The 71,789-nt window shown below is 40.3% G+C and overlaps 4 protein-coding genes across 5 annotated transcripts in view; 1 reads left to right on the forward strand and 3 right to left on the reverse strand.

Annotated features, from left to right (window-relative positions):
• Window positions 1-3,077: 3,077 nt before the first annotated feature.
• On the reverse strand, window positions 3,078-14,844 carry marchf4b (membrane associated ring-CH-type finger 4b). The gene is made up of 5 exons (XM_068703409.1): window positions 14,571-14,844; window positions 13,526-14,219; window positions 7,644-7,799; window positions 6,710-6,902; window positions 3,078-5,119 (listed from the first exon to the last, which is right to left on the reverse strand). The coding sequence occupies exons 2-5, from the start codon at window positions 13,949-13,951 to the stop codon at window positions 4,698-4,700; spliced, it is 1,197 nt and encodes a 398-aa protein (XP_068559510.1). The 5' UTR covers window positions 13,952-14,219; window positions 14,571-14,844; the 3' UTR covers window positions 3,078-4,697.
• A 12-nt stretch (window positions 14,845-14,856) lies between these two features.
• Window positions 14,857-25,107, forward strand: smarcal1 (SWI/SNF related, matrix associated, actin dependent regulator of chromatin, subfamily a-like 1). Its single transcript, XM_068703397.1, has 17 exons — window positions 14,857-16,502; window positions 16,596-16,947; window positions 17,644-17,694; window positions 17,810-18,070; window positions 18,173-18,223; window positions 18,327-18,510; window positions 18,763-18,913; window positions 20,109-20,270; window positions 20,404-20,469; window positions 21,145-21,285; window positions 22,136-22,354; window positions 22,909-22,979; window positions 23,207-23,309; window positions 23,513-23,695; window positions 24,245-24,345; window positions 24,539-24,635; window positions 24,779-25,107. Exons 1-17 carry the CDS (start codon window positions 16,143-16,145, stop codon window positions 24,884-24,886), a joined length of 2,661 nt encoding a protein of 886 aa, XP_068559498.1. The 5' UTR covers window positions 14,857-16,142; the 3' UTR covers window positions 24,887-25,107.
• Window positions 25,108-25,369: 262 nt separating this feature from the next.
• Window positions 25,370-34,520, reverse strand: nme9 (NME/NM23 family member 9). Of its 2 annotated transcripts, none has more exons than XM_068734876.1 (17): window positions 34,416-34,520; window positions 34,249-34,306; window positions 33,523-33,626; window positions 33,289-33,360; window positions 32,651-32,767; window positions 32,139-32,223; window positions 31,901-31,983; window positions 31,707-31,799; window positions 30,980-31,134; window positions 30,459-30,655; window positions 29,851-29,995; window positions 29,664-29,771; window positions 28,861-29,012; window positions 28,612-28,756; window positions 27,239-27,495; window positions 26,973-27,056; window positions 25,370-25,924 (listed from the first exon to the last, which is right to left on the reverse strand). In XM_068734876.1, the coding sequence occupies exons 1-17, from the start codon at window positions 34,446-34,448 to the stop codon at window positions 25,854-25,856; spliced, it is 1,959 nt and encodes a 652-aa protein (XP_068590977.1). In that variant the 5' UTR covers window positions 34,449-34,520; the 3' UTR covers window positions 25,370-25,853. The 2 variants fall into 2 exon arrangements, with proteins under 2 accessions (XP_068590977.1, XP_068590983.1); XM_068734882.1 differs by having other exon boundaries at window positions 25,848-25,924; window positions 26,962-27,056.
• A 35,308-nt stretch (window positions 34,521-69,828) lies between these two features.
• The window catches only part of zgc:162707 (UPF0524 protein C3orf70 homolog B), a 13,063-nt gene continuing 11,102 nt past the window's right edge, over window positions 69,829-71,789 (reverse strand). Inside the window, exon 2 of the mRNA XM_068703423.1 lies at window positions 69,829-71,789. This exon is cut by the window's right edge and continues 565 nt beyond it. Coding sequence (XP_068559524.1) covers window positions 71,657-71,789 — 133 coding nt within the window. The 3' untranslated portion in view covers window positions 69,829-71,656.

The raw sequence follows: 71,789 nt of genomic DNA on the forward strand, positions 1-71,789 counted from the left end.
CTCATCAGTGGCTCAGCTAGAGAAATGCAGTGGTGCTGTTATTGACCTGCTCACAGAGGGCTGCTGCTGTTTATGGAGAACCAAAGTGTGTGTGTCTCTGTGTGTGTGTGTGTGTGTGTGTGTGTGTGTGTGTGTGTGTGTGTGTGTGTGTGTAGAGTGGGGGTGCATCTGAAGAGATGCTGAGGTAGCAAGTGAGCGATTAAGAGAGATGCAGGCAATCTGAGCTGCTTTCTCCCGGGTAACACTCTTTTTAATGCCTGCTGCATCCAGATTAACATTTACAGGTAGAGCAGCTTTGCACCATGAGGAGCAGGAATAAAAAACAATGAGTATAATGACCTCCTCAAACCAGAGCACTCAAATATCTTATACATTAATAAAGCAATGATGACTTTATTTAACAAATAAAGGCCATTGTCTTTTTGGCAGAACATATTCAAATTGTTAGTCATGAAACCCATAACTGTGGTGCTTCACCCTTTTTAGGGATAAGAATCCATTTTTTGTATCCCTGAAAAAGTCTGATATGTTGTATTTTTATAATGTATAAGACTCTCCATAATCAAACCACAATGTTCGTGCACGTGAGCATGCCCCACTGGTTAGCTAAGGGCAGCTGCTCCGCATTGCGCTCAAACAGCAGTTCCAGCTGATCCCGACCGACAGCGTCGTTGCGGCAGTGCCACCCTCCATATCCCCCTCAGGTAAACCCTGTTAGGTTTGTCAGTGCTGCGTCATTGTTTTTCACTGTTAACGCTGTTAGCACTGTTATCTGCAAACTGCCGGCTCAGCTGTTGTCATGTTGAGAGTCATTGAGAGGGAATTCATTTCTGATTTTTTTATTTCTGAATTTCTCTTGGGGTATTCAAGGAGGACGTTCTTGAGTAAATTTACTTTGTTACTTTCCACCACTAGTGATGCTTAAACTGTATAGTATCATGGTTTCACACAGACAAGCAAAACCTATTACAGTGAGCGTATGGTCTCTACTGTTTGCAGAGACGTGCCACTTGTCACGTAAAATCACTCTTGGCAAGACAATACATTTTTACTTGTAGTTTGAATTGTATGATTGCAACTGTACATCAAAGTATGTAGCAATGTTAAAAGAGCATACTAAGAGTTTTCTTGGTCCAGACCTGTAAATCACTGTCCACTCCACAAATTTTGCCACTTAAGTGTAAATATAAAGCTGGTTCAAAGTAGCCAGAGGGAGCAGTTCACCAATGGGCCACCAGGGGGAGAACACAAGCTACAAAAGCATGTTACTGAGAATCATTTCTATTTCTGATCTTACAGATTTTTTTTTTGACAAGTGAAATATAGAATGTTTTTCATCTTTTCAATTGGTTCCCCGCTCGTAAAAGTCGATTCCTACTAAATGATTATTTATTTAGCGATGGCTTGTGGTTAGTCTTGTCATCTCACGCCATAAAGGTTGTGGGTGGGAATCTCCTCTGTAGACTTCCTGTTTGGAGTTTCTTCCTGTGTGCGTGCAGGTTTCCTCCCAGTCTAAAAACATGCAGATGCATTGAACTAGAGCCTCTAAATTGCCTAGATTTGTTTTTCTGTGACAATTAAGAGATTCTGCCTCAGGCATAGCCCCTGGCTCTGAACAGGTATAAGTCTGTATAGAAAAAGGATGGATTCAAAAGATGAAGAATCTGACCATAAGTGTTAAGGCTGCCTCTCTTGCAATTTCTCCCAGCATTATCACTGATCCTAGCCTCTTTATAACAACTGTCATTTCATCTCACCTCAACAAAAATGAGCACATTTTCATTTTCAAAGGTAAGAGAAGTAGCAGAGAGTGAATGCGGTGTGTTCTGCCTGTCTGATTCCGCTTGAATAACACATTAGCTGTATGCAATTTACCCACTTTCAATGGTTCAGTATTGTATATAGTCTGCAAAAATCATTTTTGGGTCAATTTTCTGAAGATGAAAGCAATGCTTATACAATGGTTATGGTTTTATTACACTGTACAGGAGAAAGACAATCCGTCTGAAGTCACTGCTTTGTATTAATTTCAGATGCTCAGGCTCTGCAAAGGGCCTCAATTATTTGCCTCAGCAGAGATGTTAAAAGCTTTCACATTTGATAGAAAATCTAATTGATGAGTTTCATGAATTATTTTTTCTCATGTTTGCCTCAAGTTAAAATTTACATAAATTTACAACAGTAGTTCTGCTTTGCCTTACATTTTGTCTCATTTTATATTCAAATATTATTTATAATCAGAGAATAGTATTGAGATTATCCACTGATTAAATTAAACCTGAGAACTATGAATGGAAATGGAAAGCACACTTTGAATTGTTTGGTAAATTGTTTTAAAAAGATGGCCTTAAAAACAGAGAAAGAGTTTCAAGTGTGTCTTCATACTTCCTGCTCCAACATGAATTTGTATGTTATTTCCAAAGCATGCAATTGATATGATCTCATTATGTGCAACTGAGCACAGTTAAATATTAAAACTGCTGGAGACGTACAACGTATTAATCCTGACAGAAATAATTAATTCCTGTGCATTTGGTTGTTTTTGTGAGTTTTATCAAAGCTACGTGTGTGTGCGCGTATGAGTTCAAAGAGACAAGGTGTGAAGAGAACTGAGGCAAGCAGAATCATGATGAACTCTCTGCAACCTCCCAGCTCTTTGCAAGCTGGATCTATACAGCAGCTCCCACCCATTGATATCAGCACTTCATGGCTTAAATAATTCAGCAGAAAATCATGGTGCTATACCTGACTCTCTGCAGATACTGTACTCCTGGTATTTGATTATGATGAGGAACAGCAGCTGCAAAAAAACAACACATCCACCAGGTAACATGGAGATTAATTAGGAGGAACACTAAAGGCTAAACAGAAAGCAGGTACAGGTAGTGCGTTTCATGATTACGCATTGCTTCTCTTCCATAAAGTTTACAGTTTTATATTGATAAGACAAGGTTACAGTGTACTGCTGCTTTGCATAGAAACTTACAGAAATAGAAATCAATTACTAATTATCATTAATGACATTAATCTCCTCAATCATATCAGATATAATTTTTAAGCTAATGATTTGTTTTAATGTAACGCATGTTGGAAAAAAGCATCTGAGGCAGAGCTCCTGAAAAATGTTTCACATTATGATCAGCGTTGGGCTTTTTGCTTGTAATGGATGTTATAAGCATCAAGATGTTTTTTTTAGGAGACTGCATCCGAATGAGAGACTGTAGAGTAATGAACAGTGTCTTCCCTGCACAGCGTCACACTGTCAGTCTGTTGAAGTTGTGGAGAAAAAATGGGTAACATCAATAAGTCCGCCCCATTATGAGCATGTTTTTAACAGTGTTTTTTCCCTCCTACAACATGCTTTATAGATCTAGTCTCCCCTGGGATTAAACTGATTTTTCATGAACATGAAACAAGAGCTGTGGTGAAATATCAAAGAGCATATCTGAATCTGAGAGACAAGAGATGAGCTTTGTGAGCCAAATGTGAACATGAATATGGGTCTAATGGACTGCAAATGACACCACTGCTTTAGAGCAGAAACGTGTCTTCATGCGTGCAGATACTGGCAGAAGCAGTTAAGCAAACTAGCTGATGATCTGTCCTTAGTGTCCTTTAACCCCATTGTTGTATGGATGGATGTGCCCTCTTTGAGAAAAGAGGGCACAAAACTGTGTTCCAAAAAGAACAAATGCATTCTCAGAACTCAACAAAATCACATAATGATGTCGGGAAAGAAAATGATGGAACAAAATAATTGCTCATCGAAGACAAAGTACAAAACAGTGCATCAAACAGGCATTGATTTAGGAAGGTAAAAATCGAATAAAAGGTTTGTGAGTTAGTTTAGGCTGCCCGCACTGCTCCATATCTTGAGTTTAGTTGTTGTGACCTTTTCCCCCAGCTTACATACAGCAACTGCAATTCCTATCTCTGCTTATATTTTTCACATATATTTTATTACATAATGAGGTGGTCAACCTGGACCCTGGAACACAATGTATGCAATGCATCTGGATAATAAAGAAAAGCTGCAGTACATCAATTTAACATGCAGAGATACATTATTTGTTTTATAATATTCTCATGAACTACTGCACTTATTAAATAAGGAAAATGCTGATTGTATCCCATAATTGTCACTGATTATCATTGCGTTGGTGCAAAAGGTTTGAAGGTTTTCTATTGTAAAAATACTTTTAGAGGAAGTTCTTTCTACCTTTTTTTGACCATTGCTTCGTAAAACAGACAGATCAAAAAGAAATGGCGATGAGAATCTAAGCTCAAAAGTCGTCTTATGAAGGATTTAGAGTTTTCAACCTAGCATTCATTAATCAAACAGAGCTGGCCGAAGTGTCACCTGAGATGCGGTTGAAAGCGCTAAATCAATAGCAAGGGGACCTTTGAGCTTAGATTTTCTTCACCTTGTATTTTTTGCAAAGATGCATTGAACATCTATGAACATTTTAACAAATATTCTTTACCCCAAATATAAACAAATAATACATTTCCAACCAATTGTGCAAATCAAACAACTTTGACTTTTATTCAATGCATGTAAGGACATCAGAGATGCATTTTGAAATGAACAAGAACATGGTATTAATCCAGTGCAGTTGAGACAAGACTTTTTTTGAACTGTCAGCTGGTTCATAAATTGTTCACCTCCATGTGAGATAAGGCCTCAAACTGACTCCTCAGACTGTAGTGACTCTCATGACCAGCTCTCGTGTGCTATTGCTGGGTTGGCTGCGGACCTCTGGCTGCCTGAGGTGGCTGAGGAGGTGGAGGATGTTGTAGGGACAGTGTTGGTCTGGCACTGTGTTGCCGCTGTTGGGGTCCACATGTGTTCCCAGTCCTCCTGCAGCCGTCACCACGGTTGTAGAGGTGGAGCCATCGGCTGTCGAGGCCACCACCATCAGTGAGGAGGTGGAGGTGGACACTCCTACCCCAGTCTGATAACCTGGACTGCGCTGTGACAGTGTCCTGTCCACAGTGCCGTTCTTCAGGTCATCATTGTCCATAGACTTACTATAGTTCAGGACCTTCCACTGCTGGTTCACGGCCTGCCAGCGGTGGAATATACGAAATACAGATGGTCCCTCGTGGACAATTAGTGCTGTGGAGATCAGAGCATCAATTAGACAATGTCACTGCCTGGCAGCAGTCTCAATGACTCCACAAAGTGAAATATATCTCTGCAGTGGTAGATTCACTGTGTTAAAATATTAGCTGAGGGAATAGCAGAACAAAACAACTTATATTTAAAGTACTGCATCATAACCTGAGATATGATCTTCATTTCCTAGAAAAATTGTAGACATGGCACAACTTACGACACAGCAATCCTCACCACTTCTGGATTTAGGTTAGCAAAAATGATGCATCTGCTCTCTGGGGTTGTTCGATAAAATCTTATCACAGTTTAAAATTGCTTATTGATTTATGTTCATTGAACTCAGTATCTGGAAAATTGAAATCCACGTGCAACAAGAGCTGCTTGGACTCCAACATTTTACGGCTTTTTTTCAATTTGAAAGTAATATAGAGGGAAACACTGTACGAATGGGATGTTTTGCCTACTTAAGCTGAGCTGATTACCTTCTGTACAGTCATCGCCACTTCAGCTAGTATACAGAACTGTATCACCACATACAGCTAACAGATTTGAGTTTTTAAGGTCTATTATTACAGTTATGGTAGAACTTTGTCCTCTGATATAAGAAGCTACATACCGCTCTGTGCTGTAGCAGTCTGCTAAAAATGGACACTTTAATAATTCCCAACCTTTTCTATATTTACAGAATTTATTGATAAAATCCTGTCTGCTCTTCAGCTCTGTTTCTCTCCCACTCCAACTTGGTGGATAAGTGAAAGTCAGGTCTTTGTGTCTGCCTGGTGACAAGTTAATCTCTTTAAAGTGCAGAGATAATGACTCCACAGTCAATCCTCGCCACCATACCGGAGACAATCAATCTCCTCTTCCTCTTATCCTGCTGTCTACTGCAGTGGCAGTAAAGAGTTTTCTTTAGACGCAGAGTAGGGCGTTTCATTCCATGGCCATAGCAGGAAAAACAATCAAGAGGAAGACAGCAGGCTTAAAGCGGGTGCTACAAACTTCAATCTGGACACCCACACAAATCCAGAAGATGGTTAAAAATGCGTTGATGCACCTTTTTTCTGTTGCGTTATCTCAGTGCACGATGGTCATCAGAGTAAATTATAGAGTGAAACACATTTCAATATATGCCATAAAAATCACTGCAGTTGCTGAATGCTGAATGTTAAAAAGTTGAATTTATGTTTAATTAATTAAATAAGTTTTGACTGAGCATTTCATCACATTTAATATAGTAACTGTACTGAATAGTATACATATTAATAAAAGTGGCAAATAATCATGTGTGTAATTCAAATATAAGCCAGTGAACCATGACAAGACTCATAAATTGATATGAAGTAGTATGTGGTATAGATTGATTATCGATAATGTAAAACGTTCCAGCCACAGCCGGCGGGAGTAATGAGTGACTCTACTGAAAACCTTTGACATTATGTTTGCTTTGCCTGTTGAATGCATAATGTACCACACTGAACACATTAAATATCATTCTCTGTCTTAAAATGCACAAATCAATTCCAAGAGGAATTATGAGGTTTAAAATTGTACTAAACAAGTAATAAACTAATGTGACATCTAGCACCTCACCGATGCAGACGATATCCATGAAGCCATACATGCCGTAGCAGATCTGGAATAGCAGATCTTGTCGCTGCCAGCGGGCTGACGGGCTGAAAGACGACCACACCAGCCAGGAGATACTGGCCATCAGGAACAGGGAGCCCAAGATGGCTGCTGCTATTTGCACTTTCTCTATCACTGTCAAGGAGATGGCCTGCCACTGCAGGAAGACACAGACCAGTACATTTCTCTTTTAACTTTACTGAGTACTTGGAAAACACTAGGGACAAAAACAGGAACAAATCCATTGAGAGTAAGTGACAACAAGAGAAAGACACAATCAATGGGCACAATCACTGATTAAAAAGCATTAATTAAAAGATTCACACTTCAAGTTCAGGTACATATGTGTATGCAACATATGAATTATTCATATCTGTCAATTTGTTTAGCACTTCTATATATGTCCACTCACAGAAGTCCCTATCATACCACCAAAGTCTAAAACTGAGAGACTGCTCCTGCTATATTTCTGACTTTGAGATCAGAGGGAAAGCAAACCTTGTTTAATTCAAAAACGTTCCTTTTTAGTTGAATTCCTCGGTTTATGATCACAGCGTTACTAGAGCTTCAGTCAAGACAGTGTAATTCCTGAGAATGGTGCTTTGTCCCAAATAAATGTTGATGTGAAAACCAAAAATGCATCCAAATGAGTCCCAGCGGAGAAGGGTCTGGGGCTATCTACCCCGATGCTCATAAACCCCAAGTGTCATGGTAAAACAGACATTTTGGAACTCAGCATTTTGAGCTTTTCATTGGACTGTTAACTTGCCAGGACCTCCTATTTTCAAGAACCTGCAATTTGTCAATATTTTCATGCACAGTGATAAAACCTTGACTTCGGATTCAGCTCTTTTCTCTTTAAATGTCTCCAGTGCTGCCCTTTACACCTACAGCTCACCTGAAGTGGGTTCTTGGTGCTGATGGCAATGACCTGATATTTGTAGTAGCAGAGCTCACAGGCCCAGGATCCTCTCTCGCTGATCCATTTGATGAGGCAGGGGTGGTGGGTGCAGCGTACTGACCCACTGCACCGACATGGGCTCAGGAGCTCCCCCTATGGGAGAGAGCTAATCAATACCAGCAACCCAGGACCTGAGTTTTTCATAATTCAGCTTGTTTAAATGCATGCATCTATATTCAATATTTATACTTTCAGTGGATATTTTATTCAGGCAATCGGTGTTGCTGATGTTGAAACATGAACCTTGCTACCTGTGCAGCACTGTGATGTAAATGAAAAAAAGTACTGCTCTCATATAGGCACATAGAAGGCAATGAATTGCGACAGACTACAACAAGAACATTGGTAACCTTTTCGCTTCATAATATTGGACTCAACACTAACAGGATTCAGGAGAAATATCTCCCAAAAACAATCATTGTCCACCTAATAATCCCTTGTTTTCTCACCGTATTTACTTCGCGCAGATAACCTTTTAATATGCAGTATACTGCAGGTTAAACTACATAAATATATATTTTTTGCAGTTCTTTGTGCTGGCTTATTGATTTTCTGAGAGCGTTGCATGCACAGTCAGGCAAGCATGCACACACACACACACACACACACACACACACACACACACACACACACACACACACACACACACACACACACTCAGAGTACACAGCACTGTGCAGTCACATTGTAGCAGAACACCAGTTCAGGTGTGAAATGAAAGCTTTGCCTTACACTGAGTTGACAGGCAAAATGCTTGACTACTAGTACGGTTGAAAAGTGGAGGATTAGTCACAGAAGCTTTTATGAAAGAGCAAACCCCAACAAAGCTATAAAAATAGTGCCATAAACATATACTGTTACTGCACCTCTTAAATTGAATGTGGCTGTCACATATACATGAATATTCTTTTGTAGTTTTAAATAGTAATTTGTAAATAGTGAAGGTGAAAACACTTCATTTTCACCTTCACTATTCCTTCCTCCACTTTCTGCTCTCAGTTCCTTCTCTGCCTGCCCATGATCTTTCTTAAAGAAGAAAATGTAAAAGCTTGAGTCTGGCTGTCTTTCAATCTAGTATTTATGAGTATGTTTTATGGATGTATTGTAAAAGATATGGTGACTTGTCATACTGGTCATCTTGAAATGAGTCAGTCAGGATGTTGGTATAATTGAGGGCATTTCAAGTTCCTTGGTTCAGTCTGGTGATGGGTACATATGACTGATTTCACTGAAAGGCAGATTAACTATACGCTTATATAGTGTGGTTGAACTCTAGGCTGCAGCAGCTTAGATCTTAAAGAGATTGTTTGAGTAGCTGAAAGAAAACCAGACCTTCACTTCAGCACCTCAGAAGCTGGAGTAGAGATCTGTTTTTAAGAAGCATTTGATCAGAGCTATATCATCAATTTACTCCTGAAGAGGTGCTCAGGCTTGACAACTCCAAACCCATCAGCTAAAGTGATAATATGAACTTTACTAAATTTGGTATCATAAGGTTTTCACTTAACAGCAATATGTGCTCAGCCGAACCAGATATTATTTTTAAGCCGTATCCAGCCTGAGGATGTGAGATTTATAATCTCTCACCCTGGGCCCCAAGCTCATTAAAATATATTACTAGTCTTGTCATATTGGATAGAGATAACCCAAAAGATATAGGCTGGCCACCCTTTTCAGGTCCTGACCTATAAAGTACTTTGGATCCACTAAATTCTAAACAGGACTTTCTTGTATAGATGTGTTAATCTTAATGGGACTGAACAAAAAGCCTGTAGTGAATGAAAAAATAAATTAGCCAACCACCTCTGCTGCAAGAAAGCTCTCCACCTCTCTACGCCGCGGCATTCAATTCCTAAGCCACAGTATTGTTAATTCGATATTAGAAATCCCCAGTCCCTGTCTACCATCAATATGGCATGGAGATGGGGGGAAGAAATGCAAAACACTGTGAGTTTCTAAATTATTTCTCCAAGGCATTATTGTGCTGACATCTCTGACAGACGGAGCAGCACCCTGGTCGAGGAGAAGGGAGGGAAAATCAGGGAGTTCGAGGAGAAAAGGCCCATCTACAGATGGCCAGGGTGGGAGTGTATTGGCAGGAGCACTAGAACACTTCTGCCGTGTCCAGTGGGACTCAGACCGCTCACTGTGACTGGCCTGATTGCAGCCAAGAGCTGAAACCTAAATCACTCCGGTACAACTGAGGCTGGAGAGAGAGCAAGAGAGACTGATAACAAACGTGGCATTACAGCCCACACGTACAGAAAGTGATAACTAAATGTCCTTTTGTTGATCAAACAGCAATGGTCATTAAAAAAAAATCACAATAGAACAATGTATCAAAAACATGATTGGTCTGATTGTTTTGGCCGTGTTATTGCATTTCTCTCTGCCGCATGATCCTAAAAACACCTCAGTGCACCTAATTTTCTCATAAAAAAATTGGACCCACTCCCAATGTATATAAGGACATGAAACTACATTTCAGACGGCTATTCACCGTTCTTTAGCGTCTGGAAACAATGCAAGTGAACTCTATTAACTCTACAGAGGGTGAAAGGAAATTGTGGTATAATAAACTAGCTTCCAGTGGCATTCAGTCCACAAGCATGGATTTTAATATACCTACAATACTGCAGTCATTTGAAAAACTGCTTAATATGCACATTTTAACCACATTCAACAAGTTAGAGGGAAAATAATTACTGAAAAATGAAATGTCATAATTATACATAATTTCACATTTATGCATATTTACCTGTTATGACTCATAAAACAAATGATGGGGGACGTTCCACTCATTGATTATTTTACAGCTAATGGCCCGTTAAAAGTAATTGAATAAAAGAACAACCATGATTTATAATTAAAGTTCATGAATTCACAGCTCCTGTCTATAGAATAGACTTCAGCAAGGATAAACTATGTTGTGCTGCGTGCTTGTGTAACTTGTTAATAACCCATTGCCAACAAATGGAAGAGGACATTTCCTTTGTTCATATGATGAAGTACAGAGGCGTAATGCCTCTGCACTGTGGGGCCATATAGAAAAAATGATGCTAACTTGACCCCTCAAGGTTTCTTATTGTGTCTCAGACAAGCACACTGTGCAAGTGCATTATCTGTGGTATGATTTAGGAGGGAAAGACAACATTCTTTCTAAGCAGCAGGGGCTTGCATATTCTCAACATGCAGCTCAAGTAAGGACAGTAGAAGCATTGGCCCCAAAGGGCACGTCAATGTAATAGTGCATGACAATTCAGGAATAAAGTATTCCCCACACACTGATATATTTCATTACTTTCCTTTGTAAATTACTTTTGAAATATTCTTTTTATAAGTTTGTGCATTACATGACTACCTGAACTATGGTACTATGATCTGAAGATATAGCAGAGAAATTGCTTATTATTTGAGGGACAAGATCAACTCTGAAAGCACAGGCTTGAATAAAACAAGCGCTCTATGAAGGCAAGCCGGTGCCCCGTACAAAACTTGTCGCTGACCTTTAGCTAAATAGCTTTAATAGATTGAAATATGTCTCCGGTTAGCTGAAATAATACATGAAGAACCTAGGGGATTGAGGTAAAAGATGCATGAGTGAGTGACATTGGCTCCGCTGTTCATTACATTGTGTGCGTCTGTGAATGTAATTTAACTCTATCAGAAGCAGTCTGGCTTAAATGATCTCTGAAAAAGTTACTGGTCTCTGTAGTCATTCCTCCACCATGAACATATCGCTTCATTGTACGACTCTATTGTAGGTGATGGGGGACAAAATCCACAGTGTATTTTCGGTGCTATCAAGGGGATATTGTCCAAAGCTGAAGTCTTTTAGTATTAAATTCTCAATTTGTGTTTCCTTGTTCCTCGTTTCCTTGTTGAATTATTGGGAAATAGTAGTACATACCAATACCTTTCAATGGTCATGCCAGTATTGTGTTATGTATTGTATTAAGGAAGATTTAGAAAGAAACATTTCCTCTCTTAAAAACAGAAGGACTTTGGTTGTGAATCACAAAAGGCAACTCAAAGAAAATGGCACCAAAAACACCGACAGAAATTCGATTACACAGACTTATTACATCATTTGATGTCATATTAAATCAGTGTACAATCATTTTTCAATGGTTGCCTCTGTCAGACACTCAAGGCCCTTTTCCAGTGCGATGCTTGAGGAAAGCAATGTCTCTTGCTCCCTTCTTTAGTCTGTCTTGAGTACCTCAGCCTTGGGGATGGAAATGTTTTTGAGGTGGATTGTCAGATCAGATACTGGCTGCCTCTGTCTATGTGACACACCGGAGGCTAAGGGAGAACAGTGGATAACTAATGTGTCCACTGCCTGTATCACACAGTGGCACACAGACAGTCAACCTATCTCTCTTTTCAAATGGAGAGTCGTGCTTTTTGTACCCATTTACACCTCAGCAGATCCATACCTGGACTTCACCCAAACCAACAGTGGAGATGACAAGAGAGGGAAGGCCGGTGATAGATAAGAACTTGCATAATGAAAAGATGGCATGAAATCAAGTGCTATTGACTAGCTGCAATGTTTCAAGGAAGCATCGATGAGATGAGTTGGAGGAGGCCATGGAACACTGCAAATTACAAAAGCGGTACTTTGTATGCACTGCAGAGTGTGCTGACTATCTGGAGTTTTTGAAAAAAAGAATTACAAGGATGAGGCCTTGTCTTCCAATCTCACAAGTAGACCCCATGTCAGTAATAATTACTAAGTCTGTGCTCAGGGGTGGAATGATGCACAGAACTGCTGTTGGAGTAATTAGTTGATGAAACATTGAGAGTTGCTATAGACCATACACAGTGCAATGGCCATGAAATGATATAAACCTGATGCTTGGGTAAAGGAAAAGCAACCATGAGCACAGACTGCCGGATAATAAGTTATGTTCTACACCTCAGTTATCATGCTTTACACTTTTTACTCCCGACCTCCATTACCAATTGGTGAGGTGTGACATATTCGTCAATGTGGTCTCAAAGACTCTGCCAAACACTGTAACAAATGTGTCAGCCAATTGCTAAGTGCATGCTTCTCTGATATCATTTAATAATATTTATTGTGGCACACCTTAGCCATCTTCTTTCAGATTTTTCCTCTCCTGATTGATGTAGTGTGACATTATCATCAATATGGCCCCAAAGATGGAGGCACGCAGTGTGAAGGCTCATCCCTTCTGTTCGGTGCCCATTCTTCTTTTTTTTTTTCTTTTTTTTTTTGCTGTTTCCAGGTGGTGCGTGTGAGTAGCAGAGTGAGAGGTATTATTCGATTTTTTCATGCATGTAATGCTTCGATATGAATTCACAGTGTTTGGCTGTAATGAGTTGGTACTGATTCTCTGTGTATTCTCCACATTTGTCAACCATGGGGCCAAGGTCTTTCATTATCCTCCCACTGCTTTAGCTGCCTTTTCAAGCCACGCAAAAAAAGGACAAGTGCAGGATGCAGTGGAATGCCAGCTCAGAGGGCTCTCGGCTGTGTGGATGCCCTAGTAAGACACAGGGAGTGGGTTTTCTCACTTTGAAAAAAAAGTTTGACCAGTGCATCCTCATGAAGAGGCTCTGCCAGGAAGAGATTTTTGGATTTAAATGGTAAACATTCCCATCACCTGGTCTGATCTATACTTGTTGGAGAGCGAGTTGAGAGATTCCAATTCAAACAAAACAAAACATCAACAGATTTCATTCAGATTTCAGACAGAAGTTGTATATAAAATCCTTTCATGGATCAGATCATTACATAAATATCTTATTTTAACCATTGAACATTTATGGGGAAAAATGCTTTGACTTACGTATTCCGGTCCCTGGAAGCAGATCCTGCACAAGGGAGTCCTGAAGCCGCTTTCCGTGTAGCTGGTGAGGGAGAATCTCTCCTCCAGTTTGCCCTTTGAGCAGTCGTCGGAGGAGCTGCTGCAGCCGCGCAGGGCCGCCGATAGCTCTGCAGCGTCAACCCAGCACGGTCGCTCTCCAGCCGATGTCCCGGTGGCCCCTGCTGCAGGTGGGGCAATCCGGTCCCCTGCGTGCTGATGGCTCCGCGTCAACGTGTTGTTGTTGTCGGGGACGGCGACGCCTGTTTCATGGCTTTCCGTACCTTGGACGCTCATGGGGGTCAGCGGAGGCAGCGGTGTCGGCGGTGTCGGTGCCCCGAGAAGGAGCACCCTCAGGTCACCGAGCAGGACGCAACAGCGGCTCTTCAGCATGCCCTGGCTGTGCAGCATCAGGCTGTATCCGGCCACAAACTCACAGCACCATGCGAAGGTGCTGGAAGACAACACGTCTTCATATGTCGTGAAATGGACAGTGGGGATGCGATTTCCAGTGTTTGTTGGGGTTTTAATCAGGTTTTTTAGTTTTCTATTTTGATATTCGTATATTCTAATTGAAAGTCTTTTATTGTCTTGCTACAAGAATGTAAAGCCAAAAGGCAAATAAATCCCATCGATGCAAACAAGTGTCTGAAGCCATTAAGTTCAATAAATGAAACCGCTAAAAACAAAAAAGAGGAAAGCCACATGTTAGATTGGAATAAGCATTCAAGTAATAAAGCTATGGCCACTCAGTTAATTGTCTGTCTGCTCTGTACAACATAAACTATCTAGACAGGCTTCTCCCTCCAGATTCACGAGTACACAAAGCAAGAATCAAATCTGCCTTTAGTACAAAGGACTGATACAGACTAACAAAATGTCAGCGCTCATTCTTTACAATTTAAATAGGCTTTTACAACAACATCGAAAGATTTTTAAATCATCAGAGCTCAGATTACTGTCGATGTCTTGGGTTTTCAAAGCAAATCAAGTCAATCGATGGCGTGCCATGAAGCAAAATCGGTCTTACCTGGCGAGCTACCCCGATTGCTATATACGACTCACAGTTTGAGGATTTTTTTTTTCATAAATCTCCTGCCAGACTGCAGGTCGCTGACAAGTCTGCGTGAATCTTACATCCCAAATTACCGAATCTCCATGTCCGAGGAACAAGCCGATGGGTTGAAATCCCTCCGTTAAAATCCAACACGATTGTCGGACTGTCCTGCTCCGGGTGAAAGCATCCGTAGCCCCGGATTCTCCTGTGATCATTGGCTGCTGAACTGGTGCTGCAGATTCCTGGGACAGCTCCCAGACGCCACACGTCACAACCGCACAGTGATGCAAGCAGCCAACTCACACAACTGAGACAAATGCACAGGGAAATGGTTAATTAAGCCAAGACATCCATCATTATGGAAGGAGATAGCTAAAGGTAAGAAAGGTGCTTTTTTTTTTTTTTTTTTAGTTCAAAGAAGGTGATAATGATACCCTTTCATCATGCAAACAGAGCAGAAAAATAAGTTGGACCCAAATTATTCATAAACAATTAAATTATCAGGCAACACATGGCAACACAAATTATTCATAGCAGCTGCGCGGCTACATGTGTCATTTTGCTCAACACAAATATCAACAAGGTTGAAAATAGGCTTAAACATAAAAGATAATAAAATTAAAATAAAACACATATCTAAAGGGGGAATTGACAAATTGCAGGCTAGACTCAAATTAAACAAAAAAGCACTTAATTCACCATTTTCATCAATATAAAAAAGATAATGAAACCAAATTGCACGATCAAAGTGAAACAATTAAACTCTTAAAGTAAAAGTAGATACATTTTACATGGATATTATCATAATTTACTTGACAGTACAAGTGCTATAGCCTATCATTATATCATCTAAAATCCTTGTTATTAATACATTAACATAAAAGCAGGGCTTCACTGTTGTTGCTGGTTAAAGTACAGCTAATTTCGACGACTTTATATATTGTTTAGTAAAATCTATCATATGTAAAATGATTAACATTTTAAAGGCTAACACGACAAAATATAATTTCAATTTATGAAATACTTTTATTGTGACAGCTGTGTTTTTGCCATCTTTCTACATCACCAAGCAACCGCCATCTCCACGTGCCTGCTTGTTTTTCTACGTCACTTCCTGCGCGGCAGATACTTAACCAGCTAGCAAACGTTCAACTCATGTTAGCTTAAGATGTTTCGCCCTGCTTCGTTCGTTTAATCTTTGCAACGTTTTGCCGTCTTTTGATCCCCCTATTGGCCATCTGCTCTCGCACAAATTAATGCTCACGTATGTTTTAAAAATGCTGTGGATATTATTGTGACGTTACTTATGTTGCTAAGTGTTACTGTCAACGCCGCCGCCCACGCTAGCAACGTTAGCTTAAACTTTTAGCAAGGGAGGCTTCCGTAGAAGTTTGCGAACTTTTAAAATAACGGTCATAATTGTACTGATGGTCGCTTGCTTATAGGTAACTAACGTTAGATAGTTCATAGTGTGACTGATACTCCTCTGAATGTGTGATTGCCTCAAGTAGTGAGTTAGCATTAGTTTCAGCAAAGTTGATCATCATGTCAAATCAGCTGACTGCAGAGCAGCAACGAAAGATCGAGGAAAACAGGCGGAGGGCTTTAGAGAGAAGAGCTCAAAGACTTGGACACACCGTCAGCAGCAGTACAAACACGTCAGTGGGCTTCATCAGTACTTCGGTGCAGGTACAGCCCTCTAAACAGAGCGGTGCCTCGAGTCATGCTACCCTGGCTCATAACAAACACCCAGAAACACCCAGCTCAGCTTCTGCACCAGAACGGTTTGTTCCACCCTTCAAAAAAGACTCGACGAGCTTCAATAACTATAATCAGGGCCAAAAGCATCAGCAGCTATCCAGCACTAGCAACCAAAGCAATCTGAGTACTGCTTCTAAAAGACAGGTGAGATTTGTGTTGTGATAATCAATCATTTATTGTTTTGAGGAAAAATAACTTGCAGTAATTCCCAAGTCCTTGTGCTGCCTTTCCTTGTAGATACAAGTCATTGAGCCACTTCCTCAGGCAAGAAGTCAACATGTGAGCAGTCCTGTTTTGTCTATTGGAGGAAGCTCTGGTGCGAAGCCAGCTCATCCCAAACCTAACGTCACCTCCAATAGCTCTGGTGGTGCAGTTGGTTCATTCTACAAGCAACCTAGTAAACCTGCCCAAAGTTCTGTGGCACAGCTTCCCTCCAGTTCGTCAACTTTGAATGCCGTACCCGCTAAAAAGCCTGCCATCTCTGTAAGGGGAAAATGTGTCCCTCACACAGAGGGCCGCTTCAGAGTAGAAGTGGGCTACCACGCAGGGTTGATTGCTGTTTTCAAATCCATCCCCTCTAAGAACTATGGTAAGTATCTGCCTAGTGCAACTATGCTGTTTTGCAGACCCACACCCTTCCTCATGCGGGGAAAAGACGGCCACAAATACATTTTGTGCCAGTGGAAAACAACATCATCAATAAACCATTAGCCCGTTCAGTGTCGGTACACTTTTAGAAGTAGTATAGAAATGTAAAGATACTTGCCTACATTCAGAACAATATTCAAGACAGACAGGACAAAAACTGTCAACATTCATTTTCTCGAGCTGATTGGGTTTCGTCACGTATATGCCTCATACCAAAGTACACAAACCTTCAATAGACAATGTAGTTTATGCACCATCATGCGGCAATTAGCTCTGTGTATCAAACCTCCATTGTTTTTTGAGTACTGACTTATTGTATTGCCTTCCGTAGCAGCAGGTATGGCAATTTTCAAATAATACCAATAGTGCCTGATTGCGTCTTTGCCCATAATAAGGACAACCTGCAATGACTGATGATGGCAAAGTGCCATCATCTGGCCAAACCTTCAGAGCTCTTCCCTGTAGAAGAAGCCAGATACACACACCTTTCATCCTAACCAGTATCAATTAAAAAAAAATAGGAATACCAAATTCCAAGCTGTAGTGATTATGTACCATATATCTGGTTATGTACAGTATGTTCATCTCAATGTCTGCACTGCCTTTTAGAATAATGAAGTATTCTCTTCTGCTTTAGACCCTGCCACAAAGATGTGGAACTTCAGTCTGGAGGATTATCAACAGCTAAGTATGAACATCGGGGAAATATAATTTTTTGCTGAAGTAACCTAGATTAAAGGCATGACAGAGTATTGGTCTTCTTTGGGCTGCGGCATCTCCTCTATCTTGACCCTGTGTTGCAGTGAAGGAAGCGGCTGCTATGGCCTCCGTGTCTCTGAGGACTCTGGAGGGAATGGAAGCCGTGGATGTTGCAGAAGCCACCAGCCGAGCTCGCGACGGTGCGGCACTCGGCGCGCTGCTGAAGCTTTGTAACGGCTGGCAGAAACCAGGAGCCATTCTGCAGGGCCAGTGCGTCATGGTGTCTCCGACAAAGTTTGAGGTTGACATCGGTTACAATGTCGAAGTCATCGCGGCATTCAAACAGATGCCAACAAAGAACTACGGTAACAGTGAAATTATGCAATCTTTTATCATGTTGTATTTGCATTTTACATCTTCTGATACAGGACGTTGTGTGTTTTTTTTTTTTTATTGTTGTATGGCAGACATGAAAACAAGAAAGTGGAGCTTTTCACTGGGGGATTACAAGAGACTTTGTGAGTAACAGCGTTTGCTTTATTTAGCTGGTTTATTTCTTTGGTTCTGTTTGTGTCGGTTACATTTGCCATCTTGTCTGACCGTGCTGTTTTCCACACCCAGTGGATCTCCTCAGTGGGATAGCAGCAGTGGAGGTGGAGCCTCTGCCCAGGGCAATAATCCAGGCTTTCTCTGCCAGGTTTGACGGGACTGAAGCCAGGTCTTTAGACGTCCCCGAGGCCGACCTCTCCAGCATCGACCCATTGCTCACCTGCAGCCTCATGCCGTTCCAGAGGGACGGAGTCAAGTAGGTGTCTTTGGAAAGACATTAGTGCTCTTTCTGCATGGTGTAGCCAATCACTCAATACCAGGAGACAGCTATTCATCTATAATTTGCTCAGTCTTGTTCAAATGAAGAGATAGTTTTCATAATAAGCCAATATTTCTGTGCCATTGCTCTGTAACTTCAAGTTTGCAGATTTGAAGGGTTGGAACAGTATGACTTCCTCTCTCTCTCCGGCTCTAGCTTTTTAATTTTAGCATTTTTGTGTCCCTGTAGTTTTGCAGTGTCTAAACAAGGCCGCCTCCTCCTGGCTGATGACATGGGCCTGGGAAAGACTGTGCAGGCCATCTGTATTGCAGCCTACTACAGGAGTGACTGGCCCTTGCTAGTGGTGGCTCCCTCCTCTGTACGATTCACCTGGGCCGAGGTAAAAAACAAAACCCTCTGCAGATTGTGTTTTAAAAGAAAAATGGCTCATTACTCAGTAACTGTTAGAGTTTATCACTTTGTTTCCATTTAATGGTGACAATATGGGTCTGCATTAAGACAGCAGACAGCCTCTTTAGTATATTCTTCTTCTCTCCTTTGACGAAAGCGCTGCCTGATACATTATAATGATGATTTCTGCTTCAAGCTCATCTGCATTTTAGGAATCCTAGTTCCAAGGCCTGCTTGTATTCTGTTAGATACTTTAGCTTCAGTAGGAGAGATTGCAGTTTTGAATATCATTTCAGTTTATTTACTTTGTTACTTTGTTGAATCCTGTTGTTCCTGAAGAGGTGCATCATCTCATTACACACATTATTTGATATGGCTTTGTAGGGATTTGATTTTCTACAGAAGAACGGTAGACTGGTCTTAGCCCACAAGGCCATTGTGACGCCCCCTCACGTCTTTGAAATGTTAGCCTCTCTTTGTCCCCACTTTCCTTCTACAATTTCAGTACTTTCTAATGTCATGTCAGGTGTCCTTTTTCTCAGAGTATGGTTCTCTTTTTCCGCAGCATCTATTCTCTGCTTAACTCGCAGCAGCATTGCTAGGCTGCACTAGTGGCACTATTTCAGAAGAGCTTTACTTGGCCTTCTGTCTATTGACAAGACAAGACAGTCTGCTCTCTAAATAGATATCTTGGATCCAACACAGTCTCCAAATCAAGAGTTGGAATCGCCAAGGAGGGTTTAGTCACAGGATGTCGACCTATTAAAGGGCAGTTACTCTATCTGCGCTGTTCTTCTTGTGCATTTGGCCAAAACTACTGAAAAACATGGGAGCTATAACTTCGTGAGTTTAAGCCAGGTTGACAGGCGAATGGAGAGCAAGTAAGGGAACTGTCAGAAACATTTGGGCCACAAGGGACATTTTTCTTTACTACATGATTGGTTGTTTCTAAATGGGAACACTGTTAGAGCAGCTAAAATGAATTGTTAGCAATTAGTAACATTCGAACCAGCTGTCAGTAACAAAATTCGAATTTAATTTTTCTATAGTGCTCATTACTAATTTCAGAGTCTGACTTATTCCCGGTGGTAGGGAAAAAGTACAGCCTGAAAGCCAGTGCTGTTATTCTGAGGAGTTATGCTTCCCTCTGCTTCTCTTACATGAGTAATTGTCTTTGCCTGCAGGCCTTCAGACGCTGGCTCCCCTCCCTGAGTCCTGACAGCATCAACGTGGTGGTGAAGGCCAAAGACGATCTGCGGTCTGGTTTGGTCAACATCATCAGCTACGACCTGCTGAGCAGGATGGACAAGCTGCAGCTCGGAAATCCCTTCAATGTCCTCATCATGGTGAGCTCTGGGATTGAACCGTGCAGTATTTCCAGTTCAATTATGCTCGTTAGTTATGTGTTTTTATTTTTTCTCCTTAAAAGCAACGTCTGTATGTTATTAACCAAATATATGATTTTGTCGTTCTGCGCAGGATGAGTGTCACTTTCTGAAGAACATGAAGACTGCTCGTTGTAAAGCAGCCATGCCTTTGCTAAAGGTGCTTATTCTTCTTCCCTCTTTCATTTCATTATTTTGATTGCTAATTATTATTATTTACCAAAGAAGTTCTATTTCTTCTTGTTGGTGACGTTTACCATTCACTCAGCAGATCTCAAAAATATCCGTAGATCAAAGAATACCTAATTCAATCTGTTCAGAGAAGCAGATTTACTTTGGTATCGAGGTGCAACTTTGCTGGGTCAAACCTGGAAAAGGTTCCTTTACATTAATTAGACCCCACACAAGATTTGAGGTTCCACGTTTTGCAAGTTAATATATCTGGACAATTCAGTAAAACTCTTGAAATAAGACTCAGATTTACATAAAACTGTCTGTCAGACACACCTTAGGCCAGTTGAACAATTTATTAGTTTCATAGGAAACCAGATTTGGGAGTTCTTCCATCAGACAAATATCATTTTTTAGCCGTATTATACATCTCCCACATGTTCCGATAGGATCCCTGCACTCAAGCACAGTTTTCCCTGTGTCACTGTATTAGGGATGAATCACTGTTTTGCATATGTAGTGTATATTTACCTGTAACATAGATCCATAAACCAGCTGAAGCCATAACATTGCATCATTTGGCTCATGGTTGGGTTTGATTTCTTGCCTTGTCAGCTAGACTCCCTCAGCAGTAATCTGATCAGAGTTGTTTTTCTATCCTCAGGCAGCAAAGAGAGTGATCCTTCTGTCTGGGACCCCTGCCATGTCCAGACCCTCTGAGCTCTACACCCAGATTCTGGCTGTCAGACCTACACTCTTCCCTCGCTTCCATGAGTTTGGGATGCGCTACTGCGGTGCCACACAGGTACTTTAAGCCTTGTTTGTTCAAGCGGGATGCCTAATACCGTTGAGCTGCAGTTGGCTGTAATTCTTATACACCTCAGAGAACATAGAAGGCTGTTGGTGTGGGATTAGTGAATATTTATTTATCCGCCTCACTTACTCACTTTGTCTGCCTCACATACAGACAGGTACATACATGAAATCGCATTTAAGAGGAGTGGGCTGCTGTAAAGCACCCGAGGAGCAACTTGGGGTTCAGTGTCTCGCATTGGGGTGGGAAATGTTACAGGTCTGCTGAGGACAATAGGATAATAAAGGAGAAATTAGTGCATTTTAAAATCAGTGTTTGTTGGTGAACAGTGTATAAATTAAAACTGCTTCCTCTACTGTGATTTTTTTTTTTTTTTTTGCCTCCACTCTTTCTCCTTTTGTTGCTCCACTCTTGCCACTTAATCTCCTAATTAATTTTAGTGGGTTCAAGTAGGGGAACTGGCTACATGATTTGAAGGCCAATTACATCCCTAATTTGGTCGTGATGACTCATTTTGAAGATTGTGAAGATTTTCTCTGCTCTGTAAATTTCCATTTTTTTCCACCATGGAAGTCACATATCCAGCTCTAGCTGGAGCATCACCGTTTGATTCCTGTGACTGAAGTCTTTCAGTTAGTCTCTAGATTGACTTGCATTAAAACTAATGTCTATTTTTGGCTAAAAAGAACCGTGACATTGGACATTCTAAGGATCTGACTATCAGCTCTTGAGGTTTTTCTGTCAAATTGACCTCCATATCTTTGTCTCCATTCTTTCTTCCCACCATTCTCTGTTCTTTTCTTAATCTCTTAATATCCTTCTCTGTCCGCCTCCTCTCTAGTCGACTTGGGGGTGGGACTACTCTGGCTCATCTAACCTCGGGGAGTTGAGGCTGTTGCTGGACGAGTGTCTGATGTTGCGCCGCCTGAAGTGCGACGTTCTCTCCCAGCTTCCCGCTAAACAACGCAAGGTTGTCACCGTGACCATCGACGGTATCAACACCCGCATAAAGGCTGCTCTGTCAGCTGCTGCCAAGCAGTTGGCCAGTGGAAACCGCAATGTAAGTTACAAATTTCGTCCCGCTGTCCCAGGAATAGAAGTATTCACAAACCTAAAGAAATCTGGCTCGGCAGAAAACGAGAGATGTCATGAAAGTTTCTTTATAATCCATCACTACCGGATGATTTTAAAATGTTAAAGCTGGCTGAAAATAGTTTATTCTGACCATTGAATCATTCATTACCCAAAGCTTTTGATTAAATGTTTCCAATAGCCAAAATGCAACGGTATGTTCTACTTCAAATGGAGTTTCTGTGATTTTATAAAGGCATCATTGTTAAAATAACATTTCAAATCCTTGTTTAGCACAATAAAGTTTGTCAGTTCTGTCCTTTACACACGAGGGAGTCTTTTCAGGCCACAAAAACACACAAGTGCTTTTAAACTGACCTAGAATACTCCAGCAAGTCCTATTTCACACTCTGATGAGAGTGAGTGGCTTAGTGGGATTGTTCATTTTACCACTGCTCCTCTGAGTAATGGCAGTCTTATCAAATCATCAATCAGAATCTCCTGTCTGTTCTTATCTTGTGCTATTCCTTATCTCTTTGTCAGAAAATGGAAGAGAAGGAAGCCCTCCTCGTCTTTTATAACCACACAGCGGAAGCCAAGCTACAAGCCATTATGTAAGTACAAAGACCCTCTAATAGTCGGAGATCAGGAAGTCAAATCAGCTTAGATGTGATGAGCACCGAGATTAAAATGTAGAATGAATCCAAACCTTTTGTCAGGCCATTGTGATTGCACTGGATTTGAGATAACTTGAAGAGTTTTAATAAATACACATGAGAAGTGAATATTTCGCTGCTTCCTTTGAAACAGTTGAGAGCTTTGTTGTTTCTGCCTCTGCCAGGGAGTACATCACAGACATGGTGGAGTGTGGGAGGGAGAAGTTTCTAGTGTTCGCCCATCATAAGCTGGTCCTGGACCACATCACCACAGAACTGGTAAAAAAGGTGAGTAGACTGCACAAAGGCCTTCAATGTAAAGAAATATAATTTAGACACAAAAGAGTGCATCTTATGAGCTTAGTACTACTACTACTACTACTACTTATCATCATTATAAGTTTATCAAGGAACGGTTGTTAAACTTGGTTTGTTGATTTGCATTGGTCAGCTACCTAAACCCATTCTGACCTTTTTAATTTCTCCTCCAGAACGTCCCTTACATCCGCATTGACGGGTCCACTGCTTCAGCTGAACGGCAGCAGTTGTGTGACAAGTTCCAGTTCTCGACCAATACCTGTGTGGCTGTACTGTCCATCACCGCAGCTAACATGGGTCTCACCCTGCACGCTGCTGACCTGGTGGTTTTTGCTGAGCTTTTCTGGAACCCCGGGGTAAGAAATGGAAAGTTATTACTACAGAATACTGTGTACTTATTGTGACCGCTTTGTTCGGAACACATTTTATTTTGGAGTATTTTCCGCTTGGTGTCCGTCTTTTAGCTTCTTTTAACTCATCTTTGTTTTTTTGACCCACATATTTACTGTATGCCAACATATCTACAACATATCAACACCAAAAGATAGACGGAGAAGATTACTGAGTGTCTGGTGAAGAAAGTACAACAGACCTAAAGAGATGAACCTGATGTCCGTGTCCATATCATGGATGTCTAAAGAGAACTAGATACAGTGTTGGAGGCAGGGCCTTGTTCATTCTTATGATGGTTGCTCAGTGGTGCATGAAGCCAAAAAAAGTTTGACTTTTTCCTGTTAAATTACCAGGATCTTCTGCAGTCATGGGCACATAGAGCAAGCACAGTAGCGTTTACTTTAACCCCACAGTGACAAAGATCTTAGCACATTTTTACTGATTTTTCCTCAAACGGCACGCAGGAAACATTTGGTGATACTAAGAAAACTCAAATGCTCCTTTTTTTCCAGGTTCTTGTTCAGGCAGAGGATAGGGTGCACCGTATTGGACAAACCAGCAATGTAAACATTCACTACCTGGTTGCAAAGGGAACCGCTGATGATCACCTGTGGTATGTGTCATTCAGTGGGCAGTTTGACCCAATTACGATGATCAAACTGCGTTTTTAAAGTCACTTTCCTCCCGAATTCACCAGTCTTCCACTACTGAAACAGTAGAGGGTCAAGCTAATGTGGGTTCTCCGATATTGTGACAATTGAAATCTATCTGCTCTATTATAATAATGTATCTCTTTATTGATCCAGGCCAATGATCCAGGAAAAAATGAATATCTTGGAGCAAGTGGGCCTGTCTGAGTCAAATCTCTCAGACAAAGCTGTGAACGCCAGCTTCCACTGTAAGGTAAGCGTCTGCATCTGTATATAAACACAGTTCTTAGCCTGTTCAGCTTTTAAGTAGCCTTCACACAGAGCTTACCTAGCGAGCTCGAGCAAAAATGGTGTTTGTGGATTCAGTGATGAACCTAATTAATTGGATTTGCTCAGGACCCTAAGCAGAAGAGCATCATGGAGATGTTCCAGAGGTCTTTCACTGCAGACGACCAAATAGACGAAGCCACCTTACTGGAGGCTGCAAACGACTGGGACGACTGAAAACAGTTCTGGTCAACAACACGGCATGGTCGGACAAAGCCCTGGCAGAAAGAGCACCGGAGAGCATTTCAGCAGATGACTCGCAGATCGTTCGTGTCGACAAATTACACTAACATGACTCTGTTTTGCTTATTGGAACAAATCCCAGTTTTTAGCTCATCATGACTGATGTGAACTTATTGTGTTTTGTGAAAGTTAACAAATGCATTAGTGAATTTAAATAGATGTAAAATAATAATCTATATATATATATATATATATATATATATATATATATATATATATATATATATATATATATATATTTATGCTAAGAGAAAATAAAGAAATGTCTGACTAAAGGTTGTTTTAGAATCCCTCTGAAGTTGTAACCTAAATGTGAAGTTGTTTAAGTTTCCTAAAACAGCTGGTTTTACCTTGAGTTTAATTCAATCCAGTCCCAGTTATAATGCCAAGAACTTGGTGGTATAGCTTTTATAACTTGATGTTCTCGACATTCACACAGTTAATTTATCCAGAGTAAGTTAGGGTTAGGGTTAGTCATTAAGCTCACAGAAAAAACACACTAATCACAGCATGTAGTAGTTAATATTGACATCAGTTTATTGTAGGCAATCCAAGATAGACTGATTGAACTGTTTGGATTCAGCTAAAGGCTTTTCTGAAGTGATCAGTTGCTCTGTGGTGACTGTGTGAAACCGTTTCTTAGTCATGAAGCTTACAGCTTGTTACAAGCCAAGAATGTCTATAAACTATTAGTGACCGTCAGCAGTATTTAAAAAAAAAAGTCAAGTCAACAAGTACTCCCTTTAACTGGCTATCGATCCACCACCTAAATGTCTACAAAGTGTGTATAGTCAGATACGTGTCTTCTTGTTTAGGTCATGATTCATGGAGTGATAGACATTGTTCCCATAATGTTACAGAATAAGCCCACAATACAAAAGAAACTACTAAGTGTGTCGATTCAGTTTGAGTGCTCTGGGTTGTCACTTCCTTCTGTCTGTGGGCTGCAAGGATTCAAATTAGGTGGGTCCCCTGTAAAGTAAAGAAGGGAATTAGCTCAAATCTTCTGAATGACACCCACATATTCATACATCAACTATATGAGGAAAGATCCTGCAACCAATAAACCTTTTTTTGTTATTTATCAGCCACAGGACTCATAGAAACATTTTGTCACCTAAACCTGTTAATACTTCAACTATCATGAGAATATATTGCACATTTGAATTTAAATTATCCTCAATGCAGCTGGTCAAGATTTACTTCTCTCTCTAGACAAAGCGACTATAAAAGCAGTTTCATCTCCGTTCCAGCTGATGCTAAGTGACATTATGAAGATCAATGGCCTCATTTCTCTCTGAATCAGATGAGATGCCTCTCCTTGCTCATGGAAGCTATCTGAATTGTCAGACAAGATAAGTATCTACTTGCTAGTTACCCTCACTTCCTGGGACGTAATGCAGTAATTGCTGTGTCTTAATTCATGAGATGGATCCTTTGAAATATGCAGCCCACACAAAGAAGGACCCAAATACAATTTAACATCAGAAAGATGAAATGTAGTTTTGTTTTAGGGCAGTCCACATCAAAAGGCTAGCAGAGCTGACAAAGTTGAAATATCAATGGTAACCTGAGACATTCTGCCAAACTCAAGGATAAAAATAGCAAATGTTGGACCAGGTAAACTATAAATATATCTATATAGTTAACATCTTTTATTCTTTAATGTCCTGTGATTAACAACATATCCCGCAGGGGAGTTGATGACTGGTTACCATTATTTACAGCTTCCAGAGGCATTTTTCATCGTTCCTATAGATGTGATATATTTACTGGGGAGGGATGACCAATACCTCACAAAACTGATGAGGAATGCCTGTCCTCAAACAGACTGGTGCACAATGGATTTTGGGATACTAAGGGTGTATAAACTGGTTGTGTGTTGTCTGTGAGCCTTTGGGCAGGAGCATGCCTTTCTTTGTCTCTGACATATTTAATCTAAAGATGCAAACTTTTAAGTTTTAACCCTTGAATTGGGATAGCTAACATGTCAGTGAAATACTTCTCACCCATTACCAACCTTCGCGATGTTTATCAGACATTTCTTCAGTTGAAGATCTTAACATTCTTGTGTTTTCATCTGCAGAATTGTCTTGATCTTTTTCTGCAAGAAATGGATCTTTATTTTGAGTCAGTGTTGCAGTATTTTTCGTTTCAACCATTAGAAAAATAGCTGGATGAAATATCGTTTCTACCAGAAATATACATCAGAACAAAATTGTTATGTATTTGGAACCAGGTGGTGTGCCAGATGGAAAATGACTGTCACACACATCATATGATTACCTAAACTGGTCGTGTCAGTCTCTACATCACCGGTGAGCTCTGCGCAGATGTCACCGAAGATAAAACGGATCTTTTCCTCTGCCTGCTGCTCATTGGAGGAGCCGTGCACTGAGTTATGAAGGATGTCGGAGGCAAAGCGGGCTCTCAGGGAGTTTGGGGATATCATCTTAGCTTGATCAGGGTCTGAAGGGCCCATAGTGGCCCTCCACTCCTCCACTGCATTTTCCTTGGTCAGTACGAGCATCATACAGGGCCCCCTGAAACAAAACAAATGACAGGATGTTCATGACTGTGCATTCAGAAGATGAGGCTCATGTTTCATGCTTGGCTAGTATGACCAGTGACTGCTGACACGTAGGTCTGGTAAAAAGATGTCTTGTTGTTTTAGATGTAAATGTAGCAGCTGTTCAATCACTGTATTTTAACATGTAGCAAGGACCCACTTAACACTGAAATGCAGTTGTTAGACATCTAGAAAAACACCTCCTGATACAACAAATCATTGCTATATAATAATAACTATAACTATAAAGAATAACTTGGCATTCACAATGCATTTTCCAGCTGATCAAAGAGGGGTTTTAAAGAAAAAAAACACACAAGGAACCTTTCATCATTCAATTTATCACAAACATTAAAAATCAACACATCTGGAGAAACGTGGTTTTCACTGGACAGCAGGGGATGAAAAACTGTTATCTGAACAGTAACTAAAGCTGTCAGACAAATGTAGTGCTGATAAAGTGCAATATTTACCTCTGAGATGTAGTGGAAGTATAAAGTAGCATAATATGGAAATACTGGCATAAAGTACAAGTACCTGGCTGTGGTTACATGTGCAGAAGAGCACACTTCCGACCACACCCAACAGGTGAAACAGGCTTGAAATGTCCAACCAGAGCGAACAGTAAAACACTGCCTGGTGTTAAGTTACTCCTTAAATATTGTAGGATATAAAGTGGCACCTTAGCTAAAAAATAAATATAAAACATTCCACAATGGTAAGAATATAAAACTACAATTAAGGGGAAAAGCGAGCTGATCTCGAGGGATAGTGACAGTAAAGGTAGTTTCTCAGGCTGAAGGGCCCAGCTGCAACCATCTCTCTGCTCATTGTGTCCAAGCAGTTGTGTAACAACCAAGTGAAGGGACTAATCGGAGCGGAAGATCACTCTAAAATCTAGATGTGCGGTGGAACAAAGGATGAAATTGAGATGGACTTCCTAGCCACTTGCCTGGGGCTGCCTTGATTTTAAGCAGCTAAGATTACTGTTAAAAGTGCCGGTGAAACTTCAAGCGGCAACAGGAATTAGGCCAGGTCTGCTGTGCTCACTTTGGCCTTCTCCTTTGGCTGTGTTCAGGTAAAGACTTACCGACACATGAATTCCACCAGTTGGCTGAAGAAAGGCTTCTCTCTGTGCTCTTTGTAAAACTCCTCAGCCATCTCCCTCGACAGCACCATCTCCTTCAGCTGCGTTACAGAGAAACCGCTGCCTCTGATCTCCTCCAAAATCTCCTCTGTTACAGTGAATAGAAAATACATTGTGAAGATGATGTGACTATTTGTGCACATCTATACAAACACCAGTATTTTTATATTGTTTTAAATGACCAGAAAGGACCTCCATGCTGATTCATGGCATCCGGTTTGATCACTGCCAGTGTGTGCTGTTTAGGGAAGAAGAAGTTGATCTCTCGTTCTGCCTCTTCATGACTTTCACTGCCATGCAGCTGGTTGATAGGCTCGTTCTCCACCGCAAACTGAGCCCTTAGACTGAGTGATGAGGGACACAGAAGTCAGCATTACAGGTATGACTATACTGGTAGTTACCATCGATATCTAATAGCTAATTTTTGATGGTTTACAGGAAGTATGTTTGGATGAAGTAATTCAATCTACTTGCCAGAAGTCAATTTCTACTTGCCCTATTCAAACTGTTTAATTTGCTTGGGGTTATCAAGTAAGAACAAATACCAATGTTAATTGTCATGTTTAATCTTTATTTAAGTAAAACTGGATTTTCAACCACATCCTCTTCACGCCACTCAACTAAACTCCCGTTTCCAGCATAACCGCTCGCTTGGGCATTTTTAAGATTGCCTTTCAAGTAATCCCAGAACACGGGGCATTACAGGCAGAGAGAGACTACACTAGAACTTTGTGTCTAAAATGTATCTTGTGACAGCACTATTAGCGGAAAAGAAATGGGTGAATGATAAGCCTTCTCTTGCTTTGTCACACATTTGTATTTAATAACCTGCAAAACCTGACAAGGTTAAAAAGAGAGGCCAACAGAGAAATACTGAGTTCTTTCGAACAAGCTGTCAGTAGGATTAACAGTGAAAAGTCAATTGTATATTATTAAACAGTGACTTCTTTGGACTTATTTAATGGTGTAAAGAAATAGAGCCACATATCCCTCACCATTCAGGACTTTCCTCTCTGGCTTTATTAACATCTGAAGGACCAAGGTTGTTCTTCCAGTGATGGACAGCCCCTGTTCTGGCCAGAGCCAAAGCTAACACTGGCCCACTGTAAATACACACATGTTAAATGTCCATCCGCAGTAACACTCTACTCTGTAGATTTTATTTGTGCATGTGTCAGTTACCTTGTCATGCTTCGGAGCAATGCAGGGAAGTAGTCCTGCTCAACATGTTGGAAGTAAAACTGTCTGACCTGCTCCTCTGTCAACATTACCTCCCTTTGGAGAGCCACGGTGAAGCCTGACTTATGGATTTGAGCCAAGATCTCCTCTGCAGAACAATAATAAATATAAAATATACATTCATTATCCAGTTTATTAGGTACAGCTGGCTAATGCAGTCGAACACAACAGTCCCGCAATAAATCCCACCTTCATGAAAGTTAAACTGTTTTAGCAGTTTTAGTTTCAGCTGTGTTAATTAATGTCATTAAAATCTATAGCATTAGTTTTAACTAGGTGTACCTATTAAACTTGATTGTTTTAATATAGATAGCCATATTCTAGTTTAAAAGGGTGATACATTTTTCCGCATTGATCATTTACATAAAAAATCTGGAACTGCACCTTTGTCATGCAACACCTTTGCTGTGGGAATCAAAAAGCAGTCCCACTCTATCATTATGAACCACCTGTGTGTGTGTGTGTGTGTGTGTGTGTGTGTGTGTGTGTGTGTGTGTGTGTGTGTTTATCTGTGTGTGTACTTGTGCTTGTGTAATTGGCACCGCCCCCACCTCTGTTATCTCTGGCAACGTCAGGCCGGATAAGAGCCAGTGTCCTCTCCACACGCTCTTCCTCCCCATCCTGCTCCGTCAGTGAGGCCGTCCTAAAGTTTGGGAAGAAGAAGGCGAGCTCCCTGCTGGCCTGGTCCATGTCCTCGCTCCCGTGCACTGCGTTGAACAGTGTCTGTGTGCCGTATTGTGCCCGCAAGCTGCAGGAAGCCAGGGGGGAGACAGGAGAGGAGAGCAGATGGTTGCTCGGCTGGTGCTCAACCAGAGAGAAGCGTAATGTTTGGGTGTGTCTGACGGAGCAGGCGTGAATGTGCTGTTCATTTGCTTTCCCAGACTTAAGCCTGAGATTGTTTCACACTGTCGCAATCAACAGTGCATGAATACATGTCTGTGCTATAAAGAAATGTTCTGCTTTACAAAGACATAGCAGTGATCTCTTCATCATATCTTATCTTACGGTTTTAATGCCATTGTTGATGTTTTCTCAACTTTTTTTTGTGAATGTAGCATTTGTAACTACTAACCTTTCTGGTTTATCTCTCCTAGCTTCCTCTATGTCAGTTGGGCCAATGAACTCTCGCCATGCTGGCACAACATTAGCTGAGCCCTCAACCTGAGAGAGTACCAGAATATGGGACGGACCACTGGCCATAAACTGCACCAAGTCTTCAAAGCCAGCCTAAAACCACAATCACATACACAGACAAGCGTACACATATGACACATATGTTAATGATCACATCAAAAAGTCTTGAATCAGGTCTTACATTTACAACGTGAGAAAGAGAGAAGAAAATGTGTATGAATATATTTTTAAAAGGCAGATACAATACTGTATATATACTATATTATTATTTCATGAACATTATTGCTTTACCTATCCACCTTTCCTCAAATGTTTTGTATTTCTGAATCTCTAATCATTTAGTCTCAAACAAACAAAATAAACAAAAAAATAAAAGCTGCTTACACAGTAGATCTATTTTGAGCCCTGTGCAGAAATGCAGATGGAAGTGTGATGTATTGCAAACTAATTGAAATGATTTTTGCACTGGTTGTGACTGCTTTCCCTTTAGGATGTTGACTAAATTTAAATTGGCTGGACTAACCACACAAACAATGAACCAATTAGCAGTTTGACTAGTACAACATCTGCACTGAGATAAACATAAGAGTCTGTATCTGTCAAATTGTCTTATGTCCGTGTGAGATGTGTCTTTTGGTTACTATTCTATTCTACTCTCACAGTACCTCTTCTGCTTTGTGCCGGTAAAAATCTTGAGCCTCCACCTCAGTCAGCGTGCGTTCCTCGTGGGCCAGGATCTCAAAGCCAGCATCTTGAATCTAGCCAGGGGAGTAATGTCAGGGTAATGAACTAATGTCAGCAGGAAGGCTTGAGACAATCGTGTCTTCTCAGATTGTGAGCAGTGGTAGTGTCTGTGTACCTTCATAATGATCTCATTTGCCTTGCCGTGAGCAACAGCATCTGGTTTGATGATGGCAACTGTGTAGGATTTACTGGCAGGAACTACAGGAGAAAAGAACAGCTTGAGTCAAGATCAGTGATGCAGATAAAATGCTGAACACAATCATGGTGATGCTGGTAAACAACAATGATAATCACGTTACAACATTACCAGCAATAAACCGACCACTAATATGATTAGATAGTTTCGACAGTACCAATTATGCTTTCTTCATTTTCTGACTGCTGTGGAGTCTCCTCCTCGTCCTTCTTCTCATCATCCACCAGACCGTCATCTTTAACCTGATGGACACAACAAAACTGATTTCTACAAATTGCTTGCTTTGTCCAAACAACAGTCTTTTACAACAAAGAGAAGCAGTAAATGCTCACATTTGTGAACCAGAAGCAGAGAATGTATAGAATGTCTGCTTGAAACATTACTTAAAGCTGCTCGTTAACATGGCTTTTATTTTGAACAAAATAAGTTCAAAATAAAATGTAAAAAAAATGACTTTAACAATGAACTGATTGTCTAAATAGTTGCTGATTAATTTCTGTCTAATGACTAATTGATGAGTTAACTAATAGATTTTTCTCACAAAATCTTTGTTAACATGTCAAAGTGGGAAAAGCTCAATGATGTTGTTTTTGGTAACACCACCGGTTTTCCTGCTATCACAAGTCAAAATGTTTCAGCTCTAGAAGCTGTATGTGTATGTGTGCTCACCGCTTTGCGTTCACCACCTTGCTCCAGGATCAACTTCTCCTTGGTCAGTTCCTCCACAATCATCCTCTGAAGGAGAGGAGCGTTGGCCCCTCGCAGCACAGCCACCAGTTCCCCACCCTGTTCATTCAACACAAAGACATCAACAAAGTCTTTAATTAGATGTAATTTAACATGCTGTGACATACAGAGGTGCTTTGACAACAGCAGGCCCATGTACGCAAGATGCAAAAAAAATCAAATGAGTCTAAAACAACAAAAAGATTGGAGTGAACGCTCAGGAATGAGCATAATTCTAATAAAAGTAAATTAATAATACAAATTAAATAATGGGCAGCATATTGCATCACCACCAGAGGGATCAGCACTCTATTCACAGCCCTATTCCCTGGCCTACGTCATCACACCTGTGAGCATCATAGAGTCAGGATAAAAGAGAGAGAAAAAATATATAGACAGAAAACTTATAAAATAACGACAGATTGAAAACATAAATACAAGACAGAAATAGTATACATTGTATACAAAGGACAGAAAGGCAAAACACACAGAGCTGGTGGCTCATATATGGTGAATCATGAACACACACATATCTACTGTACACGAATGCAAACACACAGTATATAAACAAACACACTCACCCCATATAAGAGGAAGGTGGGCTCACATTTCCCTCGATACCTCTCCAAAGCATCAATGCTGTCTGCCTCGGCCTACACCAGCACCACACACACACACACACACACACACACACACACACACACACACACACACACACACACACACACACACACAAATACAAGTTATGGGCTGCTCCCTCACACATTTTGGTTTGAAATTAAAAAGTTCATGTTTTAAATTCATTTGTGGCTTACTGTGGCAAAATGTAACAGGTCATCTCCCAGTTCGTTCTTTATTTTGCGTAAGAGGCTAACCACAGCTCGACAGGGACCACACCACTGTTGGTACACATCTACAACTAGAATAGAGACCGTGGGAGGACTGGTGCAAGCATTCAATCTGCAGTTATCCAAATGAACACAGTGGGGCAGCAACATACAATAAATTACACTCACAATGACTAGAGTTCATTTTACACAACATTATGGAACAGTTGAGTAGTGTTATGATGGTTAGTATTCACTTTTAACAAGACATAACACTAATTAGATAGACGGACGGACGGATGGACGGACGGACGGACATATAGACAGATAGATAGATAGATAGATAGACATATAGACAGATAGATAGATAGATAGATAGACAGACAGACAGACAGACAGACAGATAGATAGATAGATAGATAGATAGATAGATAGACAGATAGAGAGACAGCTAGACAGATAGAGAGATATTTAGATACTTTATTAATTAATTATTAAATGTGTTCGCTACAGCAGCATTATGATACAGGTAAGCAATCAAAGTACAGAGTAAAAATTAAAAATATGGAGTATAAAAATGCACAATATACAATAAAAATAAAAGAGTAAAAAATATTAAATGTAAAAAATGCACAATATATACAATGAAATATAATAATATTAAATGAACCAACTAAATAGTAGTGCAACTTATTTTACTGTTAAAGTTCTTACCCGTCAAACCTTTGGTAGCAAGCATCTCCTCCCACTGCTCTTGGTTTGTGACAGAGGCCTGCACAAAAGAAAAGCTGAATTAATATCAGTGCTTCATGAAACAAGCACTGAAACAAACACAGAGGACTCTCGTCAACATTACAGACGCCATGTTGTGCTAGTCCGACCTGCAGACTCGCCTCTTTCTTCTTGCCTGCCATTTGATTACTTCAATGAAAATATTTAAATACGCCGATTTCTGCTCGCGCTTGTTTGGCAATTTAGTTGCTAAGAAACGGTGCCTTCCGCCTTGCCGGAGCCAATCCCCGGCATCTGTCGTCAGATGAAAGCTACAATCACTATGACGTTAAATTCGTTGGTTCGGTTATTTATTGTTGCACTTATGGGGTCGTTCTAAGGGGCTTTAATGCTGTATGTTAACCAAAGATATGCTATCAAGGCTGTGCAGTGTTATTGTTACAATAGAGGGCGCAGACAACTCAGTCAGATATCAGCAGTTTGCGATCTAAAGTAGACAACATTAACGTTACAGTTATTGGTCATAGAACAGCAGGAGTGGAAAGTACATTTCTAAGTACATTTACTCACGCGCTGTATTTAAGTAGCCTACAGTTTAGAAGAAAGCATTAGGCTACTTACTATACTTCTAATCTACTACATAGAATGTAGTTATTTAAACGCCACTACATTTATTTAACAGCTGTAGTTACTAGTTACGTTTCATATCGAGATTTCAAATTTAAAGCATATGATCACTTCAGAAAATAACATGCATTGTTATATATTAAACTATCCAACATTATAACATACAACGTTTAACTACTTACATGTTGATGAATCAAGTATAATGATCCCATTATACAATAATATAGGACTGACAGCAGCCATTCTGCATAATGAATACTTCATTTACACTCATAGTACAATGGGTAGCAAATACTTCTGTACTTTTACTTAAATACATATTTTTTAAATGTGTGGTATTGCCACTTTAACTGAAATCCACTGAAAACTTACTTTCAAAAGAAAGATGTGGCGTTACATAGAGTCACATAATTAGAGTTTTCACACAATGCAAGTGAAATAAATTTATTAAAATTAACTTTTGGAACAGTCCCCCATAGAAAGAGCTTTGCCTTCTTCCTTTTTCTGAAATTTTTTCTAGCTGTACGTACTAGTATTTTATTCTTACTCCTTATAGTTTGTGTTGCTACAAGTGCTGTAGTGAATAGAATCAGGTGTTTACAGCAAGTTTTTAGATAATTCCCTCCTAAAACACACTATAAGAGCACCCTACGTCTTCCCTTTGGTGTTGAAACTCCACTTCCTCTCTCAGAGCTATCCTGACACCTCAAAGAGGTTTCCCTCAAACTGTAACATTTTATTTAACACTGAAATAGGTCCTCTAAAGAGATCAGACCGCTCCTGCGCTTCCCGCATGAATTTCAATGAACTGCTTGCACTTAAACGGTTCAGCTCCACTGCCTCCTCCCATGCAAAGTGCCCAGAAAAACAAGTCGAACAATTAGAGTAATTTTGTAAAAGGGCAAATCACAGTGCATTGCGACAGTGAGCGAGAAAGAGCATCATAAAATGAGACACTCAAAAAGAAATTGCAGGGTCCTTTATGCTATTGTCAACAGCCCCGCAGTTTGTTTTGCTCCCACTGTGCTGTATTGTATGGCATGTTTCTATTAGTAAGCCTGTGTCTCGCTCTGAGCTCATTATGCAGCCAGATGGGAGCTAGAATCACCTCCCCTCCATCACGGCAGCTGTGACAAGGTCCTTGCCCTCAGAAATAAGATTCATAAAGTGCATAATATTCAGGACTGTGTTTTTGTTCTACTTTTCATCAGAGAGATGCGAGGAAGTGATTGCTTTTGTTCTATCAAGTCAATGTAAAACATTGATTTGATGCCTCTGTCCCCATGCGCTCAATTCAAATATTGGCCTTTGTGTCGTCAAATGTCATCAGTAATGACTGCTTCTGCGCGTTTGCGGTTGACTGTACGCTGAACAGATATGCTCCTTCAAACTGAAAAGGGATTGCTCTGTCCCAGGGGAATGCACTGGGAGAAGATTGTTGGAGGGTATTTAGATGAGATGTCACAAACTCATTCAAAGGGGTGAAGCTGAATTAATCACTACTGTAAGTCAGAGTGGCACATGTTCAGACAAGGGATGGCATAGCTCTTCAAATTAATATGCAGTGCTGTCTAAATCTTAGGTAGGTGGTGACCAATCCTGCACGCACACCTTTATTCACCTTTATGTTACGAATATTCTTCATAATCTGGAAGCATCAACAGAACAGAGAAACAAATAGTTTTTACTCTTATTTTAAAAATGTTCCTCATGTAGTTACTGTCAAAAAAACTTCTGTGTACATGTCTGCTTAGATTATGTCTCAAAGCAAAGGCTGTTTATTAAATATATCTTGGCCTCAAACATTTTGTTTTATAAACATCAAACAAAATACTTCAATGAAAGACGTGTAAATCCAACAGCACTTCACCACTGACCCTCAACTGAATTCAGAGAAAATTATTCTGCACGATGTCAGAGGCTTTGCCACGGGCCATTTGTTCGAAAGACTTTGAAGGTCTTTGCTTGAAGCTGGTTAACATACTAATGTAAAAGGTTTCCATGGTACAGTGCAGGTCCTTCCCCAGTCTACAGGCATCAGTCCCCATGTGGCCTTGAAGAAACCACTTATCATCTTTCTCTGGTGGATAACTGTTAATCTCTCCTCGGTGATGAAATACACGGAGGATTTCAGGCTACGACAGTACTGAAGATTAATCTTCATTAGCACATCTTACACACAGAAGTCATATTTAAGCCTAATTATCAGAACTCCATTTGTTGTGTTTATTTTTGTAAGATGCGTCATCCTACCATCTTCAAAACACAAGCCCAAAGGGCTTTAGTCTAATTGTTCAGAAACAAATGTTGTAGAAGTCCCAGTTGGTCTGTAGCTTCCTGCCTTCAAGGAATTGTTCAAAACAAACAAAATATCTTAATTTGTTTTCTTGTTGTTGTTTTTTTTCATCTCTACTGTGGGATACAGTATTTTGCAAACTTTAGACTAAATGGACCATGGTAGGGCAGAGATTAACAATTATTTTCATCATCGCTGAATCTATTGATAATTTGTTTGATTATACAGTCAAAACATACAATTTTGCAGAACCACAGGCGACATCTTCAAACGTCTTCAAACGTCTTCAAACGTCTTCAAACGTCTTCAAACGTCTTCAAAGTCCTAAAGTTTCACATTTTTGTTTGAAAAATGAATGAAGTACTGTAGTTGCTGATTATTTTTCCGTCGATTGCAGGTTCGGGTTTAGATTGGTGCAGTGTAAATGAAAATGCAAACAAGTTCAAAAAAGCATTATGAAAGTGATGAGTGATGATGGAAGTGCACAAGTTCCCAAGTCACACAAGATTTTTGCTACAGCTTCAGTAAATGAAGAAGAAAGTTTCAGATTGTCTATATTTTTTATGCCAAAAAATGTTTATTTCATTTCACTGGTGACATCAGTGAAATTAAACAAAAGAAAATGTCAGAAATGTTTAATTGACAGATTTGCAAATACTGATGCTATTTTTATGCACAAATATCATGATGCAACATCAAACAACAAAATTATGTGATAAAACAAACATCCAACGGCATGACTGATGCTTTTTTTCCCAAGAGGGCACTGTTGTCTCAACATTGAACCACTCCTCCTCCCCATCTCACTCCTCCCAACAGTTTTTCATAGCAGGAAAACCCTGTGCTTTCAATATGCTGGTTGCATGCTTATCAGCTCTTCCAGGCCAAAAACTTATCCCGTAAGCAATACAGCAATTGAATACAGAATAGCTTAATTTTTTTGCCGGCATATTTGCTAAAAGTCATGGTGTATAATGCAAGATTTAGAAACACTATTTAACCAGGGTGTGTTTAGGAGTGACAGCTATGCTTTTGAGTGATACGGTGCTGGATGTAATGAAGCATAGACACCGTTTTACAGCTGTTAGTATTTCATCAGCCAACTTCCCATTTTTCATTTACATCATGACAGCCATGACCATGTGAGGCTCTGTGCATTCATAAACATGAACGAGTCCAACTGAGAGGTAGTTTGTTCTCTTTTCGCTGCACTAATGGATAATTTATACAGAGTGAAGGGGAAACAGTGTGAGCCAAAGACGGTTGAGGGGGAGTGTAGACCGGCAGTCAGTCAGTCTCCTAATATACAGACAGACAGCAGCAGTGATTGACTGTCAGTCTGTAGAAACAGGAGGAAGCTTTCTTCTCTTTTCCGTGACAGGCGGCTCTTCCAGTGACAGAGGAAGCCAGTATGGAGGAAGTCATCTGCATCTAAATAAAGACCGCCAATGGCTTTGTCAGAGTCCATTAAGCAAATTGCCATGTTTGAAAAATGCATTCACCATCTTTTTTCATCCATTGGTACAAATCAGCCTGGAGCAAAAAAGGTCTTTTATTTGCGATCCTAAAAAGGTAGAACATGCAATGAGACGTGAGAAAGGATTCCTCTGAAATATTATTTTGCTGCAAATCATGACTAATTTGTGCATTGTATGATGGGTTGTCTCATATGAAAGAAAGTCCCTCGGGGCTATATATACAGTAGACCTGTTTTGATTAAAATGTGGAAATTCATATCTTTGCATTATTATCATTCATCAATATTTGTTCATCTTTGGTTTGTAAGTGGTCACAAGCAGCAGAGGTGCAGCGGATTGCTCCGCATGGTAGTTTAAATGTTGATCTAAGGCAGCTAATCTTTGTTCCTTCTCCTCTCAATTAAAGAGCTAGATTGTTTCTGTGACTCCGTGGCATCATTAGAGGCAGGTCTCTGTTATCTGTCACAGCTGAAACAGCTCTTGGTTAATAGCTGCAGTCACACAGTCTACTTATTCAGCTCTGCTGCTTCCAGAGAGCCTCCTCTCCCAGATTTGCAGTTCACTTGCTCTCTTGCTTCAGCATACAGTTTTGATTGGATTGACAAGCAGATATGTTTTACATTTTTACAGTTTTCTATTAAGGTCATATTTTCTTTGTGTGAAATATATTTTACCAATCTCTCCGTATACAGTTTCTGATATTGTGAAATGAATGATAATGACGTGACAAAGTGCTTTGCAGTGAAACAAAGATATGGAGCTGAAATGATTAATCGATTAGTCGATCAGAAGAAAATTAATTGGAAGCTATTTTCAAATTTGAAGGCCAAACATGTTATGGTTCTGATCTTGTTTTTCTTTGTTTCACATGACAGTAAACAGACAATTTTCTGTTTTTGGACCTGTGGTCTATCAAAGCAAGACACCTGATAACATCACCTTGGGTTTTGGAAAATTTAGATGGTGTTTAATAGACTAACTATTAATAGATAATTTACATAATTGCTAGTTGCAGCCCTAAACAAAGACTTAAAGATAAATGCATATGTAAATGTGAATCCACGTGTTTAACACATGAGAACTTAGCTTTGCTCATCTCACCATGAAAACACTGTCAGGACCTCCAGGAGATTGGCTGGCCTATTATCTCAGATGTGCCCTCAATACTGATAATTCAAAGTGATACCTTGTCCTGGTTGGAGAAAAAAAGCCCCGGGGCAGCAGTGGTGGAAGGGGAGAAGAAAAAAGAAGAAGTCAAATCAGACCTATTAAGTGGATTACGAGTTATCTGCTGCACAGCGTGTAATTGGTTTTGTGTTATCGTTGTAACGTCAGATAGGTGCTAATTGAAAAGCCAGTTTATTAGTGTAGACAGTCTTCGGAGGTTTGGCTTGTGGTTTAAAGGTCTTGTTTCAGATAGCCTCCCAAATGATTATAGATAATAGACTTGAAGCTTGCAGCTCTTTTAGCTGTTATTCCCCTCCAAGTTTTTTTTGCTGATTTCATCCTCACTTTGCCTGCAAATCTTATGAGAATAGAACTCAATGTAGAGATAATAATATGTTCAGTAGGTTCCATTCTGAAGTTAACATTTTATTTGGATTCTCATGCTCTTCAGCATTTTTTTATTGCTCTGCAGGGCTCTTACAATAGCGGCGTACTTGACAAAAGCAATCTGTGTGATGGCCACTGTGAGTCATGAGGCAAAACAAGCAAACACTGCAGTCCCCCAATCTATTTTGTGGGGCTTTTTGTGAAAGCTATAGAGACAAGCATTGTTTTAGAATTGCTACTTTCATTACTTGCAATTGTTCTGTCTTTTACTTGAAAGGTGTCTTGATGATCCAAGTGTTTAGAAAGTAACAGTGAGCATTCACACAGAGAGCCCAAACTCCAAACACTGCCAAGTTCTTTGATTTTAGGCAAACATGTTTTACACGGCAGCAGCAGCTGATTTACGACTGCCAGACCTCTTTGGCCACAACCAGTGCGAAAGGATAAAAGATGAGAAATGCCTCTGTGTAAAACTCAAAGCACATAATCCTAAAATCATATACAAAGCTGCAACAATTGAGACATGCAAAACAAACAAAGCATCTGTGGAGGCTGCATCTCACAATTGTCAAACCAAAGAAACCGCAGCTCCCCTATTCCTTTTTGATGACGGCTAAAGGCATACAGTCGGAGACACGCAAGGAGAGCCTGGGGGATTTCTCCGAGGTCATGTAAGCTTGTGGAAAAGCTTCTCAAATGAGCTGTGTCTCCTAACTGAGTGCTGCAGATGGCACACAATGAGTTGCGATATTTGCCATTGAAATGCAGAGAGAGCTGAGATGCCTCCATCTTTCATCTCACACGTCTGAGAAATCTCTATCCCACTGTATCATCCACTGGTGACAAAATAAAACAGACATATGCACAGACAGCAATGTACAAGCAAAGGAGCTGTTTTAGACTTTGTTGGACTGATGGTCCAATTGTTTTTAATTAAAAAAAATAGGGAATAGATACAAATAAATGAATAATGAAATAGTCCACATGGCAAATAGGAAGGCAGTGTTCGCTTTATGCAGATGGACTATTGAGGCCTCAACCTTTTTCAGACGCTGTAGCACTACTGCTGCTACTTTTTTCAGTGCTGATGGGTACAGATGGGGTGCCAACAGTCTTGCTGTGAAGAAAGACCATAGATGCTTGTGCATGTACTGCTGATGCATGCTGCTTGCTAGAATGCATTATTCAAAGATTGAATGCAATAAAGATGATGTGCTTGACTCACATTGGAGGGTGGACTGCCACCACAAGCTCTCATAGTTAGCTGTTTTCCTCAACACTGCTTATGATTCAGCTTGGAAGGTTTTCATTCAGCATTAATATTGGTCTAACTAAATCCCCCCAGCTCGGGTATGTATTCCCTGAAAAGGTATAAAACAACACAACCTTTGTGATGCTATTATTTCTTGCTATAGATGCAATAAAAATGCCGCTGGCTTTCTGTTTATCTCACAACAGAGAGGATCTATTCACACTCTGAGCAGTAGATGTCAGCTACCATTTAGAGTGTATACAGAAAATGAGGGTTTATTGAATTAGCCTTGTCTTTAAAGTGAATTGGAGTTGATTGTCAAATTCACTTTTGTTCAGCTGGATATGCTTTTATCACCAAAAAGTGTTAGCAGCACATCGAGCATCTGCAGGCTGACCTAATCTTCTTTTGCTTCAGCACCTAAAGGTAACCTCCACTCCACAGTATCACATTTACAATGCAAGATCATTTAAATGGTGACATTCCTAAATGGAGGAATTGGCTTGGTGTAAAAAATATGGCTGAATGCATTTCAGATCCCCCTTAATCCCTGATTTGCCTTCAAGAAACTGGCAACAAACAGCCGCCAAAAGAGGCTGCCACTAACTGCAGATTCTATCTGAATAGATTCATAAAGCTATACCTGACAGGTGCTGCTATTTGTAAGTACAAAATGCAATCTCTGTTGGCAAGCCTGCCTCTGTGTGTTGTTTCATTGTGGATGTTGGTAGAGAGATGAAACACCACAGCCAGATAAAGAGACAAAGTGAATGACCATAAGCATTTAGCACTGATTGACAATTTGCCTGTCAAAACATGTCTAGACATAGTTTTAAAAGATACACATGGTTGAAAAGTGACACTTGGTAAATCGTTTTAACAAGATTCTCAATCGGATCGCATACTGTTGACACTGATGCACAAAACTGAAATATTGTAAAAGCAACCTAAATATAAGATACAATACAACGATAATTAATATTAATCACATCTGAACACACACCAATATTTTTATTCATACGTTTCTTTCCACGTGGTGAATGTGAGTCCAACATTAACACTTATTTTAGCTGTGTTTTGGTCTCCATCAACTCTAGCTGCTAAATGCTCCACACATGTGTGTGCTGTTTGGTGCTGGGTGGGTTGTATACATTAGGTTTATCAGAGCTATTTTACTGATAGAGCTGCCTGCTATGGCTGGAAAAAAACCTCTTTGGATGATATTTGGGGTCTTCACTATTAACATTGCATGTAGTAATTTCATCCATTGTTGATATAGATATATATCAACAATGGATAGTTGATATATTGCCAGTCATTTTAGCCACAAGCTGCATAATAATTAAGTACAATAATGTGTTACCCAACACACCATCACTACTAAACGGTACACAAAACGTCAAGCTGCAAAAGAAGAATGACTCCTCTGGATTTTTTATTTGGGCTTTTATCAGCCTGTAAACTGTATGATAGACAGTTTATGATGTCTCAGGATAAACTGAACAGGCTGCAGAGCTCATTCAATCTATCAAACTGTTAAACAACTCAATGGGCTCACAGTGGGCCAATGTGGGGCATAATGTTAGAACTGAGATTGAAGACTGGTATAGTGAGGTGGACAGCTGTGCACCAAATGCTGAGACAGTAAAATCAACTTTATAGTAGCAATGCAGAATATTGATCTAGCTGTTTCTGAATGCATTGAAACATTAATTCCTTTTTAAATGCATATGCTTAAGAAAAAAAGACACATTTTTGATAAATGTGACAATAAATTGTAATCTAATCTAAAATAATAATAATAATAATAATAATAATAATAATAATCTGAATCATGGAAATGTTTAACAGTTTCATAACAACAGAGCACGATGATGAAGATGTTGTGTTACTCAGTAAAAGCTCCAGAGCAAAGTGAATAAGTGGACCTTGAGTTGAAATTATTTTGTCAATTGATTAAATCTAATCTCATCTCCTGTCTCTGATACATTATGGGTATATACTACTGATTTGTTTAGAAAATTATGTTGGTAGGGAATTATAATTACTGCCTCTATTGTGTTCTCCAGCAACAATTTCATTTTTTTCTAGTATAGGAAACGTTACATTTATGTGTCGTGTGCAACTCTGGTTAGCTTTAGAAAGATTGTGGTTGCAATCACAATCTGAATAGCATATTTTTTGCCACTTGGGGGCCGCAGAAACAAGTTGTAAACAATTAATTGGAGTTAAGATGGTGAACTTCTTAGCAAAAAGTTGCTTATTTGTACATCACTTACGTAGTTACAGAGCAACATGATAATTTATTTGGAGTTTTGTATATATACATATACTGTATATATATATATATATATATATATATATATATATATGTGTGTGTGTGTATATATAAACATATTACAAACATTGTAATTGTAATGCTTCACATCTTTGCACATCACCACCATCAGCTGTCAATCAGTGTTAGATTGTGAAACTATTGTCAGGAAGAAGTATTGCGTTGTGCTTATGCAGGTACAAAACAATCGGAGACCAATACTTAAAAATATTGCTCCATAGGGTTAGTTTTCAAACTCCCCAGAGGGTAACATAAGGTGGCATATTTGCTGTTGCAAATTAGTTTTTAAACATCATTTCTATGAGACAGGGTTTTTATGGTTTGTAAAATTGCCCTTCTCCTCTGAATAATTTCCCCAGCTATAAGAGCAATCTCTTATGTGTTACTTCACATCCCATTTCAAAAGAACATATGTAAAATTATGCAAGGTGCTTTCAAAGAGCTGCTTCACTGTGAATTTAATGATAGTGTATCTGTTTAGTCCTTGTGGAATTATAGCTAAAAGCCCTTTTTTGAAGATTACTGAATGACTATTTACTGTCATAGAGAACTACAATCAAGCCTTTTCAAAAGACGTCTCTGGCTGATTGTCTGATTATCTATGAATATGGGCTGACTAAAGAGCTTGTCTTCCTTGAGCCCACCCTGCTTCGTGCCTCCCCTCCCTCCCCTCCTTCTCCTTCTCCCTTACCATCACGCCCGCCCCCGGCGCTCTGAACTCTACAGCCCTGAAAGTTCAAGGGAAAATCAGCCCACCATCAATCACTAATGCAGATGAGAAGAGCAGGCTCTCTGGATCAGCTTAGCCTGTTGAACATTACACAGCACAATTAAAATCCCTGAATGCAAATCATCTTCAGTAAACCACTAAATGAAAAGAGCCTTCCTTTCAAGAGTGCTCAATAGTGGCAGGCTTTTCAAAGCCTCTTGCCCATGTGTGCAGTTTAATGATGAAAGTGAGGAAGGAGGCTGTGTGAGAGGGAGCCTGCACCCTGCTTTACAAGGTTGTTATCATGACATTTAGCAACAATATCAGGCTCATGAGGATGCTCTAACACACTGTTTCAATGAGTTAAAGGTGCTGTGGAGGATTAAAGTGTCATTCATATTTAGATATTCATATATAGCCGTGTCCTGCATCCTCCCTAACTGTTTCAAAGTGGGACACATGAGGCAAAACTTTGCTAATTAAGAAAAGTACCTGAAGGGACTCTCTGATTTTGGTGTTTTAAGAATGTTAATTTCTTTAAGTGTTTGACCTTGTTGCCCATGTGGGGAAGTTTGGGAGCAAGGTAAAATTCTTCTCCCAGGACTCTGGCCACAACTACGTAATTAATATGGGATCCACAAGGCCCTAACCTTATTATTACAGCCTTGGAGAAATGCCTTCAGATGTTCTTAAATACTCCTCAATGGGCCTGGGTATAAGAAAGCTTATTTTAGACCGAGGGTCTGAATAAATTCTGCGTCAGTGTACGCTGTGACATTTTGAGGACTAAAAGTCATTCTTATTAGGGCTGTCTTTGCTTTGCATTCTATAGCAGCTTTGTTCTCTTTAGCTCCAGGGTGCAGCATGTTTTCATGCTGACTTGTGCTCAGTGAACCTCACATGATGCTGGCATAGTTACTTTACAAAACATGTTGGCTGTGTTCTCCAGGGGCAAGGCTACTAGTGTCCATGTACTCTACTCCTGGATCTTGTACCAACACAGTCAGAGCCCACATTTCTCAATGTGGGAAGAGTAGGCGTTAATGATTCAGGAATATTATATATAATATAATATTTGTTATATATCTTAACACTCTGATGGTCTTAAATTGACCTTTACTTAAAGGAACAGTTTGTTTTGAAACATAAGCTCATTCGCTTTCTTGCCGAGAGTAAGATGAGAAGATTGATGCCATTCTCATACTTGTCAGTTCAATATGAAGCTGTTGGTTAGCTTAGCATAGCATAAAGATAGGGAAAAGCAGCACGTCTAAAGCCCACTAATTAAAATGTGTTAATAAGAATTTGTTGGGCTCATAATCCCCTGTGAAAACACAACTTCCACTTCATTTTCGCAAGGATTAAACAAATGAGACATAACGTGTTAATTAGCGAGCTTTGGACGGGTTGGTAGGCTGATTTTGCCACCTCTGGACAGAGCCAGCCTAGCTGTTTCCTCTGTGTTCAGTCTGATTTAGCTCTCATGTTACTCTTTAGCTAGCAAAACATTGAGCTATTTTCCCAAAATGTCAAAGTATTCCTTGAAAACCAACTTAGTAACACATTCTGAAAGAACAATATACCATATTTCCCAGAGATCAACTGGATTAGTAACGGCACTGACCTTAACCAGATAAGGGTATTGGCCAGATGTGATCCGCATCAAATACAATTGTAAATACAATAATCATCAAGGAGCACAGAAGCATGTAGGTGGGGGTGAGGCGCAACACAAGCGACACCTCAAGGGTTGAATCATCCTGCTGATCCAGGGAGAGTCATAGTCAGCAGATGGGTTTGGCATTGACATGCTTTTTTCTGATGCAAATATTATCCAGAGGGAAAGAAAATGCTGCAGACCACAGTTCTCTTAATTATTCATCAGAATATGAAAGATAATTCAAAACCAAATACAATAGACACTGTGAGAGGCCAAGTAAGGAGGCCACCCAGTGTAATCATGGATCTAATGAGGGTTAAAGAAGAAAACCTCCTACGCAGCTTAGAACACTTGGAAACAGAACATGTGTAGAGTTGATCACTCCTGTAGAGAGGACCTCCATGAATCATTTATCAATCAGGAAGTGATCTGTGACTAATTGGTGTGCGTGGGAAGCATGTGCATGTGTGTATCCGTCATGTAACATTAATTAAACTTGTTAACTAGTTTCCATGCAGGCATTTGGCATCCTGTATTTTGTGAGCCTTGCTACATTAACATCATCTTCGCACCTTTTTCTTCAACAAAGTCAAAGGCAGAAGCTGAGGGTTTTTCTCTCAGTACTTTTAAAGACTCACTTGATATGAGCGATAAATCTGGATGTTATTGTTCTACTGTTTGCTAGAAAAGCAGTGAGCTTCTCCTTGTGTTCTTGCTTTCTACCACTAAGTCCCAGATGCCTGAGCTTGGCTGTTTAGAGATCAGTGCCACCTGTAATCAATATGTTTACTGCCCAAGAGGCAGCTGTTGATTGCCACAGACGGGCCACAGATGAGAAGATAGCAGCCAATCTAAAGGCACTGATCCAATTCACCATCTGCTCACGGAGACAGAGGGAAAGGCTGCATGAATCAGATGCTCCTCTCTCATCACCTTCACAATGTCCTCTTCCAGTCGAGGTGAAAAGGTTTGAACCAGTGGTCTGAAAAACAACAGTCGCATAGGTGATTATCTTTTACTTTCATCAGTTTTGGGCAATGATTATGAAATTAGATGCCAGTAGAGACAAGAGGAATTTAATTATTTCTTTTCAAGCATAATGAATTCTGAAATTACGCTCTCTACTTTTCCTTTAAGATTTTTCTTTTTTAACGATTGAGGGAAGCACAACAAGCATAGCATTGGCAAATGATCCCATTATCAAGTCAGTGTGGCAAACATGTTAGCAAACAGTTGCCTATTTACAAATCCATCAGACACAGAGCAACCTTGTGAATGTAAGTTCAATATTCTACTCTTAGTCCTGTTTTTGGTCTCAACCAACTCTTGCTCTTATTCTGCTAAATGCTCCACTATGTTCACCAGCTAGTTGCTGACTTCTTCTGTCTACCATTTGATTCTGGACATGTAGCGTATATTAGGTTGTTAGAGCTGTGAGATTGAACCAAAATAATAAAGTTGTGGGCTGTGGAACCAAAACAATGAGCTGCAAGAAGTTAAAATGCACCATAGAGCTGAGGGGAGCGGCACAGTTGATGATAATTCACTCTGGGTTCGTTACTACAAGCGACAAATTTCACATTACATGTAGTTATTAGATTTGGTTTGTTGATTAGTGTAGCCTTAATGTACCAGTTATTCAATATCAAATTAAATCAAAACAATATGAATTTGAATGAGACATCAATTTTGTTTCAATGCTTAAAGAATACATTTGTTTTCTCGGCTCTCTTGGCCGTCTCCCTGTCAATTCCTCTTTTAGATTCTCCCTGAGGCTTTCACTCTGTTTCATATGGCCAGCTACTCTCACCTGAGGCAGCAACAACACTGGGCTTTGTGTGAAGTGTTAATAAATGTGACAGCCTCTCAAATTGTCAAGGGACACAGCGATTCACGTATTCAGTGCTTCAAACAAGTACAATAATGCAGCTGTTCACCTTTTTATTACCTCTGGGCGCTGGGACAGGCTCATGCTGAAGGCTGCTGCGATGTTATTACATTGATGATATTGGATTATAATTGAAACCTGTTGAGCATTTCAGCTTGTCACACGCGCAGGAGATGTTCATTAAATTCACAATTAGGGGAAAAGGTTGGTATATGTGTCATTGCTCTGCTGCTAATGCTGCGCTTGACACCAAAGACAATAAAGAAAGCATTAGTTATTTAGATCTCACACTGCATTCATTAATCAAAGAGGAATTTGAAAATCCCTCACAGTCTGTACATTTGCACTTTTCATAGCATAATAGCAAGTGATAGGAAACATCCACAACTTTTAAATCATCCGATGATGCAACACTTACACTTACAACCTTACATTAAATGGCAAAACAAGATTAACTGATGCAAATACTAATCTTATTGGATTAGCAAGTTCTCACATTTATTCACCACAATTTATTCATACTGAATAATTTGACTTTTATTTTTACTATTTTTAATAATGAATTGCTGGTACCAAAATGAAAATAATACACCACATTGTGGAGGCTACCAGCATTAATGCTGTTGGATCAACTCTTAATATTTCTTTGCATATCTTACTGTTTACGTTTCTTACATACATATTCATTCAAGGCTGCTAGGTTCATTAAGTTGCCTGCAAGAAGCTGTCGAATTCATGCATTTAGTAACAGCACGACCTCTGTGACTAATCTCAATTTAGAAAGGCATCCTGTGAAAATAGAAGGCAGTGATCTTGTGCAGCCTATGACAGCCGTTACTCTCAGGGAAGAAGAAAATTCACTCTGTAGAATGACTCTCCATCCCACCCGAGATCAGATATGTTGATTTTTCAGAGGGAAATAAACACTCCGGCAGCTCCCTCCCACTCCCACACAGCCAAATTAGCTGTCACCGAGGACATTAATCTGTCATCTTCTCAAACATGTTTGCGGCATAGAGATGCTCTGTGTATGTCGCTGCCCAAAATGCCATTTTGGAAATAGCAATAGATGCACCGTATGTTGTCTCTCTGCCCACATAACTGACTAGATAGAGGGAAAAATACATGAATATGATGTCATGTGATGTTTACAACCTTACTGTCCCTAGCTGACTGCACCCAACCACAGAAAAACAACATCTACCCTCAAAGTCCAACATTACACAACGCCGCTACAGTGCCAGTGCTTGAAGTTAATTTGCTCTCTGTGTGCGAAGATGAAGTGCACCTCATTGCGCATACTAATGGCCCACATAAGGCCTTCAAAATGATAGAATGGCTCTGTTTTGGAGATGACAATTCAAAGTTAAAATTAGTTTCAGCCTATAGACACCTCTCTTCCATCATAATGGTTATAATTATTTTGGTGCATTAGCATAAAACAGTAAACGAAGGCAATTTGCTCTCGGTTCTCCGGTGGGAGAAAATTATGCTTTTCTGGCTGCAGAGCCGGTGGTGTATGTTTATGTTTAAATGCAAGTTTTCTTTTTTGCTCTGAAACAGCAGGAAAAAATGCTGCTTTTTCATTCCTAAAGTGAGTTGCGCCGATGTTCACTGTCATCTCCGGACTAAAGGTAAAACAGATGGCTCTCTGCTGTTGCTTAGTTCTAATCTGTCGTAACTTTGCTCTGTCAAGCAATTGTTCAGCAGTGCATACACAGCAATCAGAGCTAGTTTTTACGCTTAGTTTGGGCACTGTTAAAAATCACAAACTTCTAAAGGCAGCATCACTGTTTTCGACCTATGAGAGTGAGCGGTATAGCAACCCGTATACAAACAGAACAATTACCCATCACCAAGGAGCCGTATTGAGGGCAGTGCCTAAGTGTCTCTGTCACTGATTCAAAGCATTTTTCTAAATACCAGCAGCACTTGTTTAATCACTTCACATTAACACTTTTCTATTAAAGAAAGAGTTCATAAATGTGCAACTCTGACAAAGCCTTCATCACAGGCTTAGTTTTATACAATGACAACAAAAAGCTCTTGTCGTCCACAGCAGTGGGTAGGTTTTAGGGGATGGCAATGTTGGTCTGTTGGCTGGTCGCTCCACCACTTTAGTCCAGATTAAATGTCTCAACAACTATTATATGGATTGACATGACATTTTGTACAAACCTTCTTGTCATTCATGACTTTGATAATCCCCTGACTTTCCTCTAGGGCTACAGTGAGGTTGACATTTTGTTTTTTAAGAAGTATGAAAAAGCCATGAAATTTGGTTCAGATATTTAATGGATGAATTGAAGTATAATGATCCTCTTACTTTTCCACAAGTGCATCATAAGGTCAAATTTGTTCAATACTTAGGTTTGATATCAAATACCAGCAGAATTAATGAAATTCCCATCAGCCTCAGCTTTGTTTAGTTGTAATTAGCGGATGTTAGCATGCTAACTAAGATTGTGAACATGATAAACATTACATATGCTGAACACCAGCATGTTAAAAGAGTTGTTCATTGCACATATATTGCTTCTTTAATGTACATGTAGTATGAAAATAATAATAAAATGACAAAAGCTACATTTTTGGTCTGTTGGTGTGGAGACTTTGACCGTTCAAAATACAGAAGTAAACTAAAATTAACACTATAACCCGGATACTTTTAAATTGAATTGTGTCACATAAATCATATTACCTTTTCTTATTCAGCTCCAAAGTTATTCACCTCTTAGAAATATTACATATTATCTATGACCCCCCCACCTCCTGTGACTATATTGCATGAAGCTCCTGGTCGTTCATCTTGAGAGCAGGAGGAAAAATGTAAAATCTGCAGTTATGCTGGCGGCCAGCCTTGTGTCAGGCTGAAGACACTGATCTGATAACTTCCTCATTAGCCGGCCTCCGCCCAATGGAAATCACGACTAGGAGCAGGAGGTCTGCTCTGTTGGTGACAGCCACCGCCTCAGGGCCGTCATGGGCCGTCATGGGCCAGATGAGCCCAGATGGCAGCTCACACACCTCTGGGCTCCATCAATCACAACCTATCTGTAAGAGAGAGAAAGGGACACAGTTGGCTGCTGCTGTTTAAGGATGACTTTGATGTTTCCTTTAATCAATGTGGTAGGTCAATTTGACCATGTGAAAAATGTAACACCTTATACCCTGAATGGTAAGCGCCAACAGTCATATGTGTTCATTCTGTGTCGTTCTTTTCACTTTTCACATTTCAAATCTTCCTTTTTCCATGAGTGTCGCAACTCTCTTTCCTCTTTCTATCTCCGTCTTATGAAGCATCACATGGATTTGAAAACCAACAGGAAATCACACAAGCACATCTGGTGCTTCAGCTCCAAGTATACAGAGAGAATAATATCCAAATAGAAAGCTCCTCTGTGGCAATAATCCTGCTCCTGCTCCTGTATATGCTGCAGCTGTGTATGTACTGTCTGGTTATGGCTGCTTTGTTCCTCCTGTGACAGAGATCGGTTTATACCCTCAGTGTGAAACTGTGGAGGAAGAAAGATCACTCCTACCTCTCTGACTGATGGGTCTCTGAATTTATTTCTGCTATCAGCAAAGTCAGCATGAAGAGATGCCCCCTGAGTGTGTACACAAACATGTTTGATGCTCCAGGATAACGCTGCCACAGCTGAATGGGACAGCAAGAGAAGGGTGGTGGAACTTTTTCTTTTAGGAATAAACATAGATAGTACGGAATGAAAATGTTATTAAGCTCTTTTTTTAACATTTGCTTAAGAGTAAGATGATACATTCTCTGGTTCAAGCCTCTCAAGAATAAATGATTATATATTTAATAAGTAAAATACATGTATGTTTTTTTCAAAAAAAGCTGATGTGCAATTAATACTTTTAAATGCGACATTTTCAAAATCCCTATGTCCTGATAAAATAAACTCATAACATGTGAAATTGTTGCTTTCATATGTGATATCTTTCATTTCAAATGGAAAATATGAGAAAATAACAAGTGCTGATATCATGTGAAATCACCAGAAATGAAATGTCTTTAAACCAAATGAAATGGTGAAATGGTGCTCCACATGCGATGACTTCACTTAGGGAGAAACAGTTTTGAAAACAATCTCACCGCAAGGTAAATTTAGTAGCTGTTTTGGAGCTTTTGATCATATCGCATGATCTTCATTAACATATGGAGTTTGCCAAGTTTCAGATTTGAAGAATTTCTCGTACATTTTTTCTTAAAAGCTTAAGTTCAATGTTCATTCTTGACCTTGTAAACAACACTTCAGAAAGCAATTTCGCTACAAAGTCCACTTCTCGACCAGAAAAAGAGATTTCACTTAATTATCAGTTTATTGTTACACACAATTGAGTGTTAATTTAAATGTTGATTAGGGCCTAATCAATTAGGGGGCAAAAGACCCTCTGTGTGATTTTCTAACATACAATCTTTAGATGAAGACCATTATTTTCCACTGGGTGAAAGCATTTTTTAAGAATGTTTTTTTTTTACCATGAGTTGCAGGTAAATACTGTTATTGAGAGGGAGAAAATCTTAACGACAAACAGTGAAATAAGAGGTGAAAAGAGGGTAACTACTGTACAGTCCATCTGAAAGAATGATTGAATGTGTGGCACCTTGTTTGAACTTTTCCCTATTTATTCCTGCAGCCTGCGCTGAGGTTATTTCCTCGTCACCCATAGCTGATATAATCTGACCATCACTCACTGCCATGTCATTCCTGTTCCTCTTTGAGCATACAGGCAGGATTAGCAGCAGTGAGCCTACACGCCAGCTGATCGGTGATCCTGGTTGTTTTTCAATCCTCTGCCCTTAAAGATTCCCTCGTTCAGTTCCTCATCGGCCATCTGTCATTTCCAGATGCCATCAGCACCAAACACTCTGGGCTCATAGAGAGTGTAGAGGCTATTTCACATGAATTTCAGTGACATAATGTTTTTAGGCAAACACTAGCAAAGGCCAAACAGTCTCTGTGGTATGTTTTCTGTCATCTTGTTTGTCTCTCAAGTATTATTCTGGCGAAGAAGGCAATAAGGCTGAGAGTAAAATCATGTAGTGAGTCAAGCAGAAGGCGATGAAGCTCCTAGTGGGACTTGCCTAGCCAGCTGGTTTTAAAGGCAGGTGTTTCCAAGACATCTCAAGATGTTTCAAGTATGTTTGATGTCATTTTTTGTTTTCAAGCCAGCAGCAGGGAAAGGTGTTGCTAATTTTCGCAAGAGATTTTGGTGTATTTTGGTCCTGGCACAAGAGTATGAAATACTGTATGTCAGTGAGTCAGTATGTCGAACATGTACCCTAACCCTGATGAAGTGTTATGTGTAATTGCACACTCCGTCCCCTGAGCTTGAAGCTCAAGTAATTTGGCAAGTTTTTGAAAGCCTGTCATTGCAGGTAAAGAGCAGCTAAAGGAAATGTGTCAGGCATCTGGTATGAAAATTGAATTCAGTGATGTGTAGGAGTGGGCTGCTTTTGGTTCACTTTTAAATTACTATGAGGAACTTTTTAACTTGTTATGGAACAGTCTAATTTTGAATACTGATGCCTTTGTATGAGCTACAGAAGTAAACAACACCATCAGCGAGAAGAATGTCTATTTCTATATAGTTATTTTTAATGCTTGTCATCGATCAGATTCTGGCGAAACCAGATGAAATCATGCAGGTTCACCAGAGACTCTAGCGAGGCCTCCGGTAGTGAACAGCCCGCCACTGACATCAAGATCCACCTTCGCTGCCGCCATCGACCTGCACAAGCAGCGTTTCCTCCTCCGGCCAGAAGAAGAGTCAATACCGACACAATGCTGCAAGATGCCCTGTAAACTGTACATTTTTACAACTTCAGTCGGAAGAAGAGACTTTGGACCAAACAGTAGGGTAGGAAAGTCAGACAGCAGTCTAAGAAAGACAGAATAATGGATTGAGTCTGGGATTTGTTGACAATCAGAAAAACATAGAGTAACAACAACTTTAAGAAAGCCTAATAAAAGAAACCATCCATGAGAAAATGGACATCACAACTATGGTTCCACAAAATTATTCTATATTTGTAAAACACATTAACACTGAACATCTGTTTTGTAGTTAATCACTTGGTTGTGGGCATATGTTTTGTAAATATTGGGTGGGCTTTGAACAAACTGTTGTTCAGAAACTGTCTTGAGAGTGAAAACAACAAGATATGAACATAGAAACCAAAAAGCAATAAATCAGATTTGAATAATTGTGCAAGCTGTTTGTGAAACCTTCTCCTATTGGGGGAGTGATCTGCACAGCACACCACCTGATCGCTGCCCTTTATGTCAAACAGTTACGAAAATGTCATCTCTTTTTGTAATATTGGAAAAGGTGACCACCATCACTATCTGAAGCTGATTTATTCAAATTTATTTACTCTCCGCAGCTTTTCCTATGCTGTTAAACTGTGTTATAAATATGACATAAAAGAAGGACATAGCTGAAGAAATTTATTTTTATTAGCCAATGATTTATCTTATATTTAATCGTGGTGATGTGTACCAATGCCAGCCAAACAGTGTGGTAGAAATGTCTGCACATGTCTTTGTATCGTAAACATTCAGATCCGTGTGTAAGGGCTTTGCAGAGAAACCACGGTGCTGTGCACTTCTTTGTTTCCCCCGGGTTACCCAGCACACTGTTGACATGGCTCGTAGTTATTCCTGCTCGCTCATTCATGCAAGCTCTCACTTCCTCTTGCCTTACATATCTCCCAATATTCCTCTCTCTCTCTCTCTCTCTCTCTCTCTCTCTCTCTCTCTCTCTCTCTCTCTCTCTCTCTCCCTCCCTCACTTTGCTCTTTCCTGCTTTCCATCCCCTCTCTTGCAGACCCATTCATCCGTAGCTGGTACATCGGTGGCTATCCTGTGTGCCGTGCCCGATGCTTATAGGCTGCTCTCAGATCTCTGTCTCACCCCTAAGCAACAGCACAGATTAAATACTTAACTTTATTCATTTTTTCTCTCTATCCCACCCTCTCTCTTGCCTGGCATTAAAAATTCATCCACTCTGTGTTGTGTTAAAAGCACATTACGCAAGACTCTAAATATACCCCCTCCCAGTCAGGAACCGTTTGTCCCTCATTGCCTTTACGTCTGTGCTCTGTCTGTGTGTATACATACATTGTGTGTGTGTGTGTATGTGTGTGTGTGTGTGTGTGTGTGCGTGTGTGTGTGTGTGTGTGTGTGTGTGTGTGTGTGTGTGTGTGTGTGTGTGAGAACTGGGAGCTTTTTCAATGCTCTGATGCTGCAGCTGTTATGTCTATTAGGTCCCAGGAGGGGGGCAGCTACAGTGCTCAGGAAAGTCCCTCAGGTAGCAACAGGGTGATACAGTAGGCTGACAAACAGGTAGGGTTAAGTGAGGACCTCTGAAATCAGTGAACACTTATGCCGTAAAGCTGCACCTGCTTATTTTTTTTGCTCTGATGATGATGGAGCTGGTTTGCCACTTTGAAAAAGATTGTCTGTGTCTAATTTAGTGCAAGTGCCTTCACCTCTGTCACCTGTAAGAGGTCGTAATTGCCGCAGAGTTTGAACGATCACTCCTAACGCCGTTTATCACGTAGAGATGGGTGTTCAGAGAAGAAGAAAGTGCCGCTGTGTGCATCAGTTTCTCCCCAGGCTGGCCTGCCTGTCTGCCTCCAGCAACAAAAGCTGATAGTCGAACCGTTTGATGCTGCCTCCTGGATGAAAAGCCTCTGTAATTGGCAGCCATTACAAACTGTACGCCATCCTTGACAATGGCAGTGAAAAGAAAGAAAAGAAACATGTTCCCTCTACCATCTTTTGAAATGTCATATCTGCCAAAGAGCTAAGAACAAACTGGTTGTTTAAAATGGAGAATATGCATGTTTCTAATGTGATGTTTAATTTTTCTTCTGCTTTATTCAATTGCAAAATCTCTGGTCGTATTTAACTACTTTTATCTAGATCTGCTGAGGTGTAAAACACTTTTCATTTGTACTTAATTCTTCAGTAAAAAATGTTGTATACTGAATAGTGCAAAAATCCTTCTAGTCTCCTTTTAAAATGTTGTGTTTTTTTACTTGATGATTCATGTATTTTCACGTCCATAATGTTCAGCATTGCTGAAGTAAGTATGTATAATTCCCTTAATTGGATAAAATACAATGTGTAGCTAATATGTGTGGAGAATCCAATTTAAGCAATAACCTGCTGAAGCGCTGCACATAAGTAATGTACACACACGCGCACACACTTAAACACTGTCCTCTGGTGCTATGTGCAGCTTTCTTGTAGATGTTGACTGCATGAGTTCAGTAGATCTAACCATGATGAATATCACAAGGCTGGCTTTGACAGAATAAGGGTTTATTCTGTTCCAACAATCCACTCCACATATGACACCTTGTGCTTGCCAGCGCGTCTCTCCATAGACAACACCTGCCAGCTCGTCTTGCCAGCCTGCACTGATGTGTGGCATTCCTAACTCGATCACGATCATGAACACAACACCTGCGCTCTACAAAGTTGAGGAAGCTGCCAAGTTCCTCCCATGGTGAGACTTTTCTCTCTCTCTGCATGTCTTTCTGTCTTTCTCTCTTTCTTCCTGTCTCTTTTATGTCGCCATTCGTCACCATCTGTACCAGGTGTGTGTGTGTGTGTGTGTGTGTGTGTGTGTGTGTGTGTGTGTGTGTGTGTGTGTGTGTGTGTGTGTGTGTGTGTGTGCAAAGGACACCGAGAGCAACTGTATTGCCTGTCTTCAGCGGGTGCCGGGAGCAGAAAACAATGTCTATCTAATCTATTCTACACCTAAAAAGGCTTCCTCTTCTCCACATTAGATAAGACCACCACGCCTTGAAAATAATTAAGTTGCAAGGGAAGACAAAAGGATGTAGGTATATGCTGCAGTGTAATGCCAAGGGCATATATTAGTTAGAAAAGGCTCCACTGTAGGAACATCTGGTCCCTCGTGCCCAATTCGTCTGCTTGAGCATGTTGCGTATCCAGTGTCCCCTTCCTCACTCTCCTCAGCAGAAGGCTGTCTGAGTGACAGTAGTTTGCTGCACGTTGGACTGTTCTCTCTTCCCATGGGTCTAATTTGTGCAAGCTGCTTTTAAATTGTTGCAAAGAAGATGCAGGAACAAAGCCAGTTGAGGGGGCTGGGGCGTGTGGGACCTGCTGTTCCTCTGTGCCTTTAGTTCTGATGCCAAATCATCTGCATTCTTCTGTTCCTTTCTGCACTCCTTTGTCCTTCAACCCAAAATGTCAGCCTTGTGTTTGTACTGTTTGCTGATGTAATGAAGGAGTGATGGTGTGAGGTGAAGAGGTTAATGGGGCAAACTTGAGTGAATGACTTTTGTGCGTTTCAAATAACTTGTGCCGAAAAACAGGTAAAAATGAACCACCAAATCTTCATGAGTCATATAAATTTGGTTATTTTGATGTCAATATACAGTTCCACATACTATATCAGTATTTGCAATGCTTCATTGCAGTGCATAACATTGGTCCAACTGCTTCCCTGTCTTTTCTCACAATGTCAATCGAAGCCTGGCATTTGCAGCACCTAACTAATGACATCCTTCACAGACTTTGATTAATCCATGACTCAGAGACTCTGTCCCTTAAGGCAGAGCCCTGCTTTTAAAGTACAAGAATCATACTGTAGTTATTTTCTCTACAGGGGACTGGATAGATCAGCAACATCCGAACTCTGCAGGAAAAAAGTCAACGGAATGAGCTGAGACCTTCAAAGTGTTAACTTTAAAAAAAAAAGTCAGCCTGTCTGTTTGACAAGAGAAGATTAGTCACCTGCAACTTCCTAAGAGGCAGGGAGCAGAGCTTCAGCAATAAAAATGTGTCATCCCTCTGCCGAAGGACAGCTCAGCTTGTCTTTGTATGTTGGCTTTTTTTCACCTGGATCTAGCAAGCGAGAGGCATAGATAGATAGATGTAGATAGACAGTTGACTTCATTAATCCCCGGAGGGAAATTAAAATGCCATAGCAACCAGACACATTAAAATACAAGACAATCAAACAAACACAGATTCAAATATGAGTTAAATATCAAGCCAGTCAATATGAACAATATGACAGTGTGCTTTCCAAATGATTCAAGTGTTATTTAATGTTCTGGATTAGCAATAAGCAGAGTCTGATAGCATCCAGCACAAATTATCTCCTGTATTGCACAATAAGTCTGCTACTAAAGGTGCTCTTTGGCTCGGCTGTCATGCTGTGTAGGGAGGTCTTATCCATGATGATCAGCAGTTTTGCCAGCCACCTCCTCCAGTGTGGCCAGCTTGGAGCCAATGACACCCCCAGCCTTCTTTATGAGTTGTTTCAGTCTGTTGGGGTCGTTTGCTTTGAAGCCCTCACCCCAGAACACCACACCATAGAAGATGGTGCTCACAACAACAGACTGATACACATGTGGAGCATCCTGTTGCAGACTGTGAAAGACCGGAGCCTTGTCAGGAAGGAAAGTCAGCTCAGGCCCGTCTCATAGATGGCCGCTGTGTTGGTGGACCATTCCAGTTTGGCGTTCATGTGTATGCCCAGGTTCTTGTCACTCCCACTGATGCAGACTGGAAGATGTAGGGCCTTATTCTTCCTGAAATCCACCAGGATCTCCTTTGTTTTAACCACATTCAGCTGCAAGTGGTTTTCCCATCACCACTTATCAAAGCGGTCCACAAGGTCCCTGTACTCCTCCTCCAGGCCACCCTCCACACACCCCACAATGGCAGTGTCATCCGAGCTTCTGCAGGTGACGCAATTCGGAGTTGTACGTTAAGTCCGACAGTAAGTCAGATGGTAAACAGGAAGGGACATAACACAGTTCCCTGGGGGTCCCAATGTGACTCACAAGACTTGCAGACACACAGCTCTGTAGCTTCACAATCTGCGGTCTGCCTGTCGGGTAGTCCTTGATCCACCTGTATATCCTCCAGTATCCTTCAGCAGTCTGGGCTGGGTGGTATTAAAGGCACTGGAGAAGTTGAAGAACATAATCCTCACCCCACTCTTGGGTCCATCCAGGGAAAATAGGAGCTTCTTTGCTGACACATAAGCTATAATGACATGCCAATTTACAACTCCCCAAGGGAGGAATTAGGAAGGTTACAACAGAAGTGAACTGTAGCTGTGTCAGTGCTCAGCATCTTTAAACCAGGAATTTGCGTACATCAAACTGTTGCCAGTATTGCTTATTTTGAGGATTTGAGATCCCAAATATTGAACAAATGGTGACAGGAATTGGAATAACATATTTGAAATTCAAAAGTTGTGTCAGAGGAAATCTTTGACAGTGGAGAACCACAATGACTAGTCCTAGAAAGGGAAAGAGCATGGTTTCAGTTAAATGTTAAGTAAACATGTCCTGATAACTTTTTAAATATTTAACCAAGAGCACATTTTTTACTAACTGATGCCATTGTCCAACACATTCTCACACCAATGCGTCAAATAACATCCCTTAGTCAATGGCATTAAGCTTCAAACTATGGGGCTAAACGTCTGTCTTCACAGGAAGTTAGGTTTCAGCAACAAAACCTCTTGGTTAGGTTTAAGAAAAGAGCATGGTTAATGTAAACTGACTACAGTACACACGTGACAACTGCATGTGAGTTTGGTAACTAATGACTAATGGGACAAAAATATCTTTGTTTAATTTTAGTTTAGCACAGGAAATGAACACCTGTCTCCTGATCCCCTACCTTGGGTGGAATATCTCGCTCTCTAAAGTCTAAACTACGTCAGTTACTGTGCCCATAATGCTGCATCACACATACTCACTAAATGTACAGTATATGTGTGAAAATATGCTAAATGTGCCTCGATGTCAGACGCCGAGGAGCATTGACCAAGCTGCGTAACTTGACGCCTATGAGTGAGAACGGGTCATGTTGTCACGATTACAGAGGCTGAAGGTAGAGTAGCCCAGAGACTCATCTCTTTTAGGACCTCTTCATTTACTGACTTTTCTCTTTTTCTCTCATTAGTGGGTATTTAAAACTACGTCAGTTTGTAAGTGGCATCGCAAAGTAAGAAAAGAAACAGTTGGTGTTGCCCAAAATGTCAACAGCGTAACATAAAAAGCATCTATTTTTACATTCAACGAATGAGAAAGTAAATGCAAGGCAGAGCTGCTGGGAGGTTTATAACAACATCTGTAATGATCCATGATGGAGAAGAATTGAGCATAAATCAAAGAGACATCCAGCTTAAGACGATGGGAAATTAAATTGGGTAATGGAGTGTGGTAATAAAAAGCCTGCATCAAATTTCACCATGCATGCAGAACTATTGACAATAACAACAGAAGTCCAGCTGCGAGACTGAAATGTTCGTCTCTGAGTCTCCTGCCTTGTCTTTTGAATAAAAAGGAAGGGAATCATGTTACAGCTATGTGAACTAACTCATTTGAATATAGAAATACGTTTTTAGACATTTGTGACATTTATTTGCACCTGTTACTCCTAGGTATGAAGAGTTCCAGTCTTCAGTATGGCATCCCAGTCCTGCTTGTTTTTTATTTACTTGCATATTTGCAGCTCCAGCCAGCCTTTAATGCTTCCAGGGACAAAATGAGACAGCCGCTAACAATGGTCCCACATGCTCAACAATGAGCAGAAGAAGTGCATGATGTCTAAAAATGAGCCTGACATCTTAAAAAGGAGCCTCACTGCAATCTGGGAAATAGGTTAAGATCTTTGAGAGTAAAAACATATCTCTTGGAGCAAATTTCCAGGCCTTATTCAACAAATGACATAACACACACCATGCATGTGGAGAGTAGCTTTCTGTTGTTTTAATTAAAATAAACAAATTAAAGAAAAATAAAATCAGGAATTTGTTTGTTTTGTCTGAACTGTTTCCGGTGCAGCTGTGTCTTGGGCCATGGGAGGAAGCAGAGAGTGATTAGAAAACACTCTCGAGACATTTAAGAGACACTGACTAAAACAGTTTTGTCTTCATTTCGTGTGTGTTTTTTCAGCCCGAGGCAATTCTGAGGCAATATCTGCTGCTTAACATTATTGCTCCACAGTGACCTTTGCAAAATGCATTGATGCAGTTTGAGACGGTGAGCGTGATGGAAATACAAACGGTTTGACAGGATGGATCCAAACCATGAGGGAGATGATGGGTGATGATTATCTGGAGTGAGAAGGATGACAGCAGGCCCCAGACGATCACCAGACATCTCCTGACTTGGCATTTTGTCAGTTTAAAAGGACACACTGCCAACACTTTATGTCCGTGTGTGCATGTGGAGGTGTGATGGTGAGTAAAACCTTGCACGTTGTCATTTTTAATTTAAATCTAATTATACCAAATTAATTCAAACTATTTGCGTGCTTGTCTGACTTTGCCACAGACACAGCTGAGCATGTAACTGCAGAGAGCTTTGACAAACTGTGAAACAGAGTCAGACGTGCTGATAAGTACAGAGCAGCATGCAGGTTTTGTACTTGGGAAAGAAGAATCAAGAGCGTCCTCTTTAGTAGTTTTTGCTCTGAAGCTAATGTTGCTAGTTACAGCATGAATGGAAACCATGCTGCAATATCATTTGTTTTATTTATTATCTGTTAATCATGCCATTACTGTTTGTGTGTGGGCAGGAATTTAAACAATTTTAAGTAGAAATATCTGAATATGCACTGTAGCATTTCCCCAGGTAAGTGCAGGGAAAAAAACAGACTGTACTGTTCTGCACACATGGATTTGCAGGGTGACAGGTGTAACAAAAGATTGAAGTTGTGAGGTGCTGGGAGCAGGAGTGAGACGACTCAGTGATCATCCATCACCCTTCTCAGGGTTGATTAGTCACGCCTGAGGATGAGGAGAGATGGACTGTCACTTTCAGAAAGGCGTCTCAGTGTGGGGAAGTGGGGGTGTTGGCAGCGAGACAAAAGGCAACAGAGGTTGAGTTGAAGACTGAGCCACTTTTGTTTGGACCTGGCTGCGCCCACCACACTGGAATGCTCTTTAGACACGCAGCCATCCTCTCCACCGTGATCCTGCACCCTCCGAGAGAATAGGCCTTTGTTCCTGCCTGGCATCAACACATCTGCTTGGAAACCTTGACTCATCTCCATTTGCAGCAGGAGTCTCTGAACCAGATACCAGCTCTGTGATAAAGCCGCTACAGCCAAATTTCTCTGCCATGTTATTTCCGGCATCGGTGCCCCAGCTACCCGTCTGCCTCCTCTTGGGCTCATGGGACGCAGAGGAGAGGCTGTTGGCTTTCCTCAGAGATGGCTGCTGTATCTTAAATAATTTAGTGGTGCCACAGAAAGCTCAGAGCAGTGAAGGACACAGGCATTCACTAACCTATGGTACTGTATATAGAAGCTATATAAACCCACTGGCATTCTGTGTTGTTACAGCAAATAAGAGCCGTTTCATACGTCTGTGAGTGTTTGTGTGAGTACAGTGCTGAAGAAACTACCTTGAAATTTGCAGACATCACAACAAAAGCACAGCTAAGGTGAGATATAGTCTACTTTAGTTTACCGAAGTAACTTTGTGTCAATACCTGCAGTTTCACAAAGCACAGAATGCAGAGTGCAAAGACACTCGGATCAGGATGCTGCAAAATAAAATTTAACTTGAAATGTAAATACAAACCAAATATTTCACAGAGAGTACAAGTTATTTTAACATCTCACTCTGAGTAAATTGGGCAAGTTAAAGGTTTGTTTATGATGTGACATGTACAAGCTTGATGATTAAAGTATACAAATGCAGAGTGAAGTCAGGCAGCAGGATACAGTTGGGGTGCATCAACTGCACTCCTGCAGCAGTCAGGATGAGACAGTTAAAAAGGAGGTTGATCAAAGGAAGCTGCAACGTACTACTCTACAGCTCTAAATACTTTATGTGTTTGTGAATGTGTTTTTTTTATGTGGGTGGGTTGACGCAGGATGTGATGTTCATCAACTCTTTTTGCATACGCCTCAGCAGCCCCATGCCTTTTATTTTAGTAAACGATCATTGCATGCAGCCTTCGGCTAAAAATACCAGCCTAACAGTCAGCAATTAATACAAATTATTGTAATTGTGTTCACAAGCCTCAATGTGCTGCACAAAAATGAGGAACCAACATCGGGAAACATAGCCAGGAAATGGAGCGGGAAATAAAGACAAAGTAGCCGCATTGAAGGCAAATTAATCAACAATAGGTGCATGGTGAAGATGTATGACTTTGTCACAAAAAAGTCAGCTGCTCAAGTGTGAAATAGGTGTCCCCCTAGTGCGCCTCAGTGTGGGGATCCTAAGAGTTGTTTAGGCGCTCAAGAGGGTAGTGTTTCAAAGGCCTTCTATGTTGGCTGTTTAGTCACAGTGGCAGTTAAAACATGCCTACACATTTCAGCCATTAAGACCTTCATCAAGGCAAGAACAAAATGGTTGCTGTAGTAGATTAGTGTCATCTTTAAGGATCTTTAGGTCACGAAAATGGATTTCAGTTCAAGAATAATCTAGGCTAAACTTTAAATTACTGTCAGTGTTATTTAAGTACAATATATCACTAAAATTATGTTCACTCATTGACCTCGCAGCAATATGTATTTGCTATTTATGTGGAACAAACTGGGAACGATTTGTTAATATTTGGGGTCTCTTTACTGATTTTGGACTGAAATGGACTCTAGTGCATGTTGACTCAAAGATAGGCTGAATTTAGGCCTTCTGCTCGAAAATATAGTTTGACGTTTTGGAAAATATGCTTATTCTATGCCAAGACACGTCTGTTAGTCTACATAATAATACTTTAATATTTCTGTTAATGAACATATAAAACAAATAAGATTTAACATGTTAATTTTTGAGCTTTAGAGGTGCTGGAGAGAAGATTATTTTACCTTTGTCCCTCTGTATCACCCTAACTCTCGTCAATACAGCAAAAAAGTGTTTCCCGAAGTGTCAAACTATTTTTTTAAGTTACCTTTCCTAAAGTACACTCACTAAACATCAGACATTAGAATGTGTCTGTGTACATTTCGGCCGGTTTGGACACTTTTTCTTTGTTGTGTTTTTGTGTGCACCTATTCAGAAAAGCAGTTAGTGATTACATGATTTTAATTTCATTTCATTCCACCTTCTAAAGATGCTGATAAACCGAAGAATGTCTCGTAGAATCAATAATAATGTATGATTCTGTAAGCTCCAATATGACCTTGAATATGTGAGAGAAAAAAATAAAACAAACGGCTGTATAGAAACTGAAAATGTAAAGAAACTGAAAATGTATTTATGTTAACTGTTTGTCTCCCAATGGCATCTCTCCTTTCCTGATCATAGAAGTGTCTCCTGTGTGGCGTTCTGTTGAACCTTCACAGCCCAGAAATGTTGTCCTTGAGGGAGCAACACTGCTGCCTCCATGAGAAGTGGTGTGAATCTCTACAACACAACAACCTTTCATATTCATACCAAATATCAAGCCAAACTGACCGCTCCACGCCCAACCCCACATAATCTCACAACAATGGAGAAAATTACATTAATGCACCGAGAAGCTGGAGGTCTGGTTCAGCCTATCAGCACCCACAGGCGAAGGGGCTCAGCTCTCATTTACATGCTAATAGTGTTAGTGGAGGCGATGAGAATGGGGCCGGGGCAGGGGGCCACGCTGTGTTGCAAGTTGAGGCGTTTTTTTTAAGGGGCCATGGTTCGGCACTGAGCAGCCCAGCAGATACAACCTCATGGTGTGGAAAACCATCTGCTGGTCCTCATCTGGTCCAGCCAGCAGGTCCATTTACACACTGCTTAATCAGACGCGCATCCTCCTCTTCTCGCTCTGGCAGACCGACGACGGCCAGGCCTCTTTTCAAACACAAATTAGTCGGTCTTATTTCCTACTACTGAGCTGGTAGTGTTGTGCACCAAGCTTTGGCCACCATTAAATGTCTCGCAGTTTGGAGAAGTCTTTTTTCATTGTTAGCATTGTTAGCTATATGCTATTGTTTGTGGACATTCATGTGTGTTTTGAGTTGAAATATACAGCTATTCTATGTGACGTCTGTGTGTAATGTACCTAGGTCTTTTTGCACATGTTGTGTCACTGATAGCAGGATTCAAGGCCATAAGAAACCTTTATTTTTCACCCACACTCACTGTGTGGTGTAGGTGTAATGTCCTCTATTTAGATGCAATTCAAAGGTTGGTGTGGGTGTACTGCAAAAAGCCCAAGAATAGCCTCCTACAGTAGAGCCATGATTGAAGTATGCTGGTAACCACACCAAACAGCTCTCACATGTACGCTAAATATGAAGCTACAAGCAGTAGCAGGTTAGCTTTGCTTTGCATTAAAGGGTCTAGCACATAACAGTGAGATATAAACATATTCATTAGTGAGATTTAGAGGCGCTAGAAGGCAGATTGCTATCAAACCCTTGCAGTTTCCAGTCTTTACGCTAAGCTTAGCTAACCTGCTGGCTCCACAGCAGACATGTTTGGACATTTACATTACTGCTTATCTTTTCTACATTTGTGTATAGTTGTTCAAAAAAATATGGAAAGCTGTAGATGATCAAATGTCTACAGCCAGTGTGGAACAATGTGTTGATGTGGGTGTACTGTAAATTACGCCACCCACAAAAAAATAAGAAAAAAACTAAAACAGCCTCCTAGATCATTGATCAACGCCAATCACCTATAAACATAAGATTATAGTGTGTGGTTATTGGAAAATTACACACTGACAATTTAGAAACCCTGAATAAATAAAAACATAAAGAACGTACATAAAGTTTCTTTTATCATTGCTTTTCATACTTGAGTTACAGGATGATGTGTTTTTGAGGACATGATTTTCCTTCAAGATCTCCATGCACATTAATGGTTCCACAAAGCTCATCCTGGGGCACTGTAATGGCTAAGATCTCATAATGCAATAATTCCCCCGAAACCAATGTTTTTTAAGGTTGACAGGCAGTAGGCATTTAGATTTAGAAAGCTTGCGTCCCATATTATTTCAGTCATATCTGCTAGAAGCAATCTGGGTCCAGTGCTGGCCTAGTTCTGTCCCTCTATTCTGGGCAACCTTTTAGAAAGTATTAAACAGTGGAGAACAATGCAATTTTTGAGCGGCAGCATTATAAAATACTCTCGCAGATGAGGGCAACATCTGTCCAAAGTGTTGTGGGAGAGCACTGGAGCAACATCAATCATGTGAATGTAGACTGTGATGCTAATCAACCCTCGACTGGTGCAGACAGAGAGGAAATAGTTTTATGATGTCAGTGTCTTAACGTCACATCTGTAATTCCAACATTTCCTGAATGTAAAGTTTTTGTGTGTGCATGAGGGTTGAATTGACATGATTGAATACTGCAGTTTTGGTGTCCTCATAGTTCATGTGATTGTAAGCCCCCCATTGGACATTCAGGCAACCTGCTTTGATGAATTCCTCAAGTGATTTCAGCTGTGCTGACCTTTGAATTGGGGACAGGGTCTCTCCACAGGTACTTTGTGTTCTATTTCAGTGTGAGGATGAAAAGAAAGAAAATTACTCTGTTGTCATCATGTTTAATGTTCTAATATAATGTTCAGTATCTTAAGGGGCTACACAAGAACGTGTATCAATTTATATGCTGCACTCCTTTCAAAATAAACCGCATCCTCTCATGTTCAGCTTAAAAAATTAGTCAGATAAGAGAGAAGTAAAATAAGTGCGCAAAGAGAGTAGATAATTATGCTCATTCCTAACGACGGTAATTAATGTTCCCCTTTTTCCTGTTTCTAAAAATCAAAAGCACAAAAAGAATAAAAGTTATGGGAGAAAAGATTTAACAAACTGAAAAGCAGACACTATAGAGGAGGCAGCCATATTGACTTTGCTGGCTTTCAAGTTGAAAGCCAGTGTAGGCCTTCTCGACATCCTCTGACGCTTTGATGTGATTAAGATGGATTCAGACTTTGCCTCAGAGCTCACAAAACACACAATTGCTCTGCCAATGGCCGCTATTAAAACAATGAACTCTGCAGAAAAGTAAGCATGCGTTAGCTTTATTTCAACTGAGAATTATTGTGTAACCATGAACTAGTTGAACTCAGGATCATTGAGTGAGAAATGGAAAGTCCATTTTAAAACGTAAAGAAGGTGTTGCAAATTTTACGTGCAAATGTGTTCATTCATACAGCACTTTCTCTAACTACAGAATCACCATCTATATGGGCTAATCCACAGCAACAAAGCCAACTAATCACATTACGGTATATCACTGTGAGTCATTCTGCCATCACACAAAAGTACTTGCAAGCTCTACAGCAGAAAGGATGAATCACCAAGTAGCTTTAAGCAACAAAAGGGGAATACTTTCAAACACAGCCCTGTCTATCCTCACAGGATAGACAGGGCTGTGTAGAAGAACTTGAAGCTGTTGTCTGGAGTTTGCAGGGAGAAAGTCACGCTCTGTGTGTAAAAGGAAAAAGTGCTCTAAATCCATTTCAAAGACGAGGGCAGACAGTGACGGAAAAAAGTAATGAATATTTTACAGGCAGGGAGTGCGGAGCTGCACTTCAGGTGACACTCTCGCGTTTATAAAGCTTATCAGACAGAAGCCCATCGCCCATCGAGCACGACGAGGCAAAGCCATGTGTCTGATTGTTTATCAGCAGCCTGTTGGTGGTCCTCTGGTACCTGCTTACCGCCTGCATCAGGCCAATCACAGGGACACTATGTTATAAATTGGATGTATAAATGACCGTTTTGATGGAGTGCTGCTGTTGAAGTTAGGCTCTGAATGTCTCACATTAGAGATGGGGCTGTATGAGGAAGCTGCATGCCTGCAATATAGTGCAGGTTCCCTGAAGGGAGCTGATATGGATTTTCATGAGGTGCACTGTCAAATTATAAATGATGTTAACCCCTTAACTTATGGTTTACACTTTTAACTTTCCCTGAAGTTACTTTGAAGTTGGTAAAATTATTTTTTCTTTGAAGCTACATGACGTTCACATGATGTTAATAGAAGTTCTGTTCATTTTAACAAAACATGACGACATAAGTTTATGACCTTTGTGTGCATGGCCCATTATGCCTACATGCCTGGTGTAAAAATAAGTTTTTGTCATTTATGTGTTTTTTTAAACACTTACAGTATTTGGCATATAATTATACATACATATAATTGCAAATTAAAAATTGGCATCTGCTACCTGCATACCATACACTCTTAAATTCCTTCGATGTGTAAAACCCAATTAACTTTTCAGAGAGAAGCATAAGAAAAATGGTTATTGAATCATTCTAACAACATAACATTTTTAAAAACATATATTTGAGGAATAGAAGGGACTTAAACTGAATCAAGTAAATAAAGATGCAATAAAGAAACCATGTTTTGATTTTGCCACTAAAATCTCCTTTGAGTATTTGGGTTCTTGCTTGTCTAATAAGTGGCCACTAGAGAGAAAGCACAATCATATGAAATTAAAAGGAAATCTCCTGAGGAAGGTAATCTGTTGGTACGCACATCAAAAGGAAAAAGTGGAGCTGACAACATCTCTCTATCGCTCGTGTGACTCGTGCTGTGCCAACCCTGCTTCTGAAGCAGTCCTTGAACAAGGGCGTTTTTTATTTGGCGCGTATCGTCCTGTGTGTGTGTGTGTGTGTGTGTGTGTGTGTGTGTGTTTGTGTGTGTGAGAGAGAGTCTGAGTTGTCCAATGTTCAAGGTGCCTGCCAATTGAATGACTTTGCTGCGAGGGATTAACTGTAACAGCAATCTATCTCTTCATGAAATCTGTCTGTAGCTCTTGAAAAAAATATTTCAAGATGTTGAACTACATGCAACCTTGTGTGCCTGCTCGCGCGCGCACACACACACACACACACACACACACACACACACACACACACACACACACGCAAGTCCGTGCAAATACTTTACATGTGCTTGCATCATCATCATCCTTTTAATTGAACTTCCGCTGCCTGTCGCTGCACTCCATCCATGCACTCACACTTTCTCCTCTTCTCCTCTCCACTCTCATGCTGTCATCCAGGCTCTCCAGTAGCACACTCCTCTTCTTCCTCAACCAGCAGGATAATGAATGTACAGTATATACATAATATAAAAAAGATTAACATTTCATCCCGGCCTAGGCTTTCTCTTTGCACTAATGTACAACTAATCAATAGACTCAATGAAGCGGAAAAAGAGAAGCATGGAGAAATCAATCTGGGCTGGTAGTCAAGGTGAGAGAGGTACTTGCATGGTCTCTCATAAAATCAGCTGCTAGATGAAGACTGTCTGGGGCAGAGACCCAGAGGACATGGCTGGACTGTCTCTATCCCTGGTGTGGATCAATAACAGGAAGCTTGTGGGTCGGAGGTGGAGGGGCTTGACTCTAACCTGCACTGTATTTCTTGCACCATACTATACACCATAAGATTGAGGCCCAGGTTATCTTAACTCTAACACCTCCACTCTTCCTTTCACTTCAGTTTTTGTTTTTCTCTTGCTCTATTGTGATTTTTCTACGCCGGCGCAGTGCAAGAAAGTAAAAGGTTACAAAGGAGGGAATGTGTGAAACAAAAACGAAGAACATTCGTCAAGACATTTCAGAGGAGAACAACAGCCACAGCTAAAGTAATGACTCAATTTTAGTATATCTCTCACTTTGTTTTGCTATTACACTCAATCTTTGGAGAGCATTAGTCATCTGTGTGTCAGGAGAAGGATGTTATTCAAAGAAGATTTAACTTTATTTTTGCAGAAAATGCTCCATGCTGACTACAAAAGACAAGTTGAGGGAGAGAAAGTGTGAGTCTCATTTGGATTTATTCATATGAAAATAATATAACAATAATAAGAACATAACAGATATTTTAAATGCATTAAGAGGGACTGTGTTCAGTGTCAAGGTTCCTGAATAAGAGAAAAATATTTGAATTGAATGACAGGTATATGATTTGAACCACAAATTTGTTAAATTGTATTTTTTACTTGAGGGACTTCTGCAAATGAATGCAGTCATGCAAAATTACTTCTTTTGAAAAAAATGTTTTACATCTAGCGTATCATTGTAGCAATACATATTTGTGCAGATTTTAGTGATTTTTGCAGATAACTCTCCAGGAGATAACACTTGAAACATTAAAATGTTTTTTTAAAAAGACCCAGCCCATCTTCATCTTACTAACTGACTAATAAGGGTCTGTCTCACAAACATTATATTTAACTGCTTTTCTTATAACATCACGACATACTCAGCAACCTATTCCATACTTCTCCTTTAAAGGCGCATTAAGTGACATTTTTCTGCCCCATAACACAACATTACTGTGACATAGTCTAACCTGCACAACTTTACCAGACTCCCTTTCAGCTGGCTTCACAGGACATTTCACCGTCAAGCCCAAAAAGCAAACAACAATTCAGTTGTATTGTTGTATAAGTTTATATGTGTGTGTGTGTGTATATATATATATATATATATATATATATATATATATTCCCTCATCCCTAGGTGGTCTTTGCTAGTTTCTGCTGTAACAACGTGACTCCTTCTTTTGTCACTGTAGCTCTGCCAGAGACACGTCTGTGCTATTTAATTTCTTGGCTGCTAATAGAGGGCAATCCAAGTCATGTTATGCTTAACGCCCCATTTCACCTTGAACAGCACAGCACAGCAGTTCAGACCAGGTTAAGCAGAATATGTGGTCAGAACAATATGTTAATGTCTGATAAAGGGGTTTTTAAGAGTAGCCTTGGCTGGCAGGAACAGTATAGGAATGTGCTTCTGTGTAATCCTTGATTGTCAAACACTGACCTACCTACCTACGGCTCGTGTTGGTGTCAGTAAAGTGCACACAAACTGTCGGCCGGGAATCTTTATATTAACGCGACAGAAGCGGTCGTGTCCCAGGAGCCTGGAGCTGAGTGGTTAACGGGCTGATGTGCTTTAGGCCCATGAGAGGTAGCTGGCCTTGTAGTTATTATGCTGAAGTGTCAGAATTACTAATACGTGTGGGAGTCATTGACCAGAGAAACTACAAATGGCACACTTACATATCTGCCTCTTAAAAGCTGAATTAGAATAAAGGCTGTCTGGCAGATTGACGACTGGAGAACACTAAGAATGGCCCAACTGCTCATTATCATCAGGAAACCTACTTATACCACCTTTGTTCATACTAAGTTTAGCTCCAGTAATATAGTCTAAAATCACAGAAAAAAGTCTCACTTTTTCTTACTTTCCTCTGACTGAAGTGCACCTACTATTGAGTCCTTTTGTATTTTTTTCAGTGCGTAAGTACCACGTACAGGAGGTCTATTTGGTCCACTGTGCATGTGCTTAATATTCTTGTGCTTGTGGCTTTCTTCTGTATTATAATAAATTCTAGAAATTCACTCCATGCAGGGGATGTGGACAGATTACATGTGTGTGCGAGCGCAGACGCACATTCCTCGACCACCTGCCGGAAAACTAATTCAACCAAACAACCAAGCAAAGCCCCGCTGAAGCGTCAGAGAGGGGTTTGTGTCCTATTAGTCTTTGTAGAATAAATCCTCAAGTGTTATTCTCATTAATTCTGCTCTGTAGCTCTCGCTCCCTCACAGCTGGTGTCCATGTCGATGTTGTGTCAGTTACACAGTTGTTTCAATCTTTTCGATGATCTCTATCATAGACTTGGAGGGAGAGAGCAGAGAACAGTCGTCCTGATCCCAGAGGCTGCCGGGGCTGGAGTTCCCATCTGTGCTCAACTCGTCGTCCTCCTCC

The sequence above is a fragment of the Cebidichthys violaceus genome, unplaced genomic scaffold (genome assembly GCF_023349555.1).
Source record: "Cebidichthys violaceus isolate CVI_PGR_0920_01 unplaced genomic scaffold, fCebVio1.0.p SCAF_11, whole genome shotgun sequence".
Lineage (NCBI taxonomy): Eukaryota > Metazoa > Chordata > Actinopteri > Perciformes > Stichaeidae > Cebidichthys > Cebidichthys violaceus.

Coding starts and splice junctions, on each gene's coding strand:
- marchf4b (XM_068703409.1), bottom strand. CDS start 13,951: ATGCTGCACAGCCAGGGCATGCTGAAGAGCCGCTGTTGCGTCCTGCTC. Junction 7,800..13,525: donor GCTTCCAGGGACCGGAATAC/GTAAGTCAAAGC, acceptor TCTCTCCCATAG/GGGGAGCTCCTGAGCCCATG. Junction 5,120..6,709: donor CATGGATATCGTCTGCATCG/GTGAGGTGCTAG, acceptor TGATCTCCACAG/CACTAATTGTCCACGAGGGA.
- smarcal1 (XM_068703397.1), top strand. CDS start 16,143: ATGTCAAATCAGCTGACTGCAGAGCAGCAACGAAAGATCGAGGAAAAC. Junction 16,503..16,595: donor GTACTGCTTCTAAAAGACAG/GTGAGATTTGTG, acceptor CTTTCCTTGTAG/ATACAAGTCATTGAGCCACT. Junction 24,346..24,538: donor ACCGCTGATGATCACCTGTG/GTATGTGTCATT, acceptor TTATTGATCCAG/GCCAATGATCCAGGAAAAAA.
- nme9 (XM_068734876.1), bottom strand. CDS start 34,448: ATGGCAGGCAAGAAGAAAGAGGCGAGTCTGCAG. Junction 29,013..29,663: donor AGAGAGGAAAGTCCTGAATG/GTGAGGGATATG, acceptor CTCATCACTCAG/TCTAAGGGCTCAGTTTGCGG. Junction 25,925..26,972: donor GTCTGATAAACATCGCGAAG/GTTGGTAATGGG, acceptor TTTACTTTACAG/GGGACCCACCTAATTTGAAT.